The sequence below is a fragment of the Eptesicus fuscus genome, chromosome 6, assembly GCF_027574615.1.
Source record: "Eptesicus fuscus isolate TK198812 chromosome 6, DD_ASM_mEF_20220401, whole genome shotgun sequence".
NCBI classification, from domain to species: domain Eukaryota; kingdom Metazoa; phylum Chordata; class Mammalia; order Chiroptera; family Vespertilionidae; genus Eptesicus; species Eptesicus fuscus.
Genome location: NC_072478.1, coordinates 55,422,461 through 55,493,532, shown reverse-complemented (window position 1 = coordinate 55,493,532; position 71,072 = coordinate 55,422,461). Strand labels below are relative to the sequence as shown.

Genomic DNA, 71,072 nt, shown 5'->3' with positions numbered 1-71,072 from the left:
ATTGACAAGTTGATGGCTATGCTCTTGATGGCTGGCCTGCTGGACTATTTGCTGCAGAGCTGGCTGGTCCCACCGAGTGGCTGGAGGTCAAGGACACGCAGGAAGATTCACTCCCCAGGGAGGGAGTACTAATTCACATCCACCCTCAGCAGTCCCACTGTGATTAACTTGGGGACCCCAACCCAGAGTGACTCTAATGTCTATATCTGCCCAACGTCTTGATTAGAAAGTTACTCTAATCAAAGAGCTTCTTAGATGAAAAGCCTTCTTGTACCACAGTTGGCAGGCATAGCTATTGCTTTTGAAAGTCAATAACCTTGCCCCTTCTTACTCCTGCTCAGACCCATACCTTCCTTTTTTCTTTTTAAGCTATTTGGGACATTTAAAAATAAGTCCAACTCTGAGCTGCAGCAATGACATTGATACCATCTTCCCTCTGTCCTTGGCACAGGAACTCAGCACTGTTCTGCTATTTCTGGGCTGAAATCCTTCTCCTACCCAGATCTGATGTGCATACTGGTTCTCTAGCATGTCTGCACTCATACCCATCAATTAGTATGGCGGGGTGCCCACTTAAACAAGGTGCAGAGCCAATTTCAACAAGGCAAGGTGCCAGTCCCCTCCTGGCTCAGACAGGGACTGAAGCAGAGACGCAGCATATCCACGAAGATCCTTCCCGGTGGGCGGTGTGGCCCAAGTAGGACCTCGTGTTTCACTCCAGGGAACCGTCGCCGTGGAAATCTTTAATCACCATACACTGCGTTCACTGTATGCTTTTACTTATTAGGAAAGAAATGAGCATGATGGGATTCTGGGGGTCCAGGATTCTTCTTTTAAAGTGAAAAGTTCTCTTGTACAAGCAAGAGATACAAATGGGGGGGAGGGGGGAGGAGAGGAGGTGTTGTGAAGCATGGAAGGGCCCTCCTTCCTCCCCAAAGTTGAGAACTGCCCTGACCTGTCATCAGGGAAGGCAGGGGAGGGTGGGGGTGAGGGGGAGAGATCAACCAAAGGACTTATATGCATGCATATAAGCCTAACCAATGGACACAGACAACAGGGGGGTGAGCTCATGAATGGGGGGTGGGGGGTAATGAGGGAATAAGGACACACATGTAATACCTTAATCAATAAAGAAATTTAAAAAATAAAATAAAATAAAATAATTTAAAAAAAGCCTGGTCACAGACAGGCAGGACCTAGAAAAGGCGGCTCTGAGAAGTGAGAAACGTTATAGAAAAGTACCATAGAGTTGCCCTTTCCCAAGAAGTTGCCCCTCCAGCTCATGGATAAAGGCCTCAAATGGATTAAAAGGCGAAAGGAATGGAAGGTGGACCCTAGGAGTGCGATGAGGAAGAGAACCTCTCATTAGTTTCAATCACGTGTGAGTGGGAAAGAGCTGCTGTCTGTCCCCTCCCCGCGCTGTGCTAATGACACCACATGGGTAGCCTGGACTTGACATGGTGGGCACACTCACACCGTGAGAACCAGCAAGTTCTACAAATCTGGGCTTTCATTTCTTTCTTTCCAGGGAGCTGGTGGTTAAAAGTTATCAGCACACCACTGCCTGAAATCCACAGAAGCCACGCTTCCGTGCTCTGGAATAAAGTGGGCAGCATCCTTCAACCCCCTTATGCATAAGCTGCTGCATCTTCCCGAAGCTGACGTCTCCTTCGGATTCCTGAGTCTCAGAAAGGTTGGGAAAGGCTGTGGGAAAGGCCCTGTCAGTTGTTTCTCTCTCCAGAGGACGGAGGCACAAGTGTGACATGGGAGTGGGATGTCGGGGCAGAGGGACCCCAAACTGTCCTAAGAACTTCCGCCCTCTGAGCCTGAGGGGGTGTCCCTGGACCACACTGTGCACCTAGCTCCGCTCTCAGAGCCATTCTTCCCCAGGAGGCTCCTCAATCCCCCGTGTTCACGCACTGCCGCCACCAGTCCTGAAGTCCTGCTTCGCCTCAAAACTCCTGGGACTAGAGGTGACGCGAAGGCCGGGCAATAGTGGCATCAATGGCAACGGATGAGAAAACACACACACACAAAACAGGACAGATATGAGCAGGAGGAAATGACAGTGCTTTAGATCTCACTAGTTACAGGTGATGAAAGTGAAGATGGCGTCAAAGAGGACTGTGTTAAAATTCCTTGACCCCACTGGGTTCAATACTAGGAACCATCAGCATTGCAAAGAAAAATGAAGTCTGGGAGGAACTCATACCTGAGAGCACAAGGTTTCATTTTGCAATCCTAAGAACAATAAAGTACGGAGGTATAATATCGGCTTGAAACACCTCCCAAAGATGGAAAGCCTTCTCAGGAAACAAGTTAACAGTATAGCAGGAGTTAAAATGTCCATTTGACTTGATAGTGTTTCTTTTGCACCATACTTGACCCCTCTAGGGCATCAGACGGTTAGATGGTGCTGGTTTGGCCTCTTTGAAATATTCTCCTGACGTAGCTTCTGTGTCAGTCAGGGTGAGAGAGAGAAAGAGAGATTTATTTTAAGGAATTGGCTCACAGGATGGTGGGGGCTGGCACGTCTGAAATTTCTAGGACAGGCCGCAGGCTGGAAACTCAGGCAGGATTTCTCTGTTACAGTCTGAGCAGAATTCCTTCTTCAGGAAACCTCAGGCTTTGCTCTGAGGGCTGTCGGCCGATTGAATGAGGCCCGCCCATATTATCAGGGTGATCGCCTTTACTTCAAATCAACTGATTGTAGATGTTCACTGATTATTCTTTTCCATACCCCTCAGTCTTTTTTTTTTTTTTTTCTTCCAGAAAAACAGCACGTCCATTTAAAAGGGTCAATAGTGTACTTTCAGTGCCCGCTCCCGCGGTCTGGTTTTTAGCATGTTTTCCAGGAGAAGGTAGTAAGTGCAACCCAACCATGATGACAGCCCTTCTAAGAAACCCTGGCTCCTCTGTTTGAGAATTTAAAAGTAAAAATTGCAAACTAGTTCAATCTCAATATATACGTATATAAAAGATGCATATTGAGATGCACAAAAAGTAATTTAAAGGCCTCTTATCTAAGCTAAGCTGGCTATTTATTTGGATCTACTCATATACCAAATCAATTCTAATATCCTAGGTAGTTTATCAATTTTGCATGGATCCCCTGCCCCGCCTCTTTTTCTTTCATCAGTTGCCTCATTATGGCTGGAGTGCTTAATGATTAACTTTCCCATTGTTTTCAAATAGATTTCAAGCTTAAGTACCTAACGTTCGTTTTCCTTGGCCTTACTTGGAGTAGGTAGGTTGTAGGTCTTTACTTAATTTGTTTTCATGCTTTTTTTTTCTCTCATTAAAAAAAGTGCTTTCCCTTTCAAATATGCTAAAAACAAAAGTCATTCTGAATATATTATGCATGGCTTTTAAGATTTTATGTTCAACCCAGAATTGATTTTAAAACAAATGAAGTTGCTATAATGCTAATATCTTAGAGGAAAAAAAAAGCATACATATTTATTCAATTAGGGTGAATATCTTCCCATTTTATTATTTTTAAAATAAATGTAACAAATTTTAAAATGCACACTTTAAAATGTTCTGCACTGCCATAAAGTCTTTTCTCCTCTAAAGGGTCACAATACAGACCTCTTTCGCTTGTCCATATAACATCACCCCCTTACACTTGATATGGTTCTCTGGTATCAGATAATTTAGTGCCCCAAATGTCCAATAAACATGGTAGTTTGAAAAAACAATGCAACAGAGAGAAATCTGGAGTTCATTCTCAGGAGCGGTGCTGTCCCATAGAACGTTCTGCCATGATGGACAAGGGCCACCTCTGTGCTGTCCGACACTGTTGCCATCAGCCCTGGGTGACCACTGAGCATTTACAAAGTGGCTAGTGTGACTGAGGAGCTGAATGTTAAATGTTATTGAATCTTAATGAATTCAAGTTTAAATAGCCACACACAGCTAGTAGCGACTGCATTGAAAACTCCACAGCCCTAGAGTTCCAGTTGGTTGAATTATATTCAGATAAAAGTATTCATGGATATTTGCCACTCAGTAATGTTCCTTCTGCCTTCATAAAACCAATGTTGGGACTTGCCTAATTTCCCAAAAAGAGTAAATTAGCTGTTTTCATTACCTCTTTACTTCCAGTTCTTCCCTGGCAGATGGTAGGAAATGAGAGTTCTGTCTCTTTCCCCTGAGAACACGTTGGCATTTTGCTTCATCCCAGCAATTGTTTAGCTGAGCCCCAGTGGCTCGCCTGATGAGCCTCATACTGATTAATAAATGAAGTCCTTCGTTTTTCTACTGATAGGAGTACAATGAGCCAATAATAAAACTTTTATTTTTATTTATGTCAAAGAGTATTTACTAGTAATTTACTAACAACTATTGGGCCTTACTTTTGTGCTGATAATTATATTCCCGTCCCCACCTGTACTACTTAGGGTGCTAACAGGAAAGAGAAGGCACAAGTTGTAAGGAAGGGGAGTTTTAAGAAAGGACACTCTTGCAAAAGTATGGGCTGTGTTACAGGAAACCTGTACAGCGTGGAGCAGTTTCCCAGGGCTGGCACCAGAGGGGGGCTCCGAGACCAGGTGGGACAAGGGGAGGAGCCACTAGACTAGAGAGTTGCTGTGGGAGAAGATTGCTTGATCGGAGCTGTATTCTTCGTTAAAGGGACACAGGACACAGCCGACACTGACAACCTCGCTCTCACCTCGTCCTCAGATCGCTTGGTGCATCCCATTGGTTAAACAACTGGAAGCTGGACAACTGGGGAACCTATAGATACCGGGGCTCAGGGCAGCTTCCGGAGCTCAGAGAGGTGGAGAAACAGGGGTAGGAGATCTGGAAAGGCCACGGAAATAGCCCATTACCCCTTCCTAGCTTGGAACCAATTGGGAGGGGCACAGGTGCTTCTAAATCAACCCCAAGAGACCTTAGATGAATATAAAAACATCTGCTTTATTACTCATGAAAGCAGGACTGAATGACAAAGCTTAGACATGTGTATTAGACCCAGTGTATGCATCTCCCCAGATTCCCTTGACCCCACCTGCTCTCCGTGGAGAGCTCTGCCCATTGCATCTGTCACCTAAGGTTAACCAGCACCAATTTTTGACACCACTAGTTATCCTAACGTCCCCCAGGTTAAGAGCTGGTTCTGGAATGACTCAACACGCCTACTACTACAAGAGCTACCACCCAGGCGCGGAGGCTCTGGATCCTCTCACCTACTTCTGGACTCAAAGGAAGTCTCATGCAGCAGATCATGGAGCATGGCTTCCCCAGCAGATGCCTAGGAGGAAGGGGGGTGGGGGGGGGGGCGTGGCTAGGTGACACAAATCAGAAGTATAGGGGTTGCTAACTCATGTGGCAAACTTTAACAGTGAAAATAAGAGAAGCAAGGGGTGAGGAACCAGCAGATAAATTCTTCTTTCTTCTTCTCAGTCTATTCTAAAGTGGTTTTTCCAAACATTCTATTTGGAGACATTAAATGTTCAAACAAATGGCTGTGTTTTCTTGTGAAACTCTGGCAACTCGGTAATGCACCATCTCGTATTTCCTATGCCCCTTTTCCTGCCGATGGACTGTATTTCAGTTTTAAAAGTTCCAGTGGGCATTTCGAAGTTTCAGGCTCACTGATTCTTTCCTTGGCTGTGTTCAGTCTATCGCTAAGCTTATGAAAGGCATTTTTCATATCTGTTACAGTGTTTTTAATGTACATCATTAACTTTTGATTCTTTCTTAGAATTCCTATCGCCCGGCTTACATTATCCATCTGTTCTTGAAAGATGTCTACTCTTTCCAATAGATCCCTTAGCAAGTTAATCATATTTGTTTTAAAGTCTTGGTCAGATCATTCCAATGACTCTGCCATATCTGAATGTGGACCTGCCATATCTGAGTGTACATTTTTGTTGAAAGGAGGACATGATGTACTGAATAAAAAGAACTGAAATAAATAGGCTTTGAATATAAAGTTTTATGTTTATCTGGCTGGGAGTTAAGATAGGTTTACTTTTGTTGTAGCTATAGGTGTCAGAGGTTAAAATTTTCTCTGGTGGTCTTCTTTCTTTCTTCCTTTCTTTTTTTTTTACCTCTGTTTCTGTTGGGTTCCCTGGAGACTTCTTAAATGAAGTCTGAAATGTGCAGTTATTTCAGTTATAATCCTCTGTTCTTACACAGGAGCCCTACAGGATATGTATTATGCAGGACATGTTGGTAAGATGCGGGAAAGGGAGAAGCCTTCTATAATTCTACTAGAGGCCCGTTGCACGAAGAGATTCGTGCAATAGGCCTTCCTTCTCTTGGCTTCCAGCACTGGTTTTCCTCTGGCACCTGGGACCCAGGCCTTCACTCTGGCCAGAGTCTGCCTTCTTCATCTTCACTGCAGACTCTGGAGTCTGCAGTCTTGTCTTGGCTGTGGCACTCTGCTCCTGTAGATCCCTTTGCCCCCTGCCCTCCCTCTCATAGCAGGCGTCCTGACCTGCCTGTCCTCTCCGTGCCTGGAGCAGCTGGGCAGCCGCCATCTTTGGCCTTTTAATTTGCATACTCACTCTGATTGGCTGTGGGTGTAGTGGAGGTATGGTCAATTTATATGTTTGTCTATTATTAGGTAAGATGATTAGGTCTTAGTATGTTAGTGAGCCCAGGCCCCTGGCTGTGACCTTCACAAGTGCTTCTCAGTGTTTTTTCTCCCTCTTAGATGAGACAGGAAGGCTAGAGGTGGCTGCAGTTGGGTGTTTCCCCTCCACTGGGTATAGCCCATGTTGGTTAGGCTTTTGTAAAATAGTTTCCTTGAGGGCAGGCCTTCTCAAGAACAGAGACCTCTCATATTTTTCAAAATGGCTACTTTTGCCTGCCCCCTGCCCGGAACACAAGGGGCTTTTTCTCCCCTTTTTACTGTGGGAACCTGTAGGCCTCCTGGTGGTAAAACTCACAAAAGGGTGGAGGCCTCCTGGACTGGGGCCCCTGGCTGAGCATCCAGTGTAGGTTTTCCAACCCCAGCACTGGTTCCCAAAGAGGTTTCTGCTCTGGTAGGTTCTGGTTCTCTACATCCACCTGTCTGCCTTTCCAACTTCGGGGCAGAGGTTTGCCCTGTGACCTCAATGCTCTGATGGATCTAAGAACACTTGTTTTTTTACTTTGCTTAGCTCTTTCTTGTTTTGTGGATAGGTGTGATGACTTCCAAGTTCCCTAAAGCCAGACTGGAAACCAGAGGTCAGTGCTTTCTGTTGCTTGTCATTTATAAACAATAGTGGTATGTTAACAGAGTTTAATAAAAGTTTTGACTCCATATTTTAATAATGAGGCTGCCTGGCATGCCTCACAGTATTATAAAATTCTTGTTGTGAGTTTTAAAAATATATGCAGATGATGAAAAACAGAAAATGGAGCTAGTAAAGCATAAAAGGTTTGGTGTGTGGGCCATGAACTCTTGTGCTGAGCCAGAGTAAGACTTGATCCAAGTTTAATAGCCCCTATAATATATAGTATATGACCTTCCCACCTATGTTCCAAGGATATCATTTGGTTCCCACACCTCCCCTGAATCTGAAATCTTACCTACTATCTATCGTTACATTCAGAACCTAAGAGACAACAAAAAATGCTGCAGCCACAGACAGTGTTAAGTATTGTACTGAGATTTCAACTGTGTCCTTAATTCCTCTCCTACATCAGTGAAACATCAAGAAATCCTTCCTGTCTTTCCCTCAGAACAGAGGAAAGAGCTAGCCTAAGAAATCTGCCCTTTTGCTTTCCGCTTGGCCCTCACCTGGCCCCTTTGAATCCTTTAGATCTGAAGGCCCCTCCTAAGCAGAAGGCAATCCAAGTCTTAACCAAGAAAGAATATAGAAACTACATGTCCCTCTAACGGTCCCTCTTCTCATCCTTGACAAGTGAGAGGGAAAGCTTAATCCTCCAGGAGGCTATGGAATCAGTGTATTCCATGCATCAGAATCTATGGGACTACCTGTTAAAATTGCACATGCCTGGGCTCTTGTCTCAATTTACCAAACCAGAATTTCAGCATGGATAATACATGCCCCTTATTTTCCTATGCATATCAAAGTTTGAGAGCATTAGGTTAGAGAGGCATGGGGTGCAGGAGGGCAGACATGAAGAGCAGTAGTAGCCATTAAGAACTGAACGCAGCTTTGTACCCATTTTTATGTCAAGTTCATCAGGTAAGGATGACTAGCCCATGGTCCCACTTGTAGTCTTTTAGAGCTTGAAGATCATCCTTTGAGCAACCATGAAAAAAAAAAAATTCCTTCACAAACTGTAACCATAAGGTAATTTTATATAATCTGAAGTATTACAAATGAGATTTTTAATACAAGACAAATGACTAATATGTATATTTATCTGTTTTCAATAGTAATTATAGTAGTGTTAGGTAACAATTAGAGAATATTTAACTGCTTCAGACATCGTGCTTGCTTCAGACATCGTGATAAATGGTTTTCATTGATTCATTTAATTCTTACAGAAGTTATGTGAGATATGTAAAATGATTATTTCCATGTCACATACAATAAAACCAAGGCCTCAAGAAATGAGGTAGCTTTTGCAAATCATATCACTTATTAGTGGCAGAGGTAGAACACAGCCCAGGACTGCCTGCCCCAGCTTATAACCACGCAGTAAAGTCAATTAAATAATAACAGATTAAAAAATATTAGAGTCCTTTGTGATATTGGTCAGTTCTGACCCTTGCCTTTGCTGTTTGGCTCCCTGACATGATAAATCTTGGATACTTAATTTTGAGTGTGTAATGGTTGAATGTACCTATGTTTAATTAAAGTGAAGTACATTTAATTGTGCTGGCAAATTTTCAATGCTTGGCTATCCTCTGAGCTGGCAAAATCTTCTAAATTCTTAAGTTAACCCTCATACCTCCAGAAATGTTGCTTAACAAAATGGAAGTTTACTTGGATAGTGAGAGCCTACCCAGTTTTTTAATATTAGGATTTTCCTTGAGAACCAAGCCTTCTCTGGTGTCACAGGGCTCTTCAGGGAAAAGCCATTCCGGGGTACATGGGATTTAGTGATGTAGCAGTTCTCGGATTATCTGATGAAGATCCTTCCTGTTCAGTCAAGAGTGGGTAGCAGTATTAATTAGGGGGCTTAGGACAAGGACATGTGAATATCAGCCTCAGAGAATTTAAAGCAGTATTTTCCACACAAAATGCTAAACCTTTAAGGCTTCATTTGCAAATAAAAGGCCGCAAATTTCCAGCATTTGCTAATGGTCATTTCTCTGGGCACAATAATCACACACCCTGCTAATGACCACGTGGCTGTCAATATCACTTTAAAGTTCTGAGGCCTATGCATGGGAGGAGAAAGAGGAGAAAGAGGATGGTCAACAGGCAATCCAGCTTTCATGTGAATAGTCCCTGGAGGGTTTTCATTACCCTTTCAGTCTCATAGTTGACCTTTTCCCTTCTCAAGGTCGGCTCTGTCTGGACAGTTCCTGGCTTCAACTTCCTGTGGCTGATGCACCCCCATCATAGGCTTGTGACTATGACCTCACTCAGTGCCCTGCCACCTGAGTCAAGAGATGCCCCGCTTTTCGCTTTTCTGCCGTATCTGTGACCTTTCTCTAGGTTAGAAGGTCTCTCCTGCGGCAGCCAGGTTGGCCTTGTTACGGTGATTGCACTGCGGAAAGCTGCTTCCCCCTTGTTAGGAGTGACATCACTGTACATTAAAGACATCATATCTCCTTTCATATTAAAATGCCTGTCAGCTCTCCTGCTCAAAGGTTGTAAATCTGCCAGAGCAGCCTGAGCTGGGGGAGTTTTCATTAGGAAAATATGAAGATAAGCATTCTGTTGGACTGTCAATCGGAAAGAGGTAGGCTTCTGGAAATGACATTACTTTAAAAGATAAATATACTTTTTTCTTAACTGAAGATTATATAAGCCAATTTTGAAAAGATAGCTCCCTCTTGTTTGTTTAAGTTTTTAAAATTCAGGCTTAAAACGTGGGCTGGCATAGCTCAGATAGGAAAGCCAGCCGGAGGACAGTTTACTAATGCATGCACTTCACACTTGCTCTTGTAGTAAATCATTAGACATTTTCAATGATTAGCCCTTCCTTTTTAGTTGTTCATTCTGAAAAGTGGTAAAAGAATGCTTAACCCACAATTCACCTGTAATTGATAAATGAAGTCGCCTTTGTGTTTTGTGTTGGATGTAAGCTTTTTCTTGTTAGTAGAATTTGTTTGACTGCCTGTTTCATTCATGCATGTGGGGAGTTTGAAGGGTCTTATTCATGTAGTTCACTCTTGGCCCGATACAAAAGGAAGGCTAGTCAGTAGGCAAGTGGACCTGTCTCCTGCACCTACAAATACATGCACGACCTCCCCAATCTGGCCCGGAAGCCAGCATTTCATAAGAAGAGATTTACCTCTGTAAGCTGTTAAGGAACTCTACCATATGAAAATGTGCATGGGCAACATCACATATTGGATCTGCTGTTATTACCTTACCGGAAATGTGTTTATAAGGTCTTTGTCATGATGACATTACGTTGAAAAACTGGGAAAGAGGCTGAGAGCCCATGAGTTATCCTGGGGAACAGTCAGAGGGCAGAAGTGCAGAGCCCAGAGCCCAGGCGGCGCTAGCTGGGGCCACCGTGGTGAGAATTCACGTGATGTCAGAAGATGGCCTATGAGACTAGGAAGAGGAGCTCCTTGACACGGGAACTTTGGGAGGACATAAAAGACAACCAACTCCTTCAAAGAGCATCCTTACTGGCCAGTATTCACTATCCACATGGGAAGCTGACGGCACCATCCAGAACCTACTTTCCTCTACCAGGAGGCAAGGCGTATCCCTTCCTCACGCCCCTTCTCTATAGACACTTTGCTCCTAGTGTGTCTTCCAGTGGGTTTTCTTGTTCTGTGCCACCGTATCTGACTTGCCATGGCCCTCTCAGGCTGAGGGATGGGGGAGCTATGGTGGTATACCTCATGATTGCCACAGTCATAATGCTCCAGCAAATCCCTCAGATGAACATATTCAGCTTTAGTATCGGCACTGGTCTTGCATATGTTCAAAGGAGGAAAATGAGCCCTGCCCCAGTTTTGTTCAGCAGCTCTTCCCAGGCAAAAAAGTGCTCTCTCTCTAATGTAGCACTCTGTGAAGTCCATGGCCTCACACTTTGTCAAGTATTACCACCAAGTTAGCTGAGTGTGCTCTTGGGCCAATGGAAAGTTGCCAGTGGTTTAGGAATGAAGAAACTTCAAAGATGGACAAGGGCCATGCATAGCACTTAGCCAAGGCTTCCTCTGCTCCAGCTAGTGGAAACGAATAACATATTACTTTTTAAAACACATATGTTTACCCCAAGAATACAAAAGTCATATTCTTTTACATTTTAAAAGCAATCAATTTTCTGTATGACTAAAGTTCCGCCAGAATCTCTTTTTCTCTTGATTTTGAATTTTTATAAGTGTACTATTTAATTTTGCTCAGAATAAATTATTTGAGTGGGGGGGAGTTGGGATCCATAAGACTCTTGTTTTCCTTCATGTGTAATTAGGGGGTAACTTATGCACTGAACGGGTTGGTGTGTTCTTTGTGTAGAGAGAAGAGTGAAAAGTAAGCTTCAGTGAAGGTTCTGAGATCTTTGTTGCCCCTGAATAGGAATGGAGGCAAAAATCCGATTGGGACAGCAGGCCCAGGCACTTAATAATCATCGGTGAAGCTATGTTTATTAATTAGTTGTGTGATTAGTGTTGGGGGGAAAAGGTTCAAGAAGTGCTGAGATTCTGATTTAGAACCCACATTTAGGAATTTGTTTTCTTTCATACTTTATTTAACATTTATTCAAGCTGTGATCCCAGGGGCTGTTATCCTGGGACCAGCTGAGGATTTATCCACCTAGCCATTTATTTATCCTTTGATATTTAGGAGCACCTTTTCTTTGTCAGGCACTGAACAAATACACAAGACTTTATTTAAAAGGGAACAACTTGTCATCTACACTAATAAAAGAGTAAGATGCAAATTGACCGTACCTTTGCGAAGCCCACCAGCCAATCAGGAGTGAGTATGCAAATTAACCCAACAAAGATGGTGGGTTAATTTGCATACACAGGCGCTGAGCGGGATGCTTGCATCGTTGCCATGGCGATGATGCAGGCATTCCACACCACCCCAGCCACTCTGGGCCTCTGGGCAGCATGGGAAGGTGAAAAGGTGACTTGGGGCCGGAGCGAAAAGGCAGCTCTGGCTGGAGCGAAGGCGGTGCCGGCAGCCAGGGGAAGGAAGGCCCATTCTTGCACGAATCTAGTTTGGACATAATGTTAGGATAGACCTTAATCTAGCAAATGCTTACACCTACTACTCAGTCCTCTCCCCCACCTCCTCCCTCGAGTGTGATCAGAGTCAATCTAGGAATGGTAACATCTATCCTGGTTCTTGACTTAGATGGAGGTTGTGTTTGTCCTTCCCACATTTTGTGTCCTCTGCAACCTGTTTGTTTCAACTCTTTAGCATACGTCAGAAGGCCTCGATTCTCTTTCTAATAAAAGCAGTTAGGATTCTTCTCATTTGAGTTGGTAGAGAGCACTCTCAAGGTAAAAGGGTATTATTCTTTTTTCTAGTTAGAATTTATGGAGATTACTGTCAGTTCCCCCAATTCTTTTTAGGACAGTTATAAAAAGAAGACAATGGTGTGGTTTTTTTTGTTTGCTTGCTTTGTTTTGTTTAATGTATTTTTATTGATTTCAGAGTGAAAGGGAGAAGGAGAGAGAGATTGAAACATCAGTAATGAGAGAAAATCATTGATCAGCTGCCCCCTGCATGCCCCACACTGGGGATCGAGCCCACAGCCCTGGCATGTGGCCTGCTCAGGAATTGAACCGTGACCTCCTGGCTCATAGGCTGATGCTCAACCACTGAGCCACTCTGGCTGGGCCAGAGTTGTGTTTTGAGACAGCTGATCACTCTCCCTGTATGGTGACCTTCTGGAAGTTTGTCCAGACATTGGTGCGGACTTTGTTACAGCAAAGACAACTATAGCCTTTGCTCCTAGGAGTTTTAGGTAACAACAGATGTGCTTCTTACTGCAATGACTTCGATGACTGCAGAGACATCCATCTTTCCTGGAATTAAAGAGAAAAATAGCCAACTACTTAAGAAAAACAAAATTGAGATAAAAGAGCTTATGCTAACATATTGGTGATTTTCAGCTTCATTATGTTTATTAATCCAGAATTTGGAAAAAACGCTTCTAATGCTAAAAGTTACAGAGAAGTAGCATTTGGTATTACTTTTTTGCATTCTCCCTAGATGAAGGCCTAAGATTCTGCAGTTGTTCTTGAACCTGACCCTGATGGTATATAATATGCTTCATTTTAACTGCACTACAGTGCTTGCAACAGTAACCTTTACACCAAAAAAAAAAAAAAAAAGCATATGGATTTGATAAGCCACCCTAGAAAATCAAGGACATCTGTTTTGTTTTGTTGTTTTCTTTTTTCTTTGCTGTAAACATTTTTTGGAAATGTTTAAAGCACTGGTCCAATTCATTAATATTTTGGAATGAATTTAGTTATGCTATGTCATAATAGAAACGGATTGTGGGGTTTTTGTAGTTTAAAAAAATCAAAATTTTCACATTATCCGTTAAAACCACATTAGGAACATTTTGAAAATTGAATTTATTTTATATAAATGTGGTAGCAGGTATTCTAGCAGAGAAAACCCTTGAAAGATGTAGAAATGCATTTTTAAGAGTTAAAAGAACCACATGTCATTTGCTGGCATCTAAAGTATTCCTGAGTTTTGTATACTGTACTGTCTTGACTTGAACTGGCCATACAGTTTTAATTAGTTTCACTGCGGCAGAATTAGCTCCAGTGCAAGACGAACAGCAGGCCGTGTTCCGCATATTTCCAACGTAAACCATAATTCATAAAGGCCAACGCAACTCTTTTCTTTGCAGCTGGGTAACCATTTATGTTTGAGGTGAAGAAGTTAATATGGAAATTTTGTGAGCTAGGAAAGAGGACGAATGCTATCACTCTAATTTATGACCTTTCATATAAGGCCAAATGTAAAGGCAACTCCAATTGTTTTATATCTCAGGGCCAGCACATTGCAGATGTATGAAATTTGGAGTGTTGGACATAAACTTTTATTACCAAATTATAAATAATTTCTCCCACTTATAATGTTCACCTTTCAAGTTCATCTTGATTAAAATACAAGGGCAGCGTCACACCGATTCCACTGAGTTTTACAGCTGAGAGAGGTTTTCTGGAGTTCACGGTGGCGCATAAAGCATCCTGGCGTTTGAAAGGCTCTGCTCAGAGGAGCTCAGACTTGGGGCCTATCGCTTTTGAAATTCAAAGTCATACCAAAATGGAGTCTGAGCATTATTTAAGCATCTCAAACATGATATCTGAAACCAAGTGCCCATGAGGTAGAATATGTCCCATCTTGTGTCAAAAATAAAAGGCACACCGACTTTCCTGAGAAATTTGTCCATCAGTCCATGAGCTCATTTTACTCCTCAGAAGATATTACAGCATGATATTAAATAATATAGACATCGGCCCTGGGCTCACAGAGTACACATGAGGGAGGAAACACACACACACACACACACACACACACACACACACACACACACACAGAGTTATTTAATAGTGGCATTCACAAGTGGCATAAAGGAGAAGTACATGTCATGAACAAGAGGAACAATATTTAATCTGAGGGATTATCAAAGGTCTTCTCTAACGCTCAGCCTGTGTGGCTCAGTGGTTGAGCATCGACCTATGAGCCAGGAGATCACAGTGCTATTCCTGGTCAGGGCACATGCGGGTGTGCAGGAGGCAGCTGATCAATAATTCTCTCACCATTGATGTTTCTAACTCTCTCTCCCTCTCCCTTCCTCTCTGAAATCAATAAAAACATATGTTTTTTTAAAAAAGGTCTTCTCTAAGGCATCTATGTTTGGGATAAGACCTAAAGTACAATTAGGAGTTTGCCTGGTTGAAGAGAAAGGGCTTGAGCTCCAACTGATGAGACCAGTTTCAAGGCTCCCACAGTCACCCAGAAGGTGATGAGGTTTGAACTGGATCAGGAGGAAGAAGAATGGAAGTGACAGTTTTAATGCCCAGGAGTACAAGAGAGAAGGCATTGGGCCCATTTGGGGTAGAGAGTTGTAACTGAGACCCTGCCCATAAGTGTGTTGATTGAGAGGCTACACTGTAAAAAAGAGAGAGGGGGGGGAGATATTCAATAACTATAGGGCATCTTTCACATCCCAGGATAAAAGGGAGATAATAGTAGTCCAAAACTAGGGTGTGACAGATTAGATGTTTTTATTGTCCAGTCTGAAGGTCCAGGAAAGGCCCAAGTGCACGCTAGCACTTCACCAATAATGCATTGCTTGAAGAAGAACAACCAGCATTCTTAGGATTATAACACTGATTTGGGTATTCAAATCTGTTTTGGAGACTATTGGCCAATCCAGTTCCATGTTTGTATATATCATTAGCAGCATAAACACAATACAATCACCCACATGTCCACAAGGTTGTTGGGTGTTTTAAAAATAAGCTAGACATGATACTTTTTGTTATGAACATGAAACACTAAAGGACATTAAAAAAAAAAAAGGAATAGGACTCTAGAAGTTTGAAACTACTAATGAAATGGCAAGAGTTCACCTTAGTATTTTTATACTAGTACTAGATGCCTGGTGCATGAAATTTGTGCACGGTAGTGGGGAGGGGGTTACTTCAGTCTGGCCTGAACCCTCTTGCAGTCCAGGACCCTTCGGGGGATGTCCGACTGCCAATTTAGGCCCAATCTTGCCTGTCTGCCTGCTCACCCCTAACTGCCTCTGCCTGCATGCTTGATTGCCCCTAACCATTCGCCTGCCTGCCTCATCTCCCCTAACCACTCACCTACCCTGCCTGATCACCCCTAACTGCCTCTGCCTGTCTGCCTGATCATCCCTAACCACTCTGCCTGCCTGCCAAATACCCCTAACTACTTGCCTGCCTGCCTGATCGCCCCTAACCACCTCTGCCTTGGCCCCCCACCACCGCAACTTCATCCAGAACGATGTCCAGAAGGTCGTTCGGCTGTCTGGTCTAATTAGCATATTACGATTTTATTATTATAGATTTGCCTATTTTAAGAATATGCAATATGTTCAAGAGAATGAGAAGACAAGCCATAGACTGGGAGAAAATATTTGCAAAAGGCATATCTGATAAAGAACTATTATCTAAAATATGCAACAAACTCTTAAAACTCGATAAAAAAATCAAACAATCTTAATAAATGGCAAAAAATCAGAAAAGATACCTTACCAAAGAAGATATACAGATAGCAAATAAGCATATAAAAAAATACTCTAGCCAGACTAGTGTGGCTGAATGATTGAGCATTGACCCATGAACCAAGAAGTCCCCGGTTTGATTCCCAGTAGGGGGCATGCAGGAGGCAGCGGATCAATTTCTCTTTCACTGATGTTTCTCTCTATTCCTCTCCCTTCCTCTCTCTCTAAAATCAATAAAAACCTATTTAAAATTATTTAGAAAAATACCCCACATCATATGTCATTAGGGAAATGCAAATTAAAACTGCAGTGGGATTCCACTACATACCTACTGAATGGCCAAAATCCAAACACTGGCAATACCAAATGCTGGTGACATTGTGAAGCAACAGGAACCCTCATACATGACTGGAGGGGATACAAAATGGTACAGCTGCTTTGGAAGACAGTTTGGCAGTTTCCTACAAAACTGAATATTCTCTCATTATAAAATTCAGCAATTGACTCCCTGGTTTTTATCCAAAGAGTTGAAAACTCAACTCATTTACCATGAGTTGAAAACTTATGTCCCCACAAAAACCTGCATACAGATGTTTATAGCAGGTTATTCATAATTGCCAAAACTTGGAAGTAGCTGAGATGTCCTTTAGTAAGTAAATGGATAAGTAAACTATGGGACATCAACAATGGACTACTATCCAGCATTAAAGAGAAATGAGTTTTAAAGCCATGAAAAATCATGGAGGAAATTCAAATGCATATTACTAAGTGAAAGAAGCCAATCTGAAAAGGCTACATATTGTAGGATTCCAACTTTATGATATTCTGGAAAAGGCAAAACCATGGAGACAGTAAAAAGATCAGTGGTTGCCAGGGATTAGTGGGGACAGAGGGATGAATAGGCAGAGCGCAGAGGATTTTTAGGGCAGTGAAAATACTCTGTATGATACTATCATAATGGGCACATGTCTTTATATGTTTGTCAAAACCCATAGAATGTACAACACCAAAAGTAAACCCATGCCTGGCCAATGTGGTTCAGAAACCATATCTGAGCATCGACCTATGAACCAGGACGTCACGCACGGCTCAGTTCCCGTGAGGTCTCATGCCAGGGTTGCAGGCTTGATCCCGGGTAGGGGGCATGTAAGAGGCAGCTGATCAATGATTGTCTTTCATCATTGGTGTTTCTACCTCTCTCTCCCTCTCCTGCCTCTCTGAAATCAATAAAAACCCCAATGTAAACTATGGAGTTTGGGTGATAATGATGTGTCAATGTACGTTCGTCAATTTTAAAAATTAAACTAAACAACTATGTAAGCTAAACTAAATCTTGTCAAATTACTTTTATGACTTATAATATTTATTTTTATGGCCTTAATAAATTAATGCTTATGTCCACGGGTTTGAAGATGAGTTCTTGGTGGACTAGTCTTCAGAAAAATCTTGCCAATTCTTTGCAAAATTAAAGATACTAAAAATACCCTGTGAAATATGGAAAGTTGCTTTGTGAATTGGTAAAAGCCAATCACAAGCTGCTGAAAGAATTCTAGATAAACACATTTAGGTAAACTTGTTGGCTTGTGAAGTAATTCATGGCACCCACACCATTTGTCTAGTTGGGCCCTTACAGTCCATGCCCCTTGGAAATTATTGCAGCTGCCTCTGAAGATGAACCATGACCTTAAAATTCCTCATGACCCCCTGCCCACCACACCAGTCTTAATGACTCCATCAGGGAACTCTGGCAAAGGGAAAGAAGCTATGAATCAAACCTTTTTTTTTTTTAAATAATTGAAACAAGTAGTGGGGAATATGGTACAATTTGATGTCTTTTGTGAAAAAGGTTTTAAGGGACAGGGCTTTATATTCTACTAGTAGCCCTGCGCACGAATCCGTGCACCAATAGCTCTCTGCGGGGCCTGGCCACTCCACGCCGCTGCCCAGAGGCTCTCCGTGGCCCAGAGGCCCATCCGCGGCAGGGCATGTAACATTTGCCTCGTCGCTGTGGCAACGAAGCAAGCATTCCGCCAGGCCGCTCACACTGCCCGCTCTCAGCGGCTGCCCACCAGGACTGGGGGACTCTGGCGGGGCTGAGAGGACTGGGCGCCTCCATCTTGTGGCTATGGGCACCGCCATCTTTGTGATGGAGTGTTGGTTAATTTGCATATCACCCTTTTATTAGACAGGATTATGTATGTTCTTTGCAGCTAATTATTTTATTTAATTAATACTTAAATTTTGTGTTTACATTATATTTTATACTGCAAGGACTTCAAATATAGTCTTTCAACAAATCCATAATGCTTGGTCTTTACCCACAGTGAGCTTTTATAGAAGGATACAAGAAAGTCTGTCTTTTGTACCAAACCATGCCCAATTGTTCTCTATCTGTGATACCAATCAAAAGTTCATCTCTTTAGCTTACAAGAGGAGGAATTCATTTTTTGTCTTAGAAAAAAATTCTGCCTCTTAGATTCTATAACACTTAGGGTTAAGAATCTGTTTAAAGATATTACCACTGTTTATGGTGTTACAAATTATGTAGAATTAAAGTATACGATTTAATTTGATGAGGCCATGTGTGCAGAAAAAGGAATCAAGTCTGGGTTTGACAGTTTCCTTATTTACCTCTCCCTTTCCATTTATAGCAAGAATATTGAGAATTCGCGCAAAATTCCAAGCCAAGTTCCCATAGCAGCACTTAATGTCTGCACACCATTTCCAATTAGAAATAGTTTGTAATGTAACGCAATTTATTCCATTATAATACAGAGTTACTTTAGTGATTTTAATCCTATTTGTGCCAATTAACGTTGCCACGGAAACAATCTCTTGCTAATAATGGCTTCATCTTCAGACACTTAAATCAAAATCCGAAGGTGGACTTAAAGATCGGAGGCCCCTTCTTTTATTTATTTATTTGCTTTCAATTATTCGAGGACATTTCTGGGTGTGCATAGTCATTAGTTTCCTATGACTTCAAGCTACTTCTGACATTTCTGCCTGAAAGATCACTTCCTGTTTTTCCTTTTATGGCTTTTTCTGGGGGCGGGAGTGAGAGGGGCTTTCAGTTAAAGGAGAGAGCACCAGCGCTTTCCATTTCACCCTGCAGCACCGACTTTGCCTGAACTCCAGGATTTGCGCGCTCCCGCCCGGCTGGGCTCTTTTGGCCCCGCGGGCCGCCGTAGCCACGGGAGCAGGGATTGGCTGCGGCGGAAAAGTGCCGCTGCCTCTGCCGTTTCACTTTCGATTTCGTCCCGTTGGCGGAGGCTGGACTTGTGGGGCTCCCTGAGAGGGGATTCCGGGCCCCAGCCACGAGGTGAGCCCGGAGACGCACGGGCCACTCCTAGCCCCGGTATTCCGCCGCCCCGGGCAGGGTGGGGAGCGGCCGCGGAGCCTGCGGGAGGCCGGTCCCGCGAAGGCTGTGCTCGTGGCGCCTGGCGCGGCCGGGAGGTCCGGGGTGGTCGGCGCCGAGATGAGCCCTCCCCGAGCGTCCCTCCCGCGGGGGCGCCTGGACCGCGCGGTGACGAACGGCACCCGCCGGGGCCCCCCGCATCTGGCTTCCGAGTGCACCCCAGGTTGTCCAGGTTCCGCAGGGAACCCCGACTTTAGCCTGGGGATTCGGCGGGAAAGCGGACTCCGAGCACGTCCGCGCTTCGCCGGGGCGTTAGGGCTGCAGGACATTGTCCGCCGGGCCTGAAGCCATCGGGGTGCTTGCACTGGACCCCGGGAATTAGGAGCGGGGCTAGCCCACCTTACCAGGTTGGGGGCGCCCACCTGCAGTTGTCTGGCGTTAAGCTCTGGCCCAGGGCTTGTGTGTGTAGGGGCGCGCGCGTTCCTGGCCGGGGTTCTTGCTCTTGCTTCCAGCATCAGGGTGGTGCAGGTGAGGGGTTCGTGGTAGAGTGTGGTCCCCTTAGTAGTTCAGGCTATTGCAGAAAAATCGAAAATTCCGAAGAGCTCCGTGAGAAAATCATTCTCCGAACCCTTCCACTTACAATTTCTTTGCGTATTTCACTCTTGCATGTGCTCATTTCTCCTTGAGCTAAGATTACCTATTTTATCATTTCACGGTATATTTAGTTTTCCAGTTTTATTTAAAAATTCTTCCTGCCCTCTCTCATCATTTAAAAAAAAATTCTTCCAAATAACATCTCTAATTTTGTGTATTCTTTTGATTAGCTACCTAACCCATCATTATGTATGTCCCCAAAATTACTCAACTATCCCAACTGTGGGGCATTTGGGATATTTGTGAGTTCTTGCTTCATTTTAGCAATACTCTGATAAACTTAAAAAAAAAAAAAAAACCACACACCTGTATTTTAGATTATTTACTTGGACTGGATTCTGAGAAGTGAAATTATTAAATAGGTGCTGCCTCCTAGTAAGGTCTTTTTAGGTCTTCATACACATTGCCAAATTGTTTAACAAAATAGTTCAGTAGTTTACATCATTCCTGTAGGGCTGTGCCTGTTGCACCAAAATTAATGATAGCTGGTAATACATTTCTAATACACCAGCCAGCAAAGGTGAGCCTGTCTTGAGAGTTTTGTTGTTGTTGTTGTTTGTTAAATGGTGGTGTCTGGCAAGTCCACTTCCTTAAATTTTGCGAAGGAATCTTGAGAGGTTATGTTAGTGTGTGTGTATATTATTGGAGTTACTGTGCAGGCTGGCTGACTGTTCGGTCACTTAAGTGATCTTCTAGCATAACTGCCTTATTTTGCAGATGAGGAGCCTGAGGCCTTGAGAGGTGGAATGATGAGTTATCCAAGGCGCACAGCTAATTAAGTAGCAGAGCTGGGATTAGAACTCAGGTGTCCTGCCTCCCAAGTGAGTACTCTTGATGCTGCATCGGTGGTCTCACTGAGCTGTGGCATACTCAACACTAGAATTTGAAGAGATTTTTACATACATCCCTTGGATTAATCTTTCCTCTTACAATTGTACCAAGTAACAGAGATTTCAATCTTCCAAGGGATCTGTGACACTGAAAAATGGGAAAGGGTCCCATTTTCATGGCCAGGACTAGAAATCCTTATTCAGAATGATAACCCCTTCAAGATTTTTTGACAGTAGTTGTTTTTAGATTTTCTTAACTGTGGGATAAAGTATTTAATAAGTTACAATTTATACTCTGTCATCCCGTTAGAACTTAGCTGTTTGTTCTCATTTGTTATACCTTGAAGGTGTTTTGTTTTTTTTTTAACTTGATGTCGAGACCAGAGAACAATGCTCTTTTTGATTTAGGGCTTAATAGCAGTTTCTCACCCGAAATTGACATTTTGGGCCAGTTAATTTTTTGTTTTGGGCTTTCCTATCCTTTGTAGACGGGTAAGCAGTATCCTTGGCCTCTACCTACTAGTATCCTCATTCAGGACAATCCAAAATGCCTCCAGACATTTCCAAATGTCCCTGAGGTTGGGGGGCAAAATCTCTCCTGGTCAAGAACCATTTGTTTACGGGGATTATTTGGGGAACTTTATGTGAATTCCAGTGCCCCTTGCCTAGACAGCCTGACTTTGGGAAGGCTTCAGGAATCTGCATTTTAGCAAGCATCTCTGTTGATTCAGATGCAGGTGCTTCTTGGACAACAAAGAAACATTTCTCCTCTCTCCCTATCTTATTTGGTGGTTAGTAATAGAGATGTTACTCTGTTATAGCTGCTCAGGTGCATGAATGATACTGTATTAGTCACCATACCCATAGTCGGCGAGGGGAGGGACAGGAATTTGTCTTAGCACTGCCCTGAAATGCCCCTTCCACAGCTTGGGCAGTGTGCTTAGGTACGGAGATACCCAAGAAGCTTGGAGCCTACTGTGGGAGACTGGTCCGCTGGGAAGGAGAGCTGTTCTCAGTGTCAGATGTCCTCTCAGACTGATATATTCTGCTAAAGTACATTTACTTGGGTTGTAATGTTATGTTTCATAGCAATATTTTGCTTTTCAAAATTTTTTTTTCACCCTAAGCTGTACTAGTAAATATTCTAAGAGTAGGCAAACATTTCCAGGTAAACATGGCCAAGAAACAAGAATTTACGTGGTTTTTTCCTCAGTGACATAACTCAAAGTCACATTAGAGATATTTCTTTCTGATCGTTATAGTTCTTTGCGGGCTGATTTGCAATGATTTAGGCTCCCTCTCACGGTCTGGCCATCGCCTGGTTCTGCAGGAGAACCGTGACATAGTCCAAAGGGCAGTTGTGCCTTTGCAAGGGCTTGGGTTTTGGGATCAAGCCTTGGTTCTGCTTGCCACCTCACCTGGTGACCTTGAGAACTGCTCAGGACTCTAATGCCTGGCACGGACCTGGATGAGTAAAATTTGGTAGGAAATCTCTGCAGGGCAATTTGCAGATGTTCTCATCTTAGACCTCTCAGAAGCTTCTGCCTTTTAATAGCCATGTGTGAAAATAGGTAATTTAGTTAGAACAAACCGGGGTTGGAGGCAGAGGAGGCATGGAGGGTGATCATGGCGTTAATTTTTAAGGGAGGAGTTTTATCAAGGTGACCCTGCAGAAAGGAGGCCTTTTTCCCCTTACGTGTCTGTGATTCAAGAGGCTGTTCTCTTGCTTCAGAACCGGTCAGAACTGTTCCTTCTGCCTTACCCAATTTCAAAGATGGAAACTTAACCTTTTGTACTCGGATGTCGAGTGTGACTCGACACGATTAGCATTAGAATAAAGGAATCGAGAAAAAAGCAAGCTAGTGCAAAGGGTTAAAGTTACATGAGCCAAGTGATGGGAAAAATTGTGATGTTGAGACCAGTTTACTCATACAAAAATGGATTTATGGGCAAGTCATTAAGTAACAGGGAGTACGGAGGAAACCTAATGAAGATGAATGTAAAAAATATGGTTTCTAAAGTGATGGATAAAATGTGTTTGAAGCAACATCCTCTTTCCAAATAACTCTTAAAATATTTTTCAAGAGATTTGCCAGAATGTAGATGTTCTGGAGAATAAATGAAAAGCTTGGTATTTGTCTCTCCTTTCATGTGGCTTACTACAGTCTATTGAGGAAGAAAAGACTTGTATTAAAAAAAAAAAGAATATAAGACAATAATTGGTGACAGGTTACATCAAATACAACCAGGTGTGAAACTTGATGCCAGAGCAGAGGTGGCACATCTGCACTCTCTCTGAAGTGGACATTGGTACTCCTGCAGGTCTCTGCTTCAGCCCTCCCATGTCCCCGGCCACGGACACAGTCTTTCCCATACCCACCAGTTCATAGGAGTCTCCTAGGCTTGTGCAAACAGATCCCCGGTTCCTACCCTGGTTCTACCGAAGCGGAATCTCCAAGTGGTCCAAAAGGCTCATGTTTGGGAAACGGCCCTGGAGGCTCAAGGCCAAGCTCTTTTAGTCATGCTCCCCAGGAATGTGGCCCTGCTGCTTCTGCGGCGGCAGCTTGCCCTCCTGCCTGTGTAGATTTTCTCCTCACACTGTCCAGTGCCTTTGCCCAGCTTTCTGTCCTTTCAGCTGGTGGACTCCTCCTTCACACTCAGCTCAGGTTCCCCTCCAGAATCCTCTCTGATCTTTCTGTGTGCTGTTCTCTGCAAAATTCTATCCAACTACATACAACTTTAAATTCTCCTTTTACAAGGGTGTGTGTGTGTGTGCGCGCGCGGCCTGCTTCTGAGCATAAATTCTAAGGGTCCAAGGCCATATCTTGTTGGTGTTACATCCCGACCCAGCCTATGTGCCTGCCACTAAGGTGCTGGTGAAAGTTTGAAGTGTTGAAAGCCTTCAGGCAGAAATCGGTGTTAATTGGAGTAAAGATGAGGCTTAATGGCAGAGGTATGATCTTTGATGAGCTTAGAAAATATAGCTGTACTTTTACTTATTCATTCATTCATTTTATTTTTTGTTGATCCTCACCTGAGGATATTTTTTCCATTGATGTTTTAGAAGGAATGGAAGGGAGGCGGAGAGACAGGAAGAGAGAAACTCTATGTGGAGCAACACAGTGATAGGTTGCCTCCCACACAGCCTCCGACTGAGCCTACAACTGAGGTACATGCCCTTGACCAGAATTGAACCCGGGACCCTTCAGTCCACAGCTTGACCTTGTAATAACAGCCAAACCGGTTAGGGCTATAGCTGTACTTTTTTTTTTTTTTAAGGTGATGGGAGATAAGATTTTTAAAATAATAACTATCAGTTAAATAACTAATAGTCTGGGATGAACAAATTGAACTAACAAACAAAATAGAGACAGTCCATAGAGCAGGCTAACAGCTGTTGAGGGGATGGGTTGGGGATGGGGGATGGGGAGATAGAGTAAAAAAGAAAAAACTCATGGACACAGACAACTGTGTGGTGTTTGTTGTGGCGGGGGGAGAAGGAGAAGGCGTGAGAGGGTATGGGGGGATAAATGGTGATGGACTTGGGATAGTGAACACACAGTACAGTACAGGTGATGCATTGTAGAATTGTGCACCTGAAACCAGTATAATTTTGTTAACCAGTGTCACCCCAATAAATTCAACAAAAAGAAAAAATGCAAAAAAACTCACAAACGAACAAAAAACCTTGACACCATCAGTTAAACAACTAATAGGCTAGGTTCATATTCTTTTTTCTGTTGTTAATTGGACAAGGCAGTTAATACTATTCCTGTGAACTAGATTTTCACTTCATGATGCATCTTACTGGTTTTTTAACACAAAATAAACAGCTAGTTTGATCTCGATCTTATACAGAGTATATGAAGAAACTGGCATAATGGGATTTACCATCTGATAGGAAATGAACTTAAGACTCTTGAGTGGAGTCAATATCAGGCCCTCAGGGTTAATAGCCTCTAGATCCATTCATCCACAAACCGGCACAAGTTCAGCACATAAATAAGGCAGTTTATAAATGAATGGGAAGACTTGTTTTTACTAAACTCATTAAAGGTATATAATCTGTTACAGTATTTACTTTGTTCTTTATTTTCCTTGTGTTCAGAACTGCATAACATTGTTGTGTGGTCTGAGTCCTGAATGAATAGTGGTTGTCCAGAGTAGTAGTTGTGATTTTAGTTATCTGTTTAGACTGTGTAGCAAAAAAATACACTGACAGTTCAATGGAAAAGTTAAAATTTGCTGAGCAAAATAATCAGTTGATCACATTAAGATTTTTTTCAGGACTTGGGGAGATGCAGTGGATGAGGAGGTCCAAATAACCCCCAAATTCAAGAGTAGTTTTTGAAACTTGTAGTTTTTGTTATTTAACTTGGGATGCTGACTTCTCTTGGTAAAGAAAATTATTTAACTTAAATTATGAGAATCCTTGAATAGACTTTAAAATATGACTGATTTGAGCTTGAATGTTGGTTTCATCACATTTGGGAGCAAATTATTTCATCTTTCTGTGTGCCTTTATTTTCATTAGGGGATATTAAGACCTTCCCAGGGTTCCAGTAAAGATTAAATTTGGTAGTGTGTATAAGGATCTTAGCAGAGTGCTCTGCATAAATAAAACAAGCATTCAGTAAGTGGGCATGCTGATTTGTGTGTGAGACAGTAGTACAAGAGGTTGAGAACAGGGCCCTTCTACGATGAGGCTATGTCAGAGGGTCGATGTGAGGACTGATGAGATAATGTATGGAAAGTGCCTCGCTTAGTTTCTGGCTCCTAGTAGGTCCTGAAACATGTTAGCTGTTGTGTGGTGGTGGATTAATGTCGAGTCTTCACATGTGCTCCATTGATACTTGGTGTCCTGTAAATATGTTAAGGACTTCAGGCTTTTTTTTGTTCAATAATTAACTTTTGTCCTTGCCTTTATTGCCCCTTTTCAGATTTCTGATCAGGATTGTTACAATGAGTCTACGGAAGCAAACTCCCAGCGACTTCTTAAAGCAAATCATTGGACGACCAGTGGTGGTAAAACTAAATTCTGGAGTAGATTATCGAGGTAATATTTTTCTGCTTCATCCTCACTGGTGTAATTAAATAAGTAGATGTGACTAACTGATTTTTAGCAATCTTTTAAACATACCCAGTGAACCTCAAAAAGCATTGTTTGTCAACAGTTTTTATGCCCACCTCTTTTCTTCCCCTGGATTGATCCCTTTTAGAGACACAACTGACACTAGAGTGTGTGCTTCTGACTTCCGGTGTGGTTTGTGTGGCTCCCGGCTCCTGTCTCTGCTTTGAGAGCCTATGTGCCTAAGTTCCCTGGTACCCTGGTAGCAGCCAAGGATTCCCAGTCACCTCAGGCGTGAATAGCTGGCTGGATACTGAAGAACCGTTGGCACAATAGCGTTTGTTTTGCAGAAGTATTGAAGATTGGCAGCAGCTATTTAGACAGTGTCATTTTACAGCATAAACTTCCCACTCACATAATGTGCGGGTTATCCAAAGACACCTTTCTGTTCTTTTAGAGAATGCTCTTTTTAAGGCTGTGACACTACTAAAATTAATTTTGTGGGTGTCAAATTCCATTTGTTAAAGTCACTAAATTTCTAGTCTTCCAAAATTAAGATATGTTAAATTACCTGGACTAGTTTACAGGTACAGAAAACTAATTCATTAGCAGAGTGTTATGGCCTTTCCTTAGTCTCCTTTTTGAATAATTTTTCATCTCTCTTCTGAATAATGATAGTAATCTCTTGAGCTTTCTTCTCTTTTCACACATGCAAACTTAATTTTATTGAGAGCTTACTGTGGGTCCAGTGAGTACTCAACACTTTAATTTTCATTTTATCTTCATATAAGTCCTTTGAGATCTCTGTAGATTATCCCCACCTGGTAAGAGAGGAACGAGGACTCAGACTCAAGCTTGACACAAACACCTTGCTGTTTATGTACTGTTTTGATTTCTTGATATTAATAACATCTCCAGTTTAAATTGATTTTTTAGTGAAACCAATGGATTATACTGAATAGTGAGATATTATAAAGTCTCTCTTTCTGCTTCTCATCCATGAACTTTTGATGAGCCTAAACGAGTATGTAATAGACTTCTGTGTTCAGCAGATGATTACGGTGAACACTGTGTTCAGTATCTTCTCAGTACCCACTTCATCGAGGAGATCAACCAGCTGGACCTTTTTATCTCTGATCTTTAGGGAAAATTTACCTATTTATAAATGTAATATATGTGGGATTGTTTTTTATAAATTTCAAAGCAAATACTGGAGAAAAGTGTACTCCAGAAGAAAGCCAATTCTCCCAAAATTCTACTACCCAGAGACAATCTGCCTTACCAACTGGATCTGTCTCCATATAAGCATAGTTTTACATCAGTGGGATCAGCTATACATGCACCCTGATTTTTTTTTTAATATTAAAAAATATGTTCAGATCTCTGACAATATAAAGTATCTAATGACTGCATGGGGTTATCTTGTGTGGATGTACCACAATTTTGTGTTAATTTTTAACCAATTCCCCATGAATGCGCATTTAAGGGGTTACCAGTTTTGTTATTATAAACATATTTGCTCCTTTGACATATATCTTGAGCATTTGTTCAAGTGTTTCTTTAGAATCAATTCCCTAGGCTAAGATTTCTGAGTCAAAGAGCATTGGAGCAGAGGATTCATTCTTCTTTAGGCTCTCACCAACCCTTGTATTAGGTTTTTTTCCCAACTTTTTCATTCTAATTGACAACAAGTAATATCTCATTTTATTTATATTTCTCTGTTTACTAGTGAGGCTAAATAACCTTTCACATAGGTAGTAGTCATAACTTTTCACTCTTTCTGAATGTCTGCTCATGGCTTCTATACTATTAAAGCAAAGTGTTGTACACTGTTGAGAGTATTACTACACAGAGTGCTCTCATTTTGTGGTTAAATACTACTAATAAAAACCAGCTCTTTGTAGCAATTTCTCTTTAACTTTGAAAAAAACTTTATTTTCTGATATTTATAGTAGTTAACACTTAGAGAAAGGAAGGTGTTACAATTATAAACTCCTGGCACCTTTTTCTTAAAAAAAAACCTTTCCTTTGAGAATAGCTATTTTTATTAGAAGTGAATATTTAATTCTGAAATGTTCTTGATGCATTTTCAAACAGATTTGCAGATCAGGTCTCAGAAGTTTTTTGCTCTTTTACGATTGTGGTTTAATTGTAAAATTAATACAGCAGGAAATAAACTAAAGTTGTATCATAAACTTTTTGATAGGAGGTAATTGTTAATGTTCAGAATCCATTGTGATTCTCTGAAAGCTTCCAGTTTTTAGCAGAATTCTTTTAGGTGAATGTTTTGTGCTCTCATTACACACATACAATTTTGAAAAGAAACTTGTTTAGAGGAGAATGGGGGCAGAGGCAGGGAGTGAGGAGCATACTAACGAAATTGAGACTAAATGAAATTGTTGACTTGGTTAATTGAATCTAATCTGTAGTATTTGCTTTCACTTAAATTATTTCTCTAGAAAATACCACTTTAAGTTAGAGATTCAGTTTTGAAAACTATTCACCCAGTTTCCTTGAAAGTTCCCTAGAATGTTTGTGGCCATTTTTCTTTATTAGTCTGGATTTGAAATATTATAACTGTAACAAACAGAAAGGGATGTGTTATAATGCAATATGTTGCCTTGTATTCTCAAGCTGCTCTTCACTGTGAGTCACAGCTTTAAGTTGTTCCTTCAGGAGCACCTGCTGTCTCCTCTTTTATTATTTTAACAGATTGTGGAGACTTCCTCTTAACCTTGGAGTACATTCATTTGCTGCAGTAGTTGTTGTGAAAGAATGAAATAAATCTGCCAGACCCGTATTTCACTTAGTGGCTAAAGTAAGAAATGCCTCTGGAAGTGAGGAGAATTGGCTAATGGTCATTTGCTCCCGCATAATTGCCCACTCCTTTTTTTAGTTTTCAATGAATGGTATTTTATTTGGCATATTCTTATAATGTTACTTTTGTGAAGGCTTTAAAAGTTCATTGTTTTTCCTACTTTCATGCTGTATGCTGCTTAGCTTTTATTCAGATGGACATTAAATAAAGGCATTTTTCTATGCTTCCATCTATTCAGTGTCGTTTACAGTGTGAATTTTTATATTAAGCATGTAAGAGCTAATGAATGGAAAGATGGTCAGCTCTAAGGTATACCCTGTAATTTTCAATTCTCGCTTGCTTTGTATATCTTCTCTTTGACTCAATCTGTCTGCAGGAGTCCTGGCTTGTCTGGATGGCTACATGAATATAGCCTTGGAGCAGACGGAAGAATATGTAAATGGACAACTGAAGAATAAGTATGGGGATGCATTTATCCGAGGAAACAATGGTAATATTCCTTCACTCTGTAGTGTCCTTGTACAACATCTGAACTAAGCCTTTGTGTTTATAGTCGGGATCACCAACGGGTTTTCTAGATAACTTAAAAGTTCAGTTTTAGTTTTACTTTTAAATTCTTATACTTCAGATCTTCAGTGTGACCAGTTTATTTTTAGTAGCTTCATGGAATTTTGGGACTAAAAATTCTCCCCTGCCCTTACTGAGGGGCATTGGTATACTGGCCCGAACTCTTTCTGTTGAATACAGTTTATTCTATTCCCCCAACACTGCCTCTCACACTGGAATCTGGGGCTGTAAGAATGGCCAGTGTTTCCCTGCTAGCTTTGGTTTGTATCACTTGGCAGTTAGCTTGTCCTATTTGTCCTTTCTTAATCATTTAAATGCTCTCTGTGGAGATTGTATCTTTTAATTTGACAAAAATGACAAAACAGGAAATATGGTTCTAAAGTTACTCAGCTTTTTTAACAGCTAATATATGGTTGTGATTATTATGTTTACTTTTAAGTACCTCGTTTAAAAACACATTACCACTAAAGTAATATATGAATTTTTTAGGGGGAAGGAGAAGACTTCAAAAGTATGGCAATTATCCCTTGACCCCTTCCCACTTTTTGTTCCCATTCCCCAAATGGAGCTCTGAGACTCCTGAGTTTGGATTTTTTATTGGTGTGCGTTCTTCAGTTCTGGATAATTCCCTCAGCCCCTTTGCTGTGAACTCAGCGCCCTGACTTAGTGTGGGTATTCTATCTCCTGGTCGTACAGTGCCATATTTTCCCATATCTTCATATATAAGCTTTTTAGTTCTAACATAGAGTTTCGCTTCTCATTTTTCATACTGTTCTTATTTGATCTCTTACACTTACTAAGAAATGTTACGACTTTTCATAACATTTCAAGACAACTGATAGCAGTCAGTTGCAGGTTCTGTAAGTGATAGGGTGGGTCCTGTCACATGCATACAACATGTAGACCATGTCCAATTTCCCAGGATGTTTTTACTGTCATTTTGATGCTTCTCTTCATATATCTTTTCCATGATGTAATAGTTAATAATCAGTGGTAGTTATTTTTAGACTCCCACATTCACGTCCTAGACTCTTAAAGAGGATCTTGGCTTACTTGATTAATCTGTGCTACTAGAGGCCCCATGCATGAAATTTGTGCACTGGGGGTGGGAGGGGGAGTTCCCTCTTGTAGTCCGGGAGCCCTCAGGGGATGTCTGACTGATGAGGAGTGGGCCTAAGCTGTCAGTTGGACATCCTTAGCCCTGCTGCGGAGGCGGGAGAGGCTCCCACCACCACCACTGCACTCGCCAGCTGTGAGCCCCTCTTCTGGCTGAGCGGCACTCCCCCTGTGGGAGCGCACTGACCACCAGGGGGCAGCTCCTGCGTTGAGCAGGATCAGGCCGAAATCGGCTCTCCGACATCCTCCAAGGGTTCCTGGATTGCAAGAGGGCACAGGCCAGGCGGAAGAACCCCACCAGTACACAGTCGGGGTCAGGGAGAGACCGCGGGAGGAGTCCAGGGCATGTCCAGCCCGTCTCACTCAGGCCCGATTGGCCGGACCCCAGCAGCAAGCTAACCTACTGGTCGGAGCATCTGCACCCTGGTGGTCAGTGCACTTCATAGCGAGTGGTTGAGCGGCCTTAGCATATCATTAGCATATTATGCTTTGATTGGTTGAATGGACGACCAGACACTTAGAATATTAGGCTTTTATTATATAGGATGACCTTTGATCAAGATATCTCTAAATTTCCCTGTGAACAAATCTGTCAGAATCTGAGTAGGTGGGGATGGTGAACCAGCGTAGCATTTTGTCTTACATCCTGTCTTATTCTTAGGACCACCTCTCCTGAAGAGTCAGTTTGGGTGGTCCCAGGAAGCCTAGCAAAGCAGCACTTTGGCAACACCAGGGAACTCAGAAAAAGAACTTTTTTTAAAATAACAAACTCCTCAGCTCTTGTTTATCCTGTTGCAATTATAAAATTAGACAGCAACTTTAGAGTTTCTGTTGAGGAAATGGGTGAAAATATGTTCTTTATTCGTAATCTGAATCTAGCCTCATAAAATTTATTGATTTACTTTACTTCAAGCATAATTGATATGCCTATAATTATAAAACATTTTTGTATTCTGGTAACTTTCACATACATTTTGTTTTATCCTTCTGGTCACAAAAGTAAGTCAGCTAAGACTAGAACACAGTCCTATATAACATCAAACCAAGTCTAGATTCATAAAATTAGTCTTAACCCTTTGCACTCGCTTGCTTTTTTCTCGATTCCTTTATTCTAATGCTAACCGTGTCGAGTCACACTCGACATGCGAGTGCAAAAGGTTAAAGTAGTTCTAGGGTTTATTGTGTAGTATGAAAATTTTCTGTCAGATTTGCAGAGGTGTCAGGCCAAAATCTGTTGCTTTTAAAACTTACTGTTATAATACCTAAGAACATTTCTTCAATGTCTGTCTGTTTTGTTTTGTTTCTTTCAGTGTTATACATAAGCACACAGAAGAGAAGGATGTGAAGGCGTCAAGTGTACAGCACTCTTCGGACCTGGATATATTTTTTTATGAGATCTTTTTGGTTTTTTTATATAATTTGTCGTATTTCATAATAATTGGTGATTTTTCAATTACTAAGTAGAAACAATAATGGTGATTTTTCACTGGCGGGAGTAAGATAAATGTATAAAGTTGTGGATTTAATTGTAAAGATTTCTTTCATATTTAAGTTTCAGTCATTTTTTTACCTCTGTGTCTGTGCAGAATGCAAAAAGAATTAAAGAAAAAGAAAGATCTTTGTTTCTCCCTACATGACTTTTAAATCATTTGGTTTGATTGCTTTACTTAGCTGACTAAAATGATGCACAGGATGATAATTCAAACATCGTAGAGATGTCCCTTTAAACATTCTACAAAGCCACCCAGTTTCAGTCTGAGGGTCCATGAGGTCAGAAGCTCAGCCCCTGACACAGTCACCTGATAGAAAATAGCATCAAGGACCTAGGAGGGGCTCTTCCATAGAAGGGAGTGGGAATCTGACTTGATTTGGGGGAGAAATTTGAAAGGTTCCCAATATGCTGGTTGGGTGAAAACGTTCCATTTAAGCCACGGCTGCCCGCAGTCACCTCGCATCTCCTCGTGCGCTGTTCGACCTGCTGGATTCCCTTGCTCCCTTTCCGGAGCACTGGCATCAGTGTCACTCACTTTGTGAACACACCCGGGGAGGACCTGGTCCATCTCATCCGTCTGGTGGTCATCTAGATTAAAGCACAGCTTAGGGTTGTAAACAGTCAGGTTTCAGTTGCGGAGCTGACTGGGGACAATCTCTCCTCACTCCTGCCCACGGAGGGGCCTCCGGAAGCCTTCCTCAAGTGGCAGCTGTGTGCAGTGGCCGCGGTCCAGGAGCCAAGCACCAGCGTGCACAGCAGTGGCACAAGGCGGCCCCTCTGCGGTACGTGACCCTGCTGAGGGGGGTTCACAAGTTACTAATGAGATTTCCACAACCCTGCTTTATTCTCTGAACAGTTTATGCTGTCTCGGGACAACAAATGTATCTGGGCCCTGTGGTTGAGTGAACACCAGACAATTGTGTGAATGTTGTATTGGCCTTCCTCCTCCCGCTCTCCCCAGTCTAAACAATTGCTTGCTTGAAGGATTGGGGGGCCGGATCAGGAAGTAGGGGAAAGGGGCGGTGCTGGTTCTGGAGAGGTACGTGTGGCACTTTGTCTTGTTTCGTTTTAAAGATCATAGAGTAAGTGGAAACAATTATTTTTTAATTAATAACTTGAGAAAGGTGAACAAACATTTGCAAGGTTTATCTGTGTGTACACCAAAAATACACTATGCTGTGCTTCAGTAATTTATCACTGCTTGACAGGGGCTTGAAAAGGAACCAGTCTGTAAGTACAAATCTCCAATTTGCTCTTTTATAAACGACTTCTTTTAGGGAGAAAATGGATGTCCCTCCAAGTGGAGCATGCATGTTCTCATTTGTTTCCTAGGATCTGCGGGGCTGCCAGGTTACTGGGCCCTTCATTCACTTACACCAGCTGCTTCTGAAAGCAATTCCGTTGTTATCTCCCAGCAATCTGTAGCATCCTATTTGTGCTACCTTCCTCCCTGGCCTCCTTTTCGGTGTATGTCTTTATTTCCCCCTTGCCATCTCTCTATTTTAATAGCTCTACAGTGGGTAGTGTTTTCAACCATGGAACTACTTCTAATCAAGATTGACTTTGGGAAATGCTACCGTTTTTATGGTAATAACGGGCCGTATTATGCACTGTACCCAACGCAAGCTGTCCCCTGTGTATGCCTTCACATAGTAGAACCGTGAGAAAAGTGTAACTGCTAAAATTACTTTTTTTCTTAACTGTAGTCTCCTAGAGGTCAGGGAATGCTTTCCAATTGCATCGCAGCGAAGGCGTTTGTTCTAAGTTGAATAATTTTTCGCTTGAGTAAATATATATTCCCTCCCCCCAAACCCTGGCTGCTATGCTCTTTTTCTTTGTTCTACGACAAAACAGAATGTTGAGTGAGAAACAGCAATTGTGCTTAATTTTTTAGACTATTTGACTTCATGTTCTGTTTTCGTCTTCTGAGCTGTTCCTTGGCTAATCTTCCAACAAGTCGAATTGATTCTGACTTCAAAACTGTTTATCCCAAAACAGAGCTGTTGACAAGTACAAATACAGATGGCAGACACGTGGCATGATTTTCCTGTTCTCATCTCAGCATCCAGCAAGGGAATGTGACTGAGAGATGGTTTACAGCTTAAGCTTTTTTATTCAGGGGAATGTGGAGTGTGCTTAATTACGTGACAAATAGTAACAAGTGACTAAGGGATTTCCTTAAGGTCTGAAGTCTCAGCAGCATTGACTTGCAGTGTATGGTTTATCGCCCGGGAGGCTATAATAATCTGTAAGAAGAGGAGCAACCTCTGGGGGGAAACTGCCTGAGAATTGCCCTGACACCAGCGACCTCAGTACAGCATTCCAGGCCGAAGGGCCAGTCTGTTCCCTGAGTGTGGATGACACTGACCTTTGACCTCAGAGCACATGACCCTCGAGGATTGGCTAGCTCCTCTATTGAGAGGTAAATCCCAACCCATTCTGTGGCCAGGATTATTCTTTACAGCCAAACTGCATAACCATTCTTCTCTTCACAAAAAGACATTGTTGCCAAAAGGAGGACAAAGTTTTGTCTCAGGTGACCTTGTTTCTGGAGGTCTGTACTCGCCGCATGGCTCTGAGCACCTTTACTAAGACTGACCCGATCATTGTTGAGCTGGACTCCACTCACGAGTTGCAGGGTTAGTCCTGACCGCTCTGGGGTCTGAATGCCCAGCAACTACTTTCATTCCAATAGCCGCTGCCTGTTTGTGCCAGTACACAGCCATGCAGCACTGAGTGTCTATGTTAACTGACCAGCTTTGACTCACCAGTTGGAGTCCAGTTTGCCAAAGTGGGGCCAAGACTTCAGATGGGGACAGGAGGTGACACTAACTGATGTCTGCCCTGCTCCTTTGTTAGTCTGCTTCCCTTGTCTGGGGGATGGCGGGTTTGATAAAGTGGTAACAGAAGTCAATTTAGCATTTATTGAATGACAACTGTAGGCAGGGTACTGTGCGAGGCCTTGTGGGGCATTGAAGTAAAGGCTACCTGGTTCATTGCCTCCATACTGAGTTTGTAGATTTGGGTATTTATGGAAAAAAAAAAAAGTGGTGCTATCCATTCTTTTTGTCTAATTGGGTCAAAATTTTGAGAATTCATTTTAAAATCAGAACACTTTAGATGGATTTGATAATCTCAACCATATGTTCGTGTCTTGAGATTCCAGATAACCTCAGGACTAGATAATTTTGAAAATGATTGTCTCCATCTGTTTATCTCATTTCCCCACAGGCCCGTGTGGTTCAACCTCCATCTTGACACTTATTTTTCCACCTAGCAAAAGCCAGCTTTTCTGTTTTGTTTCATCTGCCTTATTGAAAGATTTTCTTTTCTTAGTAGTAATTTGGGACTTATAGCAGCTAGAAGGTGGACACATTCTAGGATCTTCATAAAAGTATAAAATATTTGACAGTTGGTTAGACTAGTTCTCGAGGTCTTGTTTACAAAATGTTCATATCCATATGGGCTCCATTTATTCCAAGTTTTATAATGGAATTGATGCTGGTGGGTTTGGCAAAATATTGTAACAATAGTGTGGACTAAAGGGGAGCCAGTTAGTGAAAAGTTTACATAAAATCATTTTAGAAAAACTTATGCCATCATGTGAATGCACACAGTATTCCATATCACTATTCATTGTCCATATCAAATAGTCCTACTGAAATTGCAACAATGAAAAAATCAAAAATTTGCAATCAGCATGTTGAGTGGTGTATCATAAACAACCCCAAATCGCAGTTTTTTGAAATGACAACGATTCTCTTTAGTGCTCTACCCTGGGTCCCAGGCTGAGGGAGGCAGCACCTTAAGTCTCGACCACATCAGCATGACTCAAAGCTTGTTGCCACAGGGGAGAGCATAAAGAACCTCAGTGGTTAGAGTGTCAGCCCACACACCAAAGGGTCACAGGTTCGATTCCCGGTCAAGGGCATGCATGGGAATTGCAGGTTCCATCCCTGGCCCCCAGCCCTTGTCAGGGCACTTTTGGGGAGGCAACTAATCCATCTCTTCCCTCCTTCCCTCCCTCCCTCTCTCCCTTCCACTTTCTCTAAAAATTCAGTGGAAAAAATACCCTTGGGTGAGGATTAACCAAAATAATACTTTTTAAAAATCATGTCCTGGCTCTTCAATGCTTTTGCTTAGAAGTGGTACCGGCCACTCACTCCATTTTAGCCAAAGCAAGTTACATGACCATAGTTTACTTTCAAGTTTTCAGGAACGTGTAATCTTTTCATGGACCCAGAAGGAGAGAAAACCAGAAATATTTGTGAGCAATGGTAATATCTACCCCAGTATAGGTATTAAGGTTCACAAAAGAAACAGAACCAATGGGGGCGGGGGAGGGGGGAGGGTGTGTCTGTGTATGGAGAGAGGAAGAGAGGTTTATTTAAGGAATTGGCTCACACAAGTCCAAAATACAGTGGTGGCTGGCAGGTTGGAGACCTGGGGAAGGGATGCAGTCCAAGTCCAAAGGCAGGCTGCTGGCAGAATCGCCCCTTCTTTTTCTATTAAGTCCTTCAACTGATTGGGTTTAGCCCACCCACATCATGGAGGGCCATCTGCTTTACTCAAATTCTGCCAATTTATATGTTAATCTCATCTAAAAATATTTTACAGAAACACCTAGAATATTTGACCAAATATCTATGCACTGTGGCCTAGCCCATTTTTCTCCCAATGGTCCATAAAGATAATGAGGCCCAGCTGGTGTGGCCCTGGTCGAGCGTTGATGTATGAACCAGGAGGTCGCGGTTCGATTCCCAGCTGGGGCACATGCCCGGGTTGCAGGCTCAATCCCCCATGTGGGGCATGCAGAAAGCAGCTGATCAGTGATTCTTGTTCATCATTGATGTTTCTAACCCTCTCACATTAAACCCAGTCAAGGAGAAGGGGAACATTGGGAAAGCTCTCAGAAATGAACTGTTCGGCTTTGCTGTGTCACCTAGTTCCTTCTAGCTTTCCTTAATCTTTTAGCTCAAATGTGTTTTGTGAAAAGTCCAGTATTCCCAAGGCAGCCTGATTGGTTGCTGCCCGATCAATGGATTGAGGTCTTGGGAAAACTGCCACCTGTGACCAATCAATCCTGGTGAGAGGGGGAGGTTGTGGCTTGGTGTGTGGGGACTCTCCCCAGGGCTGAGGTGAGGGCAGATGAGCTCTGGAGAAGTGTGCCCAGGCCTTAATATGCGTAAGAACCACAGGGGAGGGGTGGCTTGTTAAAATGCGAAGCCAACTCGGTGGATATGCAGTGGGGCCTGAGGGTCTGCACTCCACGAGCTCCTGGCCATGGGGATGCTGCTGGCCCAGGGACCACACTTTGAACCGTGAGACTCTACAGGGGTTGCAGTCAGGGCACAGATTACAATGTGCTCAATACATCCCTCTTATCCTAGAATGTTCTTTCTTCATTGACAAGAAAAACTCGTGGAAGATGCATTTCAGATGTAACCTCTGTGAAAGGTGGGGTTCTCATAGAGTTCATCTCATCTAACACCTTTAAAAAATCCCTTTCACCTAATACTTACTTGTGTCTATCTGTCACCTCCATTTTTTTTCTTTGTTCTGCTTTTTTACTTACACACAGTTTTTGTTTATGTGAGGGTTTGGTGCGCAGTCTATGAATTTTAACAAGTGCATGCCATTGTGTGAGCACCACAGGCCTTTCAGAATAGTGTCATCGTCCCCCAAACAATCACTCCTCCCCATAACCCTGCCCCTGGCAACCCCTGAACTGTTTCTGCTCCCATCACTTTGCCTTTCTCAGAACGTTATATACATAGAATCATACACCCTGTAGCCTTCTGAGTCTCCTCCATTTTCTTGTGCATATTGATGGGTCTGGATAGTGTCTAATTCATCTTTGTTTTTTTGTCCAAATAAATGCCTGTCACAAATTTGGTGTTCAGATCCTCACTTTACTAACTCTCATTGCAATCCATCAAACGCCCTTGGAGAAGCTCAACATCGTTGCCAGTAAATCCCAGAATGGACAGGGCCTCCAGTCTCCATGGGTTTACTGACTGACTTTCTTCTGATTCTTCAGCTCTGTGTTTTCCTAACTTGCCTGGTCAAAAGAATCTCCTGGGGTGTGTAATAAAAAATGCAGATTTCTAATACTTTCTCCTGCAGATTTTTATTTCGCGGGACTAGAAAGAAGCCTGGGGAATCTATACTAGTGTTTCTCAACTCTTGCTTGTACTGGAATAACCTAGAAGGCTTGTTAAACCACAGATTGGTGGACCCCCACCCCTAGAGTTTCTGATTCAGTAGGTCTGGAGTGGGGTCCAGGAATTTGTACTTCTAAAAAGGTCCCAGGTGGTCCTGACGATGTGCTCTGGGGACTCCACTTTGAGAACCACTGCTGTGCAGGCTCTGTGTTATAATCAAGAGTCTCTGGTGATTCTTATGTGTATCCAAGTTTGTGAACTCCAGCTTCAGTGCAGTTGAAGGGAGGGAGTGTGCTGTGGAATGTTTTTGTACAAAGCTTGGCTCTCTGGCCATGGCATCAGCCCCACCTCACGAGGGGTAATGTCTTCACCCACCTTGACTCCAAAGCAGAGAATGCGGAGGTTGGCTGATTCATTCATTCTCCCCTCGGCAGGGAGATCAAGGTGAAGGCATCGGGCTCCTGCTGCCAGTGCCAGGCGTGGGCACAACCTGTTCCAGTCGGTCTAGTTCTTCACACGGGCTTGGATGATGTTGATGTGGAAACTGCGTGTATGTGGTCTTAAAAAAAAATCAATGCGATTAAGGCCAGATTTGGACACGGAGGGACAGTTTCTATGGATGCCAGGATTAGGGTAACAGCTGTTTTCCTGCCCATTCGAGGAGAAACTGAATGGAGAAGAAAAGACTTGTTTAAAGGACGTGTCTTTGCAATTCCATCAAACCTGAAGGACCGTGTGCTCTTAGGTAAGTTCATGCTATCTCGGGTTCAGGTAGACCAGGTGCTGGGAGGAAGCAGAAATCGCGAGATCTTAGGAGGGAAGGGGTGGGATTGTGGCTGTGGCGGGGTTCTGTGGGGTGTGGCACTCACCCACTGCCTCTGTAGGCATCAGTGTTTGATCTGCCTTTGGGGAGAGGAGACCATCTTTTGCCCTGAACAAGGGCATAGGGGCATTTTCTATGCGACCCTTCTGAAAATGCAGGGCCCTAGGTCCCCTCCACTGAGAATATGCTTTACTATTCATTGTTCATTACCTCTTAACTAGAGGCCCAGTGCACAAAATTTGTGCACTGGGGGGCGGGGGGGTCCCCTCAGCCTGGCCTGTGCTCTCTCGAAGTCTGGGAGCCCTTGGGGGATGTCCGACTGACGACTTAGGCCCACTCCCTGCCGTCAGTTGGACATCCTTAGCACTGCCACAGAGGTAGGAGAGGCTCCAGCCACCGCCAACTGTGAGCCCAGCTCAGGGCTTCTGGCTGAGCGGTGCTCCCCCTGTGGGAGAGCACTGACCACCAGGGGGCAGCTCCTGCATTGAGCGTATGCTCCCTTGTGGTCAGTGCTCATCATAGTGACTGGTCGTTCTGCTGTTTGATCAATTTGCATATTAGCCTTTTATTATATAGGATGTTCTGGAAAGCTGTAGGATGGTGCCTTGTGGTGTAGAGGTTTTTGCATCATGGAAAGCAAACCCAGCAGAGAAAGGTATTATCCGAAGGACTCTTAAGTCTAAGAGATTTGATCTATAAATCATGCTCCTGTCTCCCTTGTCTGGTCAGTGTAGAAGTTGGTGCTGATGGCATGTGAAGATAAGATAGGACTAGATGACACTTGATTATTTAGTTGTATGGATGGTCTCTTTAATCTATTGCTTTTCTAACTAGTTTCACCAAATTTTTACATTTTATTTTTACCTTGTAAAACCAACTTACTAGAGAGGAGGGCTATTGTTGCTTTGCATTGCTCCTTAGATAAAAATATTAGAACTTTTAAAATATCTGTGCATCCTATCTAATAAAATAGTAATATGCAAATTAACCATCACTCTGCTATACCCACAAGCCACTCCCACCAGCCGATCAGAGCGAGTATGCAAATTAACCCCAACCAAGATGGCTGCGGCCACAGAGAGCAGGAGGGAGGCTTGGGTTTCCCTGGCAATGGAGGAAGCCAAACTTTCCACACACCCTGGCAGGCCCAGGCCTCCACTCAAGGGTACAAAGTTTCAATTATAGAAGGTAAATAAATTCCAACAGAAATGGCGGCAGCCACTGAGCTGGAGAGAGCAGGAGACTAGGGTTGCCCCTGGCAATGGAGGAAGCCAAGCTTCTGCAGTCCTGGCCGGCTCAGGCCTTCACTCCAGGCTACAAAGTTTCAATCATAGAAGATACATAAATTCCAACAGAAATGGCTGCTGCCACAGAGTGAGCAGGAGGCTTGGCTCCGCTCCAGGCTACAAAGTTTCAATTGTAGAAGATAAATAAATTCCAGATACCAGGGCCTCCACTTGGGTTGCCGGGGGGGCGTGGCCGGCCTGCAAACCACCACAGGCCCCTCGCCCAGGCTGCCCCATGCCCCAAGGGAACCCCCACCCTGATCCAGGACACCCTTCAGAGCAAACCAGCTGGCCCCCACCCATGCACCAGGCCTCTATCCTATTTAATAAAAGAGTACTATACAGATTGATCATCACTCCAACACACAAGATGGCTGCCCCCATGTGGTCAAAGATCCTGCCCCCATGTGGACACAAGATGGCCACCACAAGATGGCCAGCAGGGGAGGGCAGTTAGGAGGCACCAGGCCTGCAAGGGAGGGCAGTTGAGAGGGACCAGGCCTGCAAGGGAGGGCAGTTGGGGGCAATCAACCCTGCAGGGGAGGGCAGTTAGGGCTGACCAGGCTGGCAGAGGAGGGAAGTTGGGGCAAACAGGCTGGCATGGGAGCAGTTAGGCATCAATCAGGCTGGCAGCGAAGTGGTTAGGGGCAATCAGGAAGGCAGGCAGACGAACAGTTGGGAGCCAGCAGTCCTGGATTGTGGGAGGGATGTCCAACTGCCCGTTTAGGCGGACAGTCGGACATCCCTCGAGGGGTCCCAGATTGGAGAGGGTGCAGGCTGGGCTGAGGGCCACACCCCCCCACCCCACCCACCCCCCGTGCACAAATTTCGTGCACCGGGCCTCTAGTATGACTATAAAAACAAATAACTATTTAAAAAAGAATGTCTGACAGTCCTGAATATTTATTCAAAGAGCTTTTTACCTGTCTTATTTGCTATCTCTCACTTTATTTTCACCTGTGAACTTCTTTTACACAGTCAACTTTGAATTCTTTTTGTTGATGGTCATTCAAGGTGGCAAAAAAAATTAAAATTACTCTGTCAATGTTATTTCATCCAATCATTTTATTCCATTCCCGAGCCAGTTCTTTTTGCCACCGTATTTAACAAGGTATAGAGTGGATCCCTTTGGTTATAACTTTTTCTGCTCGTCTCCTCTTCGAAAAAGTAGTGAAATAACTAAAAACAGTCCACAGGAGGGAGGATAGGAGCTGTCGTCGCGTTGGGAACGCAGCAGTGACCTCTGAGTAATTGAGAGTTGGCAGAAGTTTGTAGCATTTAACGGTGATGTGCAATTATAGAGAGACGATGTTAATCCCAGCTACCATATGCCGTGCTGCCTGACGGTGTTGGAATGCTGGGTGTCTCACTTCAGCCATAGTGTGTTAAACAGCTATGGCTCACCCAGACCTTGCCTATCAGACAGTCTGCAAGGAGCTCGCAACGGAGCACAATTATTTTCTTGTCTTATTTCTTCGACTTCAATATTAAATCTTCTTTCTAAAAATAAGTGGTCTGGACTTCTGAGAAAAGTAAAGGAAGAAAGGTGATGTTGTTTTTTAAGTGTTGAGGAATGAAACACTCCCAATAGCTTGGTGTGTCTTTGATCTTGACCTTGAGTGCTTGCAACCTGCGAGGCAGCCGTCAAGGGATCTCAGGTTTAAAGGCAGCGTGGGACTCAGGTCAGTCACATTCACAAAGACATCATATCATTTTTGTAAATAGCATCTGGGTTGAAGCTGATGTTTCTTGTGACACAGGGAAGGGCAGGATGCGGGTGGCCGCTGCCCGCACAGGCTGGGTCTGTGCCGCCCTCGGCCTGGCTTCCTGCTCCTCCGCCTTCTCCCATGGAGCCACCCGGCGGCCTGCGAGGACATGCAGCCCCAGCACCTGCAGGCCCAGCGGCGGAACCCCAGGCCCCACCACATCACCATCTACACCGGCAGGTCTTCCTATGCTCCAGGTGACACAGTGCCAGGTACCACGGGAGAGGCTTCGAGACACCCCGGGGAGCCTCGGGGCCCCAGTGACCAATTCCAAATTGGTTTGTCCCCCCAGGAGTTTCCTGGGCTAAACTCTGGCTTAATCCTAAGAAGCAATAAAGTAGACAAAGACAAGCACAAAATATTTGTTATCACGTAGCTAATCTCTATATTGATACTCATCTTTACAGGAGGAGGACACAAATAACGTTATTATAAAAATTATTCTGTCCTTAGTATAAGACATAATGTAGTTTTGCCCTGAACAAACTTCATGTATCCTGTGTATCTGGATGTGCAAAAAATACTTTATTCCTCATTATTTAAAACTAAAATTATTTGCCGAAACAGGTTTGGCTCAGTGGATAGAGTGTCGGCCTGCGGACTCAAGGGTCCCAGGTTCGATTCCCATCAAGGGCATGTACCTTGGTTTCGGGCACATCCCCAGTAGGGGGTGTGCAAGAGGCAGCTGATCGATGTTTCTCTCTCATCGATGTTTCTGACTCTCTATTCCTCTCTCTTCCTCTCTGTAAAAAATCAATAAAATGTATTTAAAAAATAAAATTAAAAAAAAAAACACTAAAATTATTTGAGGAGTGAAAAGAGCATTTCCCACTATTTTAGTTCAGGGGCCTCCAAAAGCAGAGAAAGAATTCAAGTGCAGGGAGTTTATTGGGGAGGCGATCCCCAGAGGCACAGGTGAGGAGGAGGGGGCAGGAAGACAGGGACGAGAGAGACACCAATAAGAGGCTGCTCCCCTCTCCCCCAGCCTCTGGCAATCTCGAATCTTCCTGTCTCTCATATCCTAAGTGGAATCATTTAATAGTTGTCACTTGGGGCCTGACTTACTTCACTTGCTGTAATGTTTCCTAGGCCCACCCACGTTGCAGGTGTACCAGAGGTGACTGCATTTTAAGTCTGGAAAATGTTCCCAGGTTGCCCCCGCGAGGAGTTGCCCGATTTAGAGGCCCAGCATTAGTGAATGTCGTCCAATCAGTATGGCTACGATGACACAGTTTTCAGTTTATTTACATGACGGGAATAAAATGGTGTCTTGTTTATAATGACGTTTAAAATTATATTTGAGCTTGTTTTATTTCTTGTGCAGTCCTTTCTTAATTTTGGGTCTTGTTATCTTTTTATGGATTCACTGTAACTCTTTGTATATTTGTCCGTTTTGTATCTTACAAATATTTTTCTCAGTTTACCATTTGTCTTTTGATTTCTTCCATATTCAATATCTTTAAAAAAAATTTTTTTTTTCCTTTATGGCTACTGGGTTTTGCTTAGAGAGGCATTCCTCACTCCGATGTATATATTTTAAACATTGTTTTTAATTGTTTAGTTCTTTTGTGTGTGATTTTTACATATCTCTGAGATCCAAGGGAGATTATTTGGGTGTAAAATATCACATCAACTTCTTTTTCCCTCTGATGAGCTGTTCGTTTTCTGGGGGCCCGGCCCCGAGCATGCCGCTTTCCGTTCTGGAGACGCCCCTGTAACATCCGCGAGGGGCGCCGCGCCAGGTGCGCTCACCTGGAGTGTGTCTTCTGTTGCAGTGACTGTGAGGAGCAGTGGTGATTTCATGGGATTTCTGCCTCAGGCCCGGAGAGCGTCCGATCATCAGGCAGCCGGCACTTTCCTTCTCGTTCCTCCCCACTCCAAACGCATGAGCTGTTTTGAAGAGGCGGACACGGTCACCCACGCTGACAAGTCCCCGAGGAGAAGCCTGGCCTTCGTGTGGAAGGCCCCTGCCCAGCCCGTGGGGGACGCCCGATTCCTGTAAGAGCCCAGCGATGCTCCTCAGTCACTAGCCTTCCCCTGGGAAAAGAGGGGAGCTTTCCCTCACCCCCCACCTCTCCGGCCACCTTATGACAGGGACAGGCTCACTGAGGCTACCCCAACTATCCCCCCTCCTTCCCATCCTCCGTGGTCCAGAAAGGGTGCGATCCCCTGCTCCCGGCGGCACAGATGAATCTTGGGCAGCCTCTCCAGGGAATTGTCAGCAGAGGACCAGAGGGCTGCTGGTGGGAGAGCGGCTGAGGCAGGCAGGCACGTGGACGCCACTGAGGTCTCTGCCCCTTGTAGCGATGGCAGCACCACCTCAGGGAAGGGCCTGTGCAGGCCACCAGCTCAGAGCAGCGCCTGGCGACAGAGAGCCCTGTGTAAGCAGCAGCATCCCTCAACATGGGACACTGGCATTTAAAAAGGAGCATTTCCTTGTTGTTTTTAGGAAAGGGTGTGTTTCCTTTCTTCCTCAGTTGCTTTTCCCCACCCCCTCAGGCATGTAAGAGGGAGGCTGTGCCTGAGGGTGGTGGCACCCAGACCCCACGCTTCCCCCTGCACTGGGGACAGCGACAGATGAGGTCTGCGGCCCCCACCGTGGGGTGTTCCTTTCCCATCCCTTCCTCATGTCCTAACGCAGCAGGCAGAGCAGCAAGGAGGAGAACCCCGGGCTCCGATGATTTTGCCACGTGGCTGCTGGGGTGACTCAGCTTCTGCCAAGCTTTTGGTTCTGGTCCAATGCAAGGATGTGTGGGGTGTGAAGTCCTTAAACCTGTACAGTTACTTCTATTTTCCAAAGCATCTCATTTCTATTTTCAGACTTACCATCTCAGCTGCCATAGGAACTAGTTTTGAAGCTGTTATCTCCATTTGGCAGAAAAGGGGCTAAGTCCCTTGGTCAGAAGCGCCTCCCAAAGTCGCCCCACGCTCTCTCACCTCCGGGTCCTTCCCCACAATAACCACCATGTGGCGAGTCCCCTACCGTGGCTCTTCCTGGCACCTTCACTCTCTGGATGGCCTCAGCGAATCAATCGCATTTGTATATCTGCTTTCTGAATATTTGCAGTGAGAAAAATGACACTTGCCAATAATCCAATTACTGCCTTGGTGAAATTTTGGGGAGAATAAATGAGAGAATGTTTATGAAACTGATTTTTACTGGAGAAAGGCATACGTATTCAAAATATTGCTTAGAGTATTTATTAATGATTTATCTCTAATTTTCAATAGAATCTGCAATTACATAGAATTGTGCAATTGTACGATTCACACTAATAAAAGAGAAAGATGCAAATTGACCATACCTTCACAACACCCACCAGCCAATCAGGAGTGAGTATGCAAATTAACCCAACAAAGATGGTGGGTTAATTTGCATACACAGGCGCCGAGCAGCTGGGGGCGGGATGCTTGGTCATCGCCATGGCGATGATGCAGGTGTTCTGCACCGCCCCAGCCGCTCTGGGCCTCTGGGCAGCGTGGGAAGGTGGAAAGGCAGCTCTGGGCCCGAGCAAAGGTGGTGCCGGCAGCTAGGGGAAGGAAGGCCCATTCTTGCACTAATCTTCATGCATCAGGCCTCTAGTAGAATTATAATTGATGGTGTAATTCAAATAACAATACAGTATACCAGAAGTGGCTATGGATAAAGTCAAAGATAAAACCTTCTGAGTCTGAACAATTAAAGAAGACACCCTTTAGTCAAAATGCAATTTTTAATGACTATATTTATTGCTTTGTGCTTATCCTCTCCTATTTTCATTGTTCGATGCTATTGAGTTTCTGTTTTTAAAAAAGAATGAAGTCGCTCCAGGTGTAATGCAGTCATCTCTCTCTGGCTCTTCTAATTCAGACTTTTCTTCTTTATCTTTTTGTTCGTTACTTCTTTTCTAGAAGGATGGCCTGCGGTGCTATTTAAGGAAAACTAAACCCTGATCACCCTGCTTTCTTTCCCCAGTTTATCAGTCGTCCAGTCATATTTTGTTTACTGGGCGAGGATCGAGTCATCGGCTGTGTCTCAGCAGACGAGCAGTGGAGCCCCTTCCCATGGCCATGTGGAGCCCGGCTCCCTGCTGCCCACCCTGGGGCGGAGGCCAGAGGATGCGGAAAGACCTGCCCCAGGTACTGCTTGCCGCTGTATTCACTAGCCAGGTTGGCATTCTAATTTAGAGTTATCTATTTTCACTTCAAAGTTACTAGTTTCCAGTTTCTGCAACACAAGCAATAGTCACCCTCCTTGGCCAACTGCAGCAATTCGTGACAAGGTAGTAGGCGACAGGAAAGGCTCCAGGTGTTAGACCAGTGGGGTCAGACCGGACCTGGGTTCAGCAACCTTGGTACTTGAGTTCTGGCTAGGAAAGAATTCAAACTACAAGAGAACATCCTATCTAATAAAAGAGTAATATGCAAATTGACCATCACTCCAACACACAAGATGGCTGCCCCCATGTGGTCAAAGATGGCTGCCCCCATGTGGACACAAGATGGCCAGCAGGGGAGGGCAGTTGGGAGGGACTAGGCCTGCAGGGGAGGGCAGTTAGGGGTGACCAGGCCAACAGAGGAGGGAAGTTGGGGCCGACCGGAACTGCAGGGAAGGGCAGTTGGGGGGGACCCAGGCCTGCAGGGGAGGGCAGTTAGGGGTGACCAGGCCTGCAGGGGAGGGCAGTTAGGGGTGACCAGGCCTGCAGGGGAGGGCAGTTAGAGGCAATCAGGCTGGCAGGGGAGCAGTTAGGCATCAATCAGGCTGGCAGGTAGAAGCGGTTAGGGGCAATCAGGAAGGCAGGTAGGCGAGCAGTTGGGAGCCAGCAGTCGTGGATTGTGAGAGGGATGTCCCAGATTGGAGAGGGTGCAGGCTGGGCTGAGGGACACACACACCCTGTGCACGAATTCCATGCACTGGGCCTCTAGTTTATTTATAAACTCACAGAAGTGGAAGAAGTCATTTGTAGAAGAAATGCACTGAGGAAACAAGTTATAGAGGCAAAGGAAGGCCCTGTGAGCCTGGGAGTTAGGAAGCTAATGGTAATGTGCCTGGGGGGGCTGTCGGGGAGGGGAAGGGAAAGGCAGGGGCAGGCTGGGGTGGGAGAGGTACTGGACCCTCTGCCTAAGGGTTTTAAGGGTGGAGATTTCAGGGGAGGGCTAGGGGGAGATCTCAATAGACTATCCAGCAGCTCTCCAGGTGTGTCCTTTCAGGGTCTTGTCTCCACTGATTGGTTGGCACCAGGGCAGGGGGTCATTATTCAGTGCAGCTGGTCCTGAGGTCAGCCCTGGGGTCACTGGTCTGGTTTGTTGCTTTCCTGGGCCTGGAGCTGAAATACAACTGAGGCCTAGAAGTTATCTCGAGGAAGGAAAGGTCAGGGGGTCCAAACCGCATGCGCATTGGTATGCCAGGAGAGGAAAGGTCACCTGGCCCATCCTCCTTGCTCTGCTCATGTCCTCTCACTGCCTACCACAGTAACGCAGCCCTTAGCAGGCGGGGATGTGCCCAGTTGCTGTGTTTGTAGCAACAAACACTGTCCACTCAACCACCCAAATTAAGTTGAGCCCTAGGGTGGAGAGTTAGAACTGTGCAATAAAACAAAAAAATAGCAACCGCCTTCTGCCACCCCAACTCTACCAATCATCACAATATTTCAGCGGCTTTCCTCAAACCCTGAAGCTGCAGGGGAGCTCAAGAAAGAAATGATCTCCTTCTTCTCTTCTTCCTCCTCCTCCTCCTCCTCCTCCTCCTCCTCCTCCTCCTCCTCCTCCTCCTCCTCCTCCTCCTCCTCCTCCTCCTCTTCCTCCTCCTCTTCTTCCTTCTTCAATAAGAACTTATCCGGTTTTTATTGTTCATTTCCACGGTAGGTAGATGGCTCTTGGCAGCCTGGGTTGGAGAACAGTCTCAGGAATCAGAGTCTGTTGATGGCATTAAACTTTTTTCCTGGTTCACCATGTGATTTTAGACCCCATTGGCCAATGAACTTCTGAAACAAACAAACAAAAAGCCAAAAACATTAACCAGCTAGAGAATGCTTCACCTCCCTGAAAATTACTGGTGCTGTGGAATTCATTTTCATTATTGAATTTTAGTTAAGTGCTCTGAACAGATGCATAGAAAAATCTAGTCTTTAATCCAATCAACCCCACTTTCCTTTATCCTTTCTTTTATTCTCTGTTAACTTGTTATGCCCAGATTCCAATTTGAATCCCCGACTGCTCAGTCTGGTAGACCCAGGCACAGGGCTAACCCTGGGCCTCCACCCTCCACACCTGCCTTTGCCCCAAGCCTCTGTCTTCTCCCAGCCCCCAGCGCTGCTCCTCCAGCCTCTGCACCAGCATATTCCTAAAAGCACAGAAAACCTCTCTGTGTGGCCTGAAGAAGATGCTGCAAGCCCACCATGTGTCTGAAGCCTCATGTTTTATTTTATAAATCATGCAAATGTGGCTTTCTGATCTCAGGCATGCTTCCTTCAATGCGACTGTGAATAGAAGGGAGGCTTCAGGAAGGGGCCTCCTGATGGTCCTGCCACGTCCTCTTTGGCTGACCCTGCGGAAACCTTGTCCCCTGGGGGGTCCACCACTCCAGTCTGAGCAGCTACGGGGTAACGCCTTAGTATGCTGCTCACATTCCTCCCCTTCCGACCCCAGCCTGTTTTCCTGCCTCTTCCTCTACACAAACCCTAGTGTTTCCCAAAGGATAAAGGAGTGTGTGTGAGTGTGTGTGAGTGTGCATGTGTGCACGCATGCACACATACGTGTGTGCACTGTGTGTGTGTGTGTGTCTGTGTGTCTGTTGGGGGAGGTGTCATTCATCTAACAAAATGAAATAGATTTCTTAACCGTAAGACGACCTCAACAGGCCAGTGGGAATTATGAATTCTCACATTGGGAAGATAGCATATTGTATTTCTCAAACGTTTCCCAACAGACCCTTGGGACCCTTCAGGGTCCTACCCGACCTCATTTGACATGACCTACTTTTATGTCTCCATGTTCTGCCTTCTGACATTTCCTCAAACGGGCCTGTGCCTCAGGATGATCTATTCATCTTTCAAGGGGCAGTTCAGATATCCCCTTTGTGAAACTTTTCCCATTCTCCTTAGTAGGCAGATGGAACTGCTTCCTTAGCTCTGGTGTGAAAGCTGTCGCCGCAATGTCGTTGGCAAGGTTGGACATCTAAGAGCCGCTCCTAGATTTCAGTTCAGAAACAAATCACCCCTTCTGAACCTGTGGCAGTGCCCAGCACACAGTGGGCCCGCAGATGTCCGAGTGCATTCAGAGTTTAGGTGGGCGTTTTACACTGTCAGAATTTTTGTCATACTCTGTGTTAGGTTTATTGATTTTTCACCTCATTCTCAATGTTTTTGAGTAATGAAGTCATTGGAACAAAGTAGCACCCTCTCCCCCCAAATAAAAAGATTCACCTCAACCCAGTTGGAGCCCTGGGCAGGGACACTTTGCCAGCACTTGGTGAGAATAACCCCATCACCATAATCCTAACCATCGAGGAGGAAGGCCCTCGGCACAGTGTGTCTGTGCCAGGCAGGCGTCATGCTCCTTCAGCGACCCACATCACCCCCTCAACATTTGCACGCTGCCGGTCCTGCTATTGGCCCCATTTTGCAAATGAAGAAACTGATGCTCTGGGAGGACCTGCCCAAGCCTCCAGCAATTAGCAGAGCGGAGAGCACAATCCAGACAATAATCTGACTGGGAAACCCACGCTCACTGTGTGCAGCTAGTTCTGATGCTGGGCTGTCACATCAGCCGGTCACAGAGGGGACATGAGACAGTGGAGGGCAGTGCAGGGCAGTGAGCTCACAGCAGAGGCTCAAGGCACTGCCAGAGCCCGGAAACTTTGTGTTACTCACATGGCTAGAAAGATGGAGGGCTTTTCAACATCTGGATTATGAGATTTCACTTTTTTTTTTTTTTAGCTAGAAGCAGGTTTTGGCAGAGATGAGAAAAAAATGCAGTGGTTTCCATATTCCCTGATTGGTGACTTAGGAATACACAAGCCCAGAAGTCCAGAAACTTACTCTAAAAAGAGCTAAGAAATGGAGTGCTTTGCTCTGACTAGTGTGCTCAGTGGTTACAGCGTTGACCCATGCACCAAAGGGTCATGGATTTGATTCCCGGTCAAAGGCCCGTACTTGGGTTGCAGGTTCAATGCCCAGCCTCAATTGAGGTGCTTGTGGGAGGCAACCAATTGATGTTTCTCCTCGCCCCCCCTCCTCTCTTCTGCTCACTCTAAAAATCAATGGAAAAAATATCCTCAGGTGAGGATTAACAAAAAGAGAAATGGAGTGCTTTGTTGCTTGGTCAGGGCTCATATTACTGGTCAGGTCATTTTTATATTAACACTTTTGAGTGGTTCACTCTTAATGGTCTGTCCTCAAGGCACATTAAAGTCTCTAGTATTTGCCCATTATCGCAGCTGCTGGTGCTAATCAATGCCACAAAATGCTCTCCCTCTCTCTGTGGTGTCTTTGGGCCTCTGTTTAGTTCCCAGTCTCCCCGTAGCTCTTTGGCAGCAGCACACAGATACTCTTGCTGTTGCCCTCGCTGGGGCTGCAGAAGAGGACAGCTTAGATCCTGTTCCTGCCAGTACTGGGGTGTCAGAGTTTCCTGGGGATGCAGAGGCTGTGTTCCAGCCATCATCACACACAGCTACTATAGACAGCCATGGCCAGCCAGCCAGCGGGGACAGCAACCCAACCTTAGAACCCTCCTTGGATGTCTGCAGGCTGGAGAGGCTCGTGGCCCTCAGGAGATTGTCTACCGAGGGCTTTGCTTCCAGCCCTAGTGCCCACCACAGGTAATGGGCCAGGGGGTGGGCCAGTCAGTAATCTTGTGGGATGACTCCAAACATGAAGGTGCTGAGGAAATGTAAACTTCTTGGAGTCTGACAGAAAAAGATCTCAACCATAGTTATTCAGTGTATGAGAAACCCTGATTGTAGAAGGGCTACTGGTCAAAAGAGCTGGGTATGATAATCGCTTGGGCAAAGTGTACTCTCTTAGGGTGAGGTCTCTGACATGCTGCTATAAATAAAATGAAACATAAATATATGTTTTATATTTTAGACATATATATTTATAACATATAAATATACACTTATATAAAGTAATAAATAAAAATGGTCACTGAATTCTTGGCTGCCATCCTCACTCACCTCTTTCCCCATTCCTCCCTCCAGCCCCCAACTCCAAACTCAGGCATCCTTCAAGGCAATCTGACTTTATCAGTGTGCACAACAGTGATAGGGAAAATTGCTTTCTGATCTAGTGACCTCTTCTCAGCACCTCCATTCTTCCCTTTAGGACTCAGGATGATCCAAGCTTTGATTTGTCAGAAACTTGCCTGTCCTCAGACAGGAATGAACAGGTAACAGCCCGAGTAGTGCATGGAGGGTGAGGTTGGTATTTTGAACTCAGAGTGGGAAGGTCCAGGCTGGGAAATTAGAGCTACTAGCCTAGTAGCCAAAGCTAGAGAGAAGGCAGCAAGGGTATATATAATGTATACACAGCATTGTTCTACTAACCAATACCAGCCTTTGTCTCTGAAGTTATTGGCAATTGTAGAAATTGATGGTTTTAGTGATTTGTTTTTCCACTCAGCTTGGTTAATAATTCCTCTCTCCTCTCTGCCCCCAACCCCTGCTTCATAACATTGGCCTTATAAGACCATGCCTAGTCCCAGAGGTTGGGTAAATGGCCAATATAAAATACACATATCCAGTGAATTAATGTTCCTTTGAAGTCGTAATAGGAACACAAAGTAAAACATGGTATAATATTCTTACTCAAATTTATCAGATTAAATGGTCCCACTTACATGGGTGTCAGCACAAAAAGATAACTCAAAGCTTTCGGCCACTGGCGATGACAACCATCCATGTTGGTCTGGAAGCCGCCCTTAGTTTATTCTTAACTGGCCTCCGTGCTCTCTGTGAGGTTTCCATTAGCCACCCCGTCCCCATCAGTAACACGTGCATGTTTATCTAGTTGGGCTATTTATTCTGAGCTCTTGTAGGAGCAGGCACAAGACTGGGTTTTCAGCTGCTGCCTGGAATTCTTTCAAGAACACAGATTGGCTGCAACATTCAGTGGCAGCTTGGGTGAAGACCAGCGCCTCTGACTTCCCCTCTGCTTTTCTAGGACAAGGTGGAGGCCTCTAACAGGACTGTGATGAGGCATCCCCTGGACACCAACCATCCTACCTATCCTCAGCGCCTCTGGCCCTCTGGAACGCTGGCTGGAGCTGGAGCTGGGGCTGGGGCTGGGGCTGGGGCTGGGGCTGGGGCTGGCACTGGGGCAGCCAACCCAGCACTTGTCTTCCACACCTCGGCCTCTCCCGGGCCACTCACTACTGCTGGCCAGTCGGAGGCAGCTGGGGCCTCTGCCAGCTTTTTGCCTCAGTCAAAGCACGAGGAACTCAGAGAGGGGGAGGGAAATGGAGAGGGCAGCGTGGGCTACCCCAGGAAGACCCACCCAAGCCCCGAGGCTGGGCAAGAGGGAGCCCATGCCCCTTCGGGGATCCAGCACAAGACTCTCCAACTGGGAATCCTGCTTTGCCTTTTGGCCACCTTGGGCATGGTTTTGGCTGCTGGCCTTTGCTATCGGCACACCCAGTATTGCCACAAGCGGACAGGGGTGTCCTTCAGGGAGCCTGCAGGGGGTGCGGTTGCCAGGAGTGACGGGGGTGAGGCTGTGCATATCAGGCAGCTTGGGGAGAACAGCTGTGTCCTGGTTGAAGCTGAATACAACTGGATCGCCCCCTCTGTGGATAGCAAGAAAACAGTCCTCTGAGGAGCCGTCGTCCCAGCCTCTCAGGGGCCTGCTTAGACCCTGTAGAGTCTCAGAACAGAGCTAATGAGAAGAGCTGGGGAGCACAGGACCCGCTGGGTGCCGTCAGCTCGTGGTTAGTGCAGGAAGCACTGAGTCCTTCCCAAGCTTTGTTGTTTCAACAACTGTATTTAGCTGCTTTTTTTCCTTTCGCAATTAGACGTTCTGTTTGAAGAGTTGAACTCAACACAATGAATATTGTATAACCTGCTCATTAACTAGACTCCAGTGGCCTCTCGGCTTCCTCCATTGCCTTAAGGAACCCACAAATAAAAACTGTGTCTCTCCTCCCTGTGTCGGCCTCATCTCCTCTCTTTGAAAAAAAAAAAAAAAGGAATGTGGGGTTGCGTCTCTTGCAAGAGAAAGAACTGTAACTCGTGCTTCACAGATCCAAACCACCCTCACAGAACTAGAGTTCAGAACCAGCTCTGATTATTGGGCTAGGCGAGCGCAAGGGTAGTCAGAGTAGTCGGCAACTCAGAGGTCTGGCAGACCCGCCGTGGCAATCGATGGGAAGTAAAGAGAGCGTGAGGGCTTGATTAAACACATCTGTGGGGAGACAGACACAGAACACCAGTGCGGGCAAACCAGCTCTTCATCAGGTGCAAATGGATCTGAGACCGCCCATCCATTTACACTTGACGGGAGGCTCCTGTAGCTCAACCGTGAGCAGATGGATTACCTTTTGCCAAAGGTCAGGCTGGACAAAAAACGAGGCCAGCACAGTTCGGAGAACAGCCTTGGGGGGGAGTGGGGGGCGCTCAGGGTGTGTTAGGAAGAGAGCATTGTGCACGGAACCCACCCAAGTGCACTGGTGACTTCATGAAGGTCATCTTGGTGTAGCCAGAGTCCTATAGATACTACGGAGGGTCAAAACGACAGGTTCGAATATAAACCTTGAATGTGCTCCCCTCACATGGCACGTCAGTAACTGCCTTTGCAGAGTCCCAGTCCATTTTCTTTCTTTCTTTAAGGCTTTATTGCTTAAAGTATTACATATGTCTCCTTTTTCCTCCATTGACCTCTCCCAGCCCGCCCCCACCCCCCAGCACAGGCCTTCACCCCCCTATAGTCTGTGGAGTCCTGGTCCATTTTCATGTGCAAACAAAAACCACTATGAATTGGGAAGGGTATCTATTGATGGAGCACCTAAATCCTACAGGTACGGCACTGAAAACTTCACATATATTTTCACTTTTAACCCTCATGATACCTTCATGAGGATTAAGTTCAGTAACTTGCCAAAGAGAGAGAGAGAGAGAGAGAGAGAGAGAGATGGGCCTTTATGACATCTTGATTCAACAATAAAAGCATTGCTTTTACAGTAAGTTGCGTGTGTTGGGTTTCCAGCCCCTGGTAGCTCCTTGGCATCAAGTCCAAGACTCTCTCCTCCCAAATTCTGGGCCAGGCACAGCTGCTCTCTGGCTTCAGGCCTCATCAGGCACGTGGAGACCCAGGTATCCACAATGAAAGTGTGCTGGGAATGCCCTGGAAAGACACAAATGCCCTGCCTCAGCGGGGGCCACAGACATCGCTGCCACGTGCCCAGCTCTCCTCAGAGATATCCTCCCCGAAATGCAAACAAGGAACCTTCTCACGGAGGGTTCTCACAACTCAGTGGTTTAAAACAACCAGTGCCACCACCAGTTATTATCTTTCAGGATTCTGAGGCTGCCTGGGCTCAGCCGGGCAGTTCTTCTGCTCCACATGCTCTTGATTGGGCTGCAACACCCCAGAGGACTCACTGGCAAGGCTGGCAGGTGGTGCTGGCTGCGGCCGGGGCTCCACTGGGGCCGTGATGAATGTAGGAAGCAATTTGGTTCTCCTCTTCATGGCGTCTTACAGCTAGTGGCCAGGTTCCGAGTGGAGAGTGCCAAGCAGACAAAACCAGAAGCTGGGCATCCCTTAAGGCCCAGCCTCAGGGGTTACACGGTTTTACTTCGGCCACTTTCCAGCAGTCACAGCAAGAAACAGGGCCAGCCCTCATTCTTCAGAGGGAAGGGCAATCCATTTTGCTGTTTCTTTAGTTAATCCTCACCAGAGGATATTGTTTCCATTGATATATATATATACTATTGATTTCAGAGAGGAAGGGAGAGGGGAGAGAGAGAGAGAAACATCAATGATAAGACAGAATCATTGATTGGCTGCCTCCAGCAGGCCCCACACTGGGGATCCAGCCTGCCACCCGGGCATGTGCCCTTGACCGGAATCAAACCCGGGATCCTTCAGTCCACAGGCCGATGCTCTATCCACTAAGCCAAACTGACGAGGGCTCCCATTGATTTTTAGACAGGGTGGAAGGGAGGAGGAGAGACACAGAGGGAGAAACCTCAGTGTGAGAGAGCCACATCAACGGGTTGCCTCCTACACTTCCCCCAGCTGGAGCCGGGGATCGAGCCTGCAACCGAGGTACGTGCCCTTGGCTGGAATTGAAACTGAGGCCCTTCAGTCCTCAGGCCAACGCTCTAACCACTGAGCAACTGGTCAGGGCCAATTTCACTTTTTGATGGGAGAAGTGGCAAAGGATTTGAAGCTCTCTCTAATGCACTACCTCTCTCGTTGGACTGCCGACCTGCCACGGGGCTTACATGAGAGCAGAAGGAGAGACTGTTCATCTGGGAGACGCCCTGGGTCACCTTCCCTGCAAAGCTTCAAAGCGGGTGAGGAAAATCTCCAGGCGTCAGGGCTAGGTGGGCATTTCCCCTCCAGCTGGGAGCTTCAGCTCTGGCAAAAGAGTCAAGTGACACAGAAGAGTTGGCCAGACGACCTTGGAGCCTGAGCTTCCTTGTCAGAGAAAAGCGGATCACAAAACTATTTACCTCTTGCGGCTGCTGGGTAGAAGAAATTCACGCTCAACACTTAGCTGTCTAGGACTAACTGCAACTGACATGCCACGGTTAATAGCCCGGTCCTGCAGCTGCGGCTGGCTCTAACTGAGTCTAGTCCGTTTAGAGAAATTCTGTGACCACCAAGAAAACGCTATTCCCTCCCCATGACAACCTCCACCCCACGGTCGCCACTGGCAACAGTTCCTGCTGGGGGCCAGGCATTTTTGCTGAGACTTTCTGAGTAAACTCTGTTTTTGGCAAGGGCGGCTGGAGTCCGCCGGCCTGCATCAGCAGACATAAAACCCTCTGTTACTGGGATCCTGAAGGTCTCAGCCTGGCCTCAGAGAGGCCCAGAGGGGAGCAAGCAGGATGCTGTTAACTTAACCTGAAGGCTCCTACTAATGCACAAAGCCATTAAAAGTTTTAAAAAAGCAAAGGACTCCAATGCAACATCTTAAAAATAGCTTTTTTGTTTTGTAGGAACAGCTACAGAATTGTTCAGCCAACCACTTTTTATAGGAGAAAGAGGTTTGGGGCTGACCACACATTTAAGGGAAAATAACAGAAAAACAATTGCTGAAGACTCTTCATATTCTAAACAATGTTTTCACCTCTGTTGTTAATTTAACAGCCACAGACTGGGGGCAGGAGTGGGCCTTACCCTCCTTTGCATTCAGAGCCTGCCTTTGATATTTCTAATTAACATCTCCCCTCGGATACTATAATCTTGACTTCATGCTTAACTGTAGCCGGGCTGAGCGGTCTCACTGTCTAAGGCTGTCTGGATTAATTTGCTGTTACAATGTTTGTTTTCTTTTTAAAAAATTCTAATTAACAACAACAACAAAAAATGGGTCAACAAGCTGGTAAATATTTAAACAAGTGTCGCGTTTACTTTGCAAAGTCGCGTGGGAAAGGCTAGCAGCTTATGAGCGAGTTCCAGACAGCGGACCCTCTCCCGGCCTTGGACTTGGGGCATTAATCAGTGACTCCGGCCTTTCGGACATGCAGCTCCCTCTCCTAAAAGTGGTGAGGAATTTCTGTTATTCGAGTGACATGAATTTGCACTAATTTGTTTTATTAAACCTGAGAACCTCTTCCCAGTCTTAGGATATTCAGAACTCTGCTCCAAACGCCCCCGGGGGGCTGCAAAACCAGCCCCTCGTCTCGGGTTTAGACGGTCAGGAGGGCCTTTATGATGCAAAGAAAGAGGACGCTTTGTCTGTTTCTTCTGTTCTTTACATGCACAGAAAGGACATTGGAGACTTCGCTCCATTGACAGTGAAGGTGGAGCAGCCAGGACACCCGGAGCCTGCAAATGTATTTGGGCGCTTTGTTTATTTATCTTCTGCTTTTAAACCATAAGTCTGTTTATGCCACACTGTTTCTGAGTCCTCCAATGGCTCTCCGTCCCTCAGAAGGAAATCTGAGCATCTCGCGTGGCTGACCCGGCCCTCACCACCTTCGCGGCTCCCAAACATTCTCGGCGCCGCGGGAAGGCTCCACGAATGCTGTGCAGCCCCGTTCAGCTCACGGGCTCTGGCTGTTTTCTGTCTGGAACCCCAGCCCCCAGATGTGCACAGCCCCCAGATGTGCACAGCCCCCATAACTTTGTCCCGGTGCTGCCTCGTCAGAGGGGCTTCCCCCGGCCACAGGAACCTCTTCCCACTCCCCGTGCCCCTCCTGCTTTATACTTATTGAAAGATGAGACAGGGGGCCGGCAACCAGGAGACCAGGACACAGGCTTTATTGGAGGAGAAGACCCTGCTGGGCTACCTTCCAAAGGGAGAAAGAGCACCTGTGCAGGGGTGAAGGTGCCTTTTGAGGGGAGGAAAGGGAAGGGACGGGCTTAGGGTACTCAGCACACACTGATTGGTGGTTTCATATAAGGCACATAATTAGGGACTTAGGAATCGGGGGGGGGGGGGGGCTTAGGGTATTTGGCAGGTGCTGATTGGTGGTTCAATGTACAGTCCATATAAGGTGCCTGGTTAGGTGCTCAGGAATGTTCGGACTGCAGGTGCAGTTTACGTCATACTCCGTCCATCAGTTGGGAGAAGGGAGGATCTATCACTTATCATGCTTCTTACTGGGCGGGTCTTATGCATTTATTTGGTTTTTTTTTTCTGTCCTGCCTCCCCTGACTAGGATGCCATGTAAAGGCAGAGACTGAAGGTTTTCTTTTTTAATTTTTAATATATATATAGTTATTGATTTCAGAGAGTAAGGGAAAGGGAGAGAGAGAAAAACATCAGTGATGCGAGAGAATCATGGACCGGCTGCCTCCTGCACACCCCCTACTGGGGATCGAGCCCGAAACCCAGGCATGTGCCCTTGACCTGGAATCGAACCCGGGACCCTTCAGTCCGCAGGCTGATGCTCTGTCCACTGAGTCAAACCGGCCAGGGCCAGAGACTGAGTTTTGTCCTTGGCTGCATCCCCAGCACATACAAAAACTGGCTGCTCTTGTGGACCTTTGAGGAGGTCCCCCCTCCCTCCCCCCTTTCCCATCCTCCCTCCACCTCACCCTGAGGCACTGCCTCAGGAATTTAGGGTTCCATGGAGCACAGATTGGAAACCGTAGACAGCACTTCCCTTGGGGGTCGGGTGGGGAAGGGCAAAGAACAAGGCCCCCGGGAGGTCACCCTCAAGGAGTTAGGACCTAGGGGAGTCCTCAGGTCCCTTCCTCCCATCTTGACTGCCAGCCCACTTTTCTTTCCACCATCCCTGGCAGATCACTTATCTTCTGGGAGCATTTGGGGGGCTGTAACTGTTTCAGTGGATCCAGAGAGAGCCAGGAACAAGCAGGAAAATGGCCTGGAGAAAAGAATCCACATTCGAACAAGGACCAGGATGGACTTCGGGGACTGGTTCTCATGGTGGGCAGGCCAGGGCATGACCCGCCAGCTGGGGAGAAGATCTCACAAGGGGAGGAACCAGTGGGTCCCGACGGGCAGGTGCTGGCTGTCCTTATCCCCTGACCTAGAGCCACCACTGAGAGGAGATGTTTCCCTGGTTTCCAGCCACCGTCTTGAACTCGCCGTGTCCCTTCCCCTGGGCTCTGCCTCTCCCTTCCTTACAACAGCATCCTGGGAGCATCTTCTCCCATCCACGGGTGAGGGACGGTTTCTGCAAAGTGTCTTGTTACTTCCTATAGCAAAGAGGCTGTCTGGAAATACATTCCATTGGATATGAAGAAATGTATTTTCCTGATTTATTGTCGGGCTAGGCAGGGTTGTCTGAGAGGCGAGGAACCAACGGGGATATCCATTTTGACTAATGATTAATGATTACATCTAAAGTGATGTTTTCCTCTCCACTGATGGGCGGGAAAAATGGACTCAGCTTGCTAGGTCAGCGCCATGGGTCACAGATGTTGCCTCTGCGCTCTCAGATTGTATTATCCATTACAGACGGCACCTTCTCATTGGAAAACCTAATTTGTTGTTCTCTGAGACAAAAAAAAAAAAAAAAGAGAGAAAACCCTGACATTTCACATGCAAGCCAAAGATTAGAATCACTGCCCAGGACCGTGCACGGAAGTACATTAGGAAGTTGTGTCCGTGAGCCAAGGACACTGGTCGCTGGTGCCCGGGGAGATGTAGGAGGCAGTGACTCCTGATCTTTATTATGCAAATGTGCAGCCCCGTGGCCGGGACGCTTAACCTCATCAGAGGAAATGTCACTGATCATTTCAAGCTCCAAATGTAGCGCACGCATTAGTTCTATTATATTATTATTATTATTATTATTATTATTATTATTATTATTATTTGTGGGGCATGTGTAAGCCCTCACCCTCTGAGGAAGCTGAGTCCCTACTCGCTCAGACCCTCTGGGACTGAAAATCAACTCCTCTTGATATGAAAACACAAACTAAAAAGCAAAACACAGTTTGTTCTTTCTCTTTAATGTTTGTGAATGGGGCGCATCCCAGGCATGCATGATGACGGTGAGAGCACCCCAGTGTCAGATTGAACCCCCCTCTCCTCCCCCCCCTCCCCCCCCCGCTACTTAATGACAGGCTGCCTTCTCTCTCCTCCAGAGGTCCAGAGGAGCTCAAAGAATGGAGTTGGGGCCGGAGGAGAGGTGACCTGGGCATAGAAAATGGTGAGAAGGATTGGAAAGAGGGAGACGCCTGAGCTGAGAGAAGGAGGGACGGAGGGGAAAGGGCCTTTCTTCACGCTCCGGGGTCACTGCTGTGATCAGGGGATCAGGGCCAAGCAGGCTACTGGATCCAGGAGGTGGAGACAAGGAGAGCTTGGAACCCAGCAACCACGAACAGGAAGCCAATGAGAAGGGGCAAAGGAGTGGGGGGGAGGTGGGGGGGCAGAAGATCGATGGCCCAGGGTGAGAGGAGATGTAGGCTGGGCACCTCTGAAATTGATCTGAATTGGCAACCCACCTCTCAGAAGACTCCCGATGGGAAACGAAGGAATAAAAGCAAAACCCAAGGCTGGAGTGAAATTCTGGGGGAAACAGAAAGCAAGCAGTGTGCTTCCTTCCCCTCCCCCTCCCCGGCCTGGGCCTCCGGGAAAGGCCTGGAGGAGGAACATGGCTTCCACACCGTTGGAAAGACTGGCAGCTTCTCTGAAGCCCCTCAGAGCCCCTCTCACCCAGCCCCGATCCTTCAGCTGTGAGCACGGATATCCGGCTCCCAGCCCATCCAACCGCACTTCTTGGGAGTGGGGCCTGCGTCCACGGCTTTGTAAGGTCCAGGGGAGTCACGTGCTGCTCGAGCTGGGACCTCCGGCTTTAGGTTCTGATGAAGATCAGCTCCATAAGGTAGTGAATCTTGTGTGTGTGTGTTTCCTCCTCTGTCCCCTAGCATCTAGCACAGTGCCTGGCTCCTAGGAGAAAGGGAATGTGGATTTACCTCCTGGAAGGAGAGGGCTGAACGGAGGCCTTTCTCTAATAGAGGCAGGGCTGCCTACACCGAGGTGCCCACGGCCTCTGGGCAGCGCTTACGCCCAGGCCCCCCGAGAGCCGCGTTGTCGGCCCAGCTGTGGCCTCCCTGTTCCCGCACACCCCGACAAGCACCTGCTCCAGGTTCTCCGAGGACGGGCGGGGGCCGCCCATGGAACCCGCACTTGTCTCCATGGAAGAGCCCGGGGAGGCAGCACGGAGCCGGCCCCGCAGAGCTTCCTGCAGGTGTCGGCTCTGCCCTGGGAAGCGCCCCTGTGACTGGCCTCCCGCCCTCTCTGGGGCTGGTCAGCACCAGCCTGGAAGATGAGAGTGTGTCCTCTCATCAAGGACTAAAGGGGGAAAGAGGGACGGCTCAGACGGAAAGGGCTCAACAACACACATCTGAGGCTGGAGACTTCCCTGGAGCCCGGATCCATTCAGATCGCCGACCTCAACCCTCATGGCCCGCCTGCCACAGGACAGGACAGGACAGGACAGGACAGGACAGGACGTGTGTGGAGGTGGAAGGACAAAGGGGAGGAAGGCTGGGTCCCTGCCCCGAAGGAGTGTGCCCGGGGCAGGCTGCTGATGTGCTCTGATCTCAAAGCTAGGTCTTTGGGCCAACGTTAAGCTAAAGATGATCCCTCCAGCCCCTCAGCCCAGTCCCTCTCTCCCCGGCATCAGAGGGCCTTTCTCAAAAGGAATCTGCCTTTGATGGAAGCCCCGTGTGTGCCTCAGGCAGAGCACAGCTCCCCCAGCTCATGGTCACTCCGTCACGGGTGACCCTGTCCCCCTTCCCTGGAGTCCGGGGGCTGGGCGGCAGGTTGAACGCCCCCCTGCTCTGAGCAACCCATTTTCTCCGGATCCAGGTTGCTTAGTTGACACCAAATCAGCAATCCCATCACCCACTGAGTTGACCCCATTGTTCCCCTCTGGTCTCCCGGGAGGGCCGGTGGGACAGCAGGGCTCTCCGAGCTGAGGCGCGGCCATCACACTGCGGTCCGCCCGCAGCCCGCCGTGGGCTGTTATCTTTCCCCACCAGCGGCCGAGGAATAGCCAGGGGTCACTGCTGGTGGCCTTGCCTTCCGTCCTGTTCTGCTCAGGGTCAGTGATGAGTTTTGCAGGCATGGAGGGCGACCTTTTCCCACAGCCAGGAGACCTGTCCCTTTGGCTGCTGGAGGAGAGGGGCCTCCTCAGTGAAGGGAGACGGAGGAGGAGCCCCGGGTGTGGACTGAGATGTCACTCCCCCGAGTTAGTTTGGTGGAGAAGCATCGCAGCAGCATCCCTTCCGGGCGAGAGAGTCTGAAGGCTGCCGCAGACGCGTGTGCCACGGCCCAGAGCCCGTGAAGCAACACGCGTGACTGCAGGTGGAACCAGTGTGCCGGGTGGTCCCCCCTCTACGCGAGCAAGGTGCTGAGGGGCAGGTTCACCCACAGAACAGCGCTCTGTTCACCCGCCCGAGACAGTGCAGTGTGCCGGTCCCCGCCTCCAAGGAGTGTGCCCGGGGCAGGCCGCTGATGTCCTCTGACTTCAAAGCCGGGCCCTAGGGCCAGCGCGAAGCTAAGATGATCCCTCCAGCCCCTCAGCCCAGTCCCTCTCTCCCCGGCATCAGAGGTCCTTTCTCAAAAGGAATCTGCCTTTGATGGAAGCCTTCGGGCGAGACCTTGGAGCTGACAGAGGTGCTGAGATTTCCTTGTTTATTCCCGTTTCCACCAAGCAACATGGCATAGGAAAAGAAAAAAAATATATATTCAGGAGTATATTTCCCTTGATTCAAACCTGGGCAGTGCTACCAATGAACTCCGCAAGTTTGGGCACGTGCTTCCCAGCACTTTAGCTCGGTTTTCACAACCGTGAAGTGGGGATGACACGGCTTCCTTGGCAGGTCTGCTGTGAGCAGTAGATCTTAGGGCTCAGCTGTTTGAAATCTTAGGAAATTATTATGTCACCTTTGGGCACCAAGCTCTTCGGAGGTGCAGACTGCATTTCCTTTATCTTTGCATTCTCAACCCCTCACACAGCAAATATCAGGCACAAAATAGGTGTTTGTGTGCAGCCTTGGAGAGATCTCCTCCTACAGGGCATCTAGGCAGACATCCCCTTGTTATGATTCATTACACTGTTAGTTTTCCTTTGTAGTCTCGGCATTGTACACTTGCTTGTATATCACCTATCTCCACGCTAGAATTCAATTTCCAGGAGATCAGATCCCGGTGGTCAGTCCAGAACGGTGCCTGGTGCCGAGTGCGCGCTCTTGTTGACTGGAGAAATAAGTGAACGGCAGCTGTTTTATTACCACTGGTGTAGCAATGATTTGGAATCTAACCAGCATCCGGATAAAATGTCATCATTTTTTTTTTTTTAACTTGCCAGAAAGAGTGAGAACGGTCTGAAGCCCTTTGACTTTCCTCGTCGCAGAATTCTGCGCAGGAGCCTGTATTCAGGGCCCGTGATTTCCTCAGGCTCCGCCAGGAGGCCCTTCATGCTAACTGAGCAGAGGGAATGGTTTTATGACGTGGACAAGGGCGGCCTTGGAGCCCGAACTGGGGTCCTCTGGGGGGAGTGCGGTGGGGCCACACCCTCCCCGGCCCTGCACCACCGAAAGGCTCCAGACGGCCCAGGCTCTGCGCCAAGCTGCCTGGTTCCAGTGGGAAAGCTGACCTTGGCCGGGGAGAACCAGGAAGAGGCACAAATGAGTCATTGTCCCACATCCTCCAAGGTAAAATCCCAGCAGTGTGTGTGGCCTTTGGGGCTGGACACTGCTGCCGCCTTGGCTCCCTCTGCAGCCAAAATAAAAGCCCTGGGCCAGCAACACGCGCTCGGCCCAGGAACACAATCAGCGAGTCTCTTCCACCGTCCCATCCCGCACACGTCCCTGCGTTCAGTGTTCAAAATACCGCACATGGAACATTATGATTTCCAGTTCCAGGAGCAGAGCGAGATTTCCTTTTAAAGCCTTAGGGCAGGCTTCATCTCCAGCGAAGGCAACGTGACATTTTATGGACTTGTGGAAAGAAAGATGATATGTTTTCAGGTCACGTGTGAAGGAGGTTTCGCTCGATTGTGTTTTATTTTTATTCACGAGTGTGGGATCCAAGTCACTTTGTGAGACGTGTTACTTCCTTCGGATTTCCACTAGAGGGCACTCTTGGAAAATATTTATAAATCTATATTTTATTGCTCTGTCTAGGAAATGCCGCTTTTAAAAAGGACAGGGGAAAGAAAGAAAGAGAAAAAAAAAAACACCCCAAAAACCCAGCCCGTCCAAATTTCAGGGCAAGCCCTTTGCCTTCACTTGGAACTCTTCCGAATTCCTCCAGAAGCACAGCTCGAGAGGAAGCCGAGCGCACACAGGCAGTGGCTTCCCTCTGCCCTGCCCTTTTGTCCACATGGGATGCAGCTGGCCACGCTGTGAGGCTGGCCCGCTGGCCGGAGCCCAAATCCCTTCTGCTCCCCGGGGAGCCAGCCCTGGGCCCCCCGGATCACCACCTTGGAACAGGGCGAGGAGATGCCGAATTGGGGGGCCTCGGGTTTGAGTCCAGCCTTTGCTGAAGTCCCCTCCAAGGAGTCCCGTCTTCTGCCCTTCCCTCCCAAGCCAGCAGTGGCCGGAAATCCTCAGAAGAGTGCCAGGAAGGGTCAGGGGGGCAGCTGGGGCGGCAAACAATTAAAAATAGGGCTTCCGGGCAGGCTGCCATGGAGATCTCGCTCGATATGTAAATAAGTGTAAATAAGACCCGGTCTCGCTGCTGGAAGGATGCCCTGCGCATTTTGTGTAGCCAGGGCTGTCCGGGGCAGCGGGCAGCCTCACAGCCCAATTTAGAAAAACAAATTTTTTTCCACCCAAAAAGAAAATGGTTCTATTGAGTTCCACTGGTGGTGGTGGTGGTGGTGTGTGTCGAGGGGGAGAGGTATTCTATAACTTGGATTTCTTATTCAATGAATAAAGACTGTTAAGAGATAAATCAGAAGAACTGCCTTTTAACCAATAAATGCTTACACCCCAGGCATGTTTGACACACGGCACTCGACTCGCCGTCCCTGACGTTTGCCTCACCCTGCAGGGTGGGCATCATTCACTCTTCTGACCGCATTTCATCCTGGAAGCAGCCGGATGAGGTCATCCTCACCCCCTTTCAGAGGAGGCATCCCCGAGCAGTGGCAGGGGCGGTAGAAGGTCACTTTCTTCCATAATGTTTTTTTTTAAATACATTTTTATTGATTTTAGAGAGAAAGAGAGAGGGAGAGAGAGAGAGAGAGAGAGAGAGAGAGAGAGAGAGAGAGAGAGAGAAACATCGATGATGAGAGAGAATCATCGATTGTCTGCCTCCTCCACCGGGGATCGAGCCCACAACCCGGGCATGTGCCCTGACCTGGAATCGAACCATGACCTCCTTGTTCATAGGTCAATGCTCAACCACGGAGCCACGCCGGCCCGGCTCTCCCATAATGTTTTATTGAGCATCTGCCGTGTACCAGGCTCAGCACAAACAACCTCTCTATCCGTCCAGGCAAGCAAGCCCTTTGCCATCACTTGGACCCACCCTCCTCCTTCCCTCAGCACAGCCCGAGAGGAAGCCCAGGGCACGCAGGCAGCTGCTCCCTTTGGCCTACACGCTGCCCGGGCTGGGCCGGCAGGGGGCGCTCTTTCCCCGGGCGTCCCACTTCCTGGAGCCCAGGGCTAGCCCAGGGACGGGACCACAGCTGGCTTCCTTCAGGTTCAGCCTGACAGGCAGGCATCCGTCCCGCCTTTCAAGATTCCCCTCTGCTGACCTTGACTCTTCCCCCGTATGGGCAGCAGGGCAGTCCTCAGAAGGCGTCTCTCTGCCCCGGGGCGTGCACTGCAGGCCTCTTGTTCTCTATTTCTTCCACGTAGGGGGGACCTAGAGGCTGCATTAGAAAGAAGCCCTGGGGACTCTGGGAGAAGCAAGGCGACCCTACTGACTCCTGAAGGGGCCCCCTGTGGCTGAGACCCAGGGCGGCAGAGGATGTCGGGGAGGCAGGCAGCCCGGGGCTCAGGGCAGGGCTTCTCCCGCACGCGGCAGCTCTGCCTTTTCACTGCTCCATTCTCAACCTTTCTGGGAGCACGTTTGACTTTATAACTAGACACACAGGTGCACGTGTGCGTGCGTGCACAGGGACACGGCTTTAAACCCCTGCTCCCCTGCAGTGTGCCAGGGAGAGGGACACAGCACGCTGTCACCGGGACTATGCACATGGCAACCCCCTCCCCCCACCCACCGCCAGTCCAGAGGCAGCGGGGATTCTGCAGGAACCTGCTGGGGTATGGGAACAGTAGCAGACAGGATCCCAGTTGTCCCTGTTCAACAGCCCAGTGTGCCTCACAGAGTGGGAGCGGGAAGAAGCATGCAAATTGGCAATTGGGGCCTCCTTTCTGCTGAGGGAACTCTGAGGAGGCGGGAGAGGATCGGGGAAGGGAGAAGGCAGGAGCAACAGCTCGGGCTCGATGCAGAAGGCCCTGAGCGCTGGGCCTCTCCCCAGTTCAACCAAACGCGGAGTGAGACCCCGCTCCAGACTGAGCAGGGCTGGAGGGACCCAGAGAGGGGAGGAGGAAGCAGGCTTCCCAGGGACAGCCACGTGGAGGTGGGCCCTCTGCTTCTTTGCTCCTGGCCTGGCTCAGCAGGTCCCTCCACACACCGTGGCCAGGTGAACTCTGGCGTCCTGGGACTCCTCTCTGACACTCTAGCTTCTGATGCGCTAGAGCAGTGGTTCTCAACCTTTCTAATGCCGCACCCCTTTAATACAGTTCCTCATGTTGTGGTGACCCCCAACCATAAAATTATTTTCGTTGCTACTTCATAACTGTAATTTTGCTACTGTTAATGAATCGTAACGTAAATATCTGTGTTTTCCGATGGTCTTAGGCTCTACAGCAGCGGTTCTCAACCTGTGGGTCGCGACATTAGAAAGGTTGAGAACCACTGTTCTAGAGTCTAGAGGGCCGGCCAATCCGTTGTGATTTGGCTGGATTCCCTCAACGGAAGGGCCAACAGCTGCCCCACGCTGACCTAGGGAGTCCCAGACAGCACACTCGCCGAGGAGGGAGCCACACCAACCAGTGGGCCCGATCTGCCCAGAGCCATTGAGTCTTGGGAGGACTGGGTGCTTTCTGAATGACACAGGAGGGCGGGGGGCTCTGCAGCCAGCCCCGGGGGGAGTCGCAGAGGATGCCTTTGAGGATGAAGCTCTCCACGAGCAGGAGCACAGTGCGGTCAGGTTCCGCCGCCCTCTGCCTTTGCCAGACCCGCCAGGCGGGTGGGTGAGGAAGACCCAGCTTGTGGATGATTGGTAGACACTCCTGGAGGTTTGGGAGGCCTGTCTGCACAGGAAGGGGAGAAGGGGTCTTTCTAAGCTTGGACTGCCTTTAGACGGGTGGCTTAGATGGTTCTAAGAGGGCAGAAGTGAGATACAAATACAATAGAGGGAATTGTCCCCCAGTGCCCGTCACCCAGAGAGCTTCGTGCCACAGCTGTGCCCCGCCCGCCCCGCCCAGAAGCCCCCACCTTCCACTGGATGTACGCAGTAGCCTGGCCATGCCCTGCCCGGCCCAACTCTGCCAAGGAAAACAATTTGGATATTTCTCTGTTGTGATCCTGGCCACTCCTTTTTGATGCTGCAGAATCAGATATTTTCCCTTTCAGTTGTTCCATTATTTCAAACTACTTGTTAAACAATGTCTTCAAAGAAAAACCAAGCCACCGGATTAATAAAGTGCCGCTGAACGGGTGCGACGAGGGAGCTGTCAGACCCCACGCAGAGAACGCTGACAGGCAGGCTCGCCTGACCTCGGGGACCCGGGCAACTGTCGCATGACTTCTACTCCGTCTCCACGGAGTCGAGAGCCGCTTAGTGCCAAGTGCGATGTGGACACTTGCCTGCTGGACGGAGACAGGAATTTATTTTCCATCTCTCAGGCAGCCTGACACAGAGCCCGTAATGATTTTCTGTCAGGCCCGGCCTTGCTGGATTTGAACCCGTGACCCAGAGGTAAAAGGCCCCAATGTAAGGCTCTCTTTACAATAACTGGCCTGCCCGGGCCTCGCTGCGCCTGGCCCAGCGTTCTGTCTTGGATCTGCCCATGTGTTCGCCTCAGCCAGTTGAGTTTTGGTTGGATCCTAACGTAGCATTTGGGACTGAGAGGTTAATGTTCCAGAATTTGTGTCCAGGGGAAATGGGAAATGGAAGGCAGATGACGGCATAGAGGCAGGGGCCTGTTTGACTAGCCTGGGTCCAAAAGGCACACGCCCCTCCAGGCTGGGTGCCTGACCCTGACCTCAGGACCTTTGCACATGCATTTCAGCCAAAGAGATGGCTCCCAAAGGGGAGACCACACAAGGATGTGCATCTGGAGGGGGACTGAGGTCTAGATGCTTTGGGTCTCCATTACTCTGGGGTCAAAATTGTCGTCATTATTTTTACTGATGGTTTTCATTTTTTAAAAATCATTTTAGGAGCATCCATAGATAATATGATGATTCCTATCCCCTGAATGATAACTGAGAGCCACACGCCACTTTCTAAAAATGGTGTTTCATAATCTGAAGACATCTGTCCTCCAAAACCAGCGAAGTAACCTGGCGGGCCTTAAGGGTTAACCCATTGTTCCATAAACATTTATTGAGGTTCCTACTATCAGGCAAGCATCCTGTCAGTTATCAGGGTTACAGAGATAAACAAAGCAGGTTAACATGAAGAAATTGATCATTTGAGGGGGAGGGAGGACATGTGGAAAATGATAATTTTCTACAACCTGATGAGTGATAAATTAGCAAGTGAAGATGTTCTTTATACAACTGAAAACCAAAGACTGTGTCTCATAAGCGGTGGAATGTGAGTGTGTGTGGAGGGGGGGTGGAGGGAGGGGGGGACTGAGAATCCAGTCAGTAGTGCCGAGGGGTGGGAAGCCCAGGTGCTGGCCCAGTCAGCCTTCCAGGTGGAAATCCAGACTTTGTCACTTATAAGTTCTGGCACCTGGAACTTGGTCTCTTGGAGCCTCCATTTTCTCATCTATAAAATGGGAGCAATTACACCAATGCCCCAAAATTGTCACAGAATTAAACAGGACAATTCATGGAAAGCATTAGCAGAGCGCCCAGCACATGGCAGGTGATTGATAAATGCCAGCAAAGGGCTTCCTGGATGGAACAAGGGCAATCCTGGAGGGAGAAGGAACACTAACAAAGGCCTTTTAAGATAGCAGCAGTGGGATGGAGAAGAAGGCAGGAATTAAGAAGTTTTGCAGACAGAATAAAGAGAATTTACTAACTGAAGATCAAAAGTGAGCTGTGAAGGCTGAGGGGGAGGACGCTAGGCCTGGTTGCTATGCCAACATAGGAAGCAGGTTGGGGAGGTTGCTATGCCAACAGAGGAAACTGGTTTGGGGAGGGAGAATGTAGGGAGAGGTTATTGACTTTTCCTCTAGGGCAGGTGGGGTTAGAGGGGCCTTGGGGATATTCAGGTGCGAATGTCCAAATGAAATTGGAAATGTGAGCTCAGGGCCACAGATCTGGGCATCCTTGCTGGTTTACAGAAGGTGACTAACGCTGTGGGCGTGGCTCAAAAGTTCCCACCAGTGGTGGGAAGACTTGAAGACCAGAATTCCTAGAAATGTTAAAGGGATGATGGGGGCCGGGGGTTTAAATGGGACAGACAGCCACTTCAGGGCCATGGTGGCACTCGATGAAGTGGAAAGGGGACATTTCAGCCTGGACACAGTCAGAGCTCAAGGACCGGCCCTCAGAGAGGGAGGGCCAGGACCACAGAGGGTCTGCTCTAGAGCCAGGCACATAGACAGAACTCATCCCAGCCAGGCGTCCGTTAATCAGAATCCATATGCGGCAGCTCTGTCCGTCAGCCGCATCCTCACGGTTCTCAGCCGGACTCCGGCTTGGAGGGGAGCGGACATAATTTCTGCGTGGAGTTCTTTGCAGAAGGCAGGACAAGGCAAGGCCCAGGCAGCCTCGGTGGGCTGGGAGCGCCTTCCCATGCGGGCTGGAAGCCGGGATTGAGGCAACCATCTTACAATTCAAAATCAGTGTCTTCATGAACTGACCAAGTAGAGACTGGTGCCCTGGTCACTTCCTGGCTTGACTAGTGGCATGTAACGGACTTCGTCATAGGTCTTTCGCATGAGAAGGCGTGCAGCACAGAGCCCGATGCCGGACTCCACGTGTCTGAGGTGAGGCCGCACGTCAGTTCGGTCTACCCGGCCCCCATCCACGCTGAGCAGTAATAGCAGCCGCCGTACCGGGTTATTACCGGTGCCAGGCGCCCTGACAAGCTGTTTGCAGGGATTCTCTCATTCGACCCCAATAACAAAGCTTGGCTTCCTGGATGGGAGAAAGGCAATTCAGGAGGGAAAAGGGACACTAACAAATGGCTACTCAATTCTCAATTTGGCTTCGTGAGCAGAGCAGCCAACTATACACACGCTATCTGGCGCTGCCTTCCTTGCACGCTGGGATTCTCAGGGCTGGAGCTGGAGGACTGCTGGGGGGCGGGGGGCACTGTCAGAATGGCCCGCCCAGGAGGCGGTAATAGCAGGGGGTCCCGGGGCAGGAAGTCCTGGTGGAAAAATACAGCTGAGTTCTAGCCACGCTAGCAAAGCCCGCCTAGGACTCCGAGGGCCACGCGTGGACCCAGACCCCAGGACTTCAGCGTGAGCACGGACTTGAGCACAGACAGGCGCGGCTGCAGGACTTCACGTCTGGAAGAGGCAGGAACAGGGCTGGGCCAGGACCCATGTCCTCTGTGTGCTGCCTTCCCTTCCGTGGGCTCTGAGCAGGGCCTGGTGTGTGCAGGAACCTGGGCCTTCCTTCTGATTGTCTGGAATTTCTGAGGTGGGGGGGCTTTGATTCACTCCACATAAGGACAGAACAACATCCTTTATCAAACCTTGGTGGCAGATTTCAGAGTTTAGAATCGGGCTAGTTTCCAGAAGTTTAGGGTTGTGGAGGAGTCTGCTTAGTGGTTAGTCATGTGGGCTCCGGGGTCAGGAAAATCTGAGTTGAAATCTCCGCTCACCTAGGAGCTGTGAAGCCTCAGTTTCCTTACCTACACAGTGGGGGACGGCAATAGTACATCTACCTCTCTGGCCTCAGTTTCCTTACCTACACAGTGGGGACGGCAATAGTACATCTCCTCCTAGGGTTGCTGCTAGAGTCAAATGCAAAGTCTGGGTGAAGAACCTAGTATAGCCCGTGGTGCGGAGGCATGCTGGGCTCGGCCGTCTCATCCCCCCGGACACCGGCACGAGGAACAGCATGCTGGCAGCTT

General features: G+C 46.7%; 2 protein-coding genes across 3 annotated transcripts; both read left to right on the top strand.

The window, feature by feature from the left end:
* Nucleotides 1–19,414: 19,414 nt before the first annotated feature.
* Nucleotides 19,415–32,318, top strand: LSM6 (LSM6 homolog, U6 small nuclear RNA and mRNA degradation associated). 2 transcript variants are annotated; one of them, XM_028151344.2, is made up of 5 exons: nt 19,415–19,597; nt 21,005–21,108; nt 26,058–26,173; nt 29,380–29,493; nt 31,997–32,318. In XM_028151344.2, exons 3-5 carry the CDS (start codon nt 26,080–26,082, stop codon nt 32,029–32,031), a joined length of 243 nt encoding a protein of 80 aa, XP_028007145.1. In that variant the 5' UTR covers nt 19,415–19,597; nt 21,005–21,108; nt 26,058–26,079; the 3' UTR covers nt 32,032–32,318. The 2 variants fall into 2 exon arrangements, with proteins under 2 accessions (XP_028007145.1, XP_008142118.1); XM_008143896.3 differs by lacking the exon at nt 21,005–21,108 and having other exon boundaries at nt 19,416–19,597.
* Nucleotides 32,319–38,949: 6,631 nt separating this feature from the next.
* REELD1 (reeler domain containing 1) lies at nt 38,950–53,007 on the top strand. The gene is given in 9 exon segments (XM_054716969.1): nt 38,950–39,091; nt 40,466–40,486; nt 42,177–42,307; nt 42,310–42,429; nt 43,993–44,215; nt 46,173–46,336; nt 50,702–51,014; nt 51,520–51,583; nt 52,357–53,007. Coding segments are annotated over 9 exon segments (1,821 nt in total). The 5' UTR covers nt 38,950–38,957.
* The last annotated feature ends 18,065 nt before the right edge of the window (nt 53,008–71,072 follow it).

Bases quoted from the DNA above. Each gene is read 5' to 3' on its own strand.
- LSM6 (XM_028151344.2), top strand. From the start codon at position 26,080: ATGAGTCTACGGAAGCAAACTCCCAGCGACTTCTTAAAGCAAATCATT. The intron at 26,174-29,379 runs GTAATATTTTTC...ATCTGTCTGCAG, and splicing joins TTCTGGAGTAGATTATCGAG to GAGTCCTGGCTTGTCTGGAT. The intron at 29,494-31,996 runs GTAATATTCCTT...TGTTTCTTTCAG, and splicing joins ATTTATCCGAGGAAACAATG to TGTTATACATAAGCACACAG.